The sequence below is a fragment of the Podarcis filfolensis genome (genome assembly GCF_964270895.1).
Source record: "Podarcis filfolensis genome assembly, chromosome: 8".
Lineage (NCBI taxonomy): Eukaryota > Metazoa > Chordata > Lepidosauria > Squamata > Lacertidae > Podarcis > Podarcis filfolensis.
The window spans coordinates 75,861,380-75,933,468 of NC_139611.1; positions in this window are offsets into that span (position 1 = coordinate 75,861,380).

Consider the following 72,089-nt stretch of genomic DNA (forward strand, 5'->3'; position numbering starts at 1 on the left):
GTTTTACTACAAAGGAATTTCAGAAATAGACTGGAAAGAGAAGCTGCTGAATTGCAACTCATTACCAAACTTAAAACCATGGAGAGACCTGGTCTGAACAAAGACATTGGATTCTTATCTCATTATACATGACAAAGCCATTTTTCACCTTCTCACCCCTTGCTTTTTCCTGTAAGACCTATTGCAGTCGTTAAGAGTCGTCAACAGGCTCATCACGGCTATCTGCCAATCACCCATTCCCACCACCCTTCTGAGTAATACCCCTCCCCACCTTCTCACTATATAGAAGGATCTGGCAACTTCTGTTTCAGTGTATCTGAAGAAGTGTGCATGCACACGAAAGCTCATACCAAGAACTAACTTAGGTGCTACTGGAAGGGAAAAAAATTTTTGTTTTGACTATGGCAGACCAACACGGCTACCTATCTGTAAATAAAGGTACAGATAGTAATGTAGTATGGGATGAAAGCAAATCAGTGATTAGAGGCTTTTATATAAGCCAAAATGCTTACCAAAAGAAGGCTAGAGAGCAGAAGAAAAAAGAGATTTTGGATGAGTTAATCAAAAAAGGAAAAGAGTTAGTAAATAATCCAGAAAAGGAAATGACTAAACATGCAGTTAAAATATTACAATCACAGTATTCAAGGATAATTAATCAAGAAATGGAATGAAAATAAAAATATTGAAGCAGAAAAACTTTTAGCATGCTAATAAGCCAGGGAAGCTATTAGCATGACAATTAAATAAAAGGAAAACTAATAATTTGATTAATAAAATTATATAATTCAACCATTACAAAATGTGATAAATGAGATATTCACAATAGGTGAAAGACCTGGGGAAAGACCTGGGAAGAGGCATATATTATTTTAACTCCAAAACAAGATGTAGATAGATGGGAGGATAAAAATTGTAGACCAATTTCATTACTAAATTGTGATTATAAAATATTTGCTAATATTCCAGCAAAAAGAATGAAAGGCCTAAAAGATAAAGTTTAAAGGAGCAACAAAATTTATATTTCAGTATTTCCAGGAAATGTATTCTGTCGATCACCCACCAACATCTCAGTAGTAAACGCAACACCAGCACCCTTGTCAATGTATAAAATTCTGGCTGAATGAGGTCTTAATCTGGCATATAGCAATATCCCACAAAGACTGTTGGGCTGAGCAGATGAGCAATCAGTTACATACTGTAACATTACTCTGTTGCAGAGAGAAAGATTTTCTTCATCTTTGGTAGTTTGCAACATTTCCCCTAAAATGTAATCAGATGACCAAAAGTATAATGAACTCTTCCCAGCAACCTGGTGAAATTGGGTAGCAATAGAACAGGCAGGTTGGAACAGTGTCGCAGAACAAACGTTTCATCACACCAGTGATCTTGCAGTCCCAGAAAAAGAGGCTGATGACCATGATCATTATATTCCAGACACCTGTCCCCACCCCTTCTAGTTCTGCCAGATGAGAATTCTCTCCAAACATCCATTAACCTTTGGCAAGGTGTTGCATTCGCAAAGTAAAGGAAAGAGTGAACTCTGATTAATAAGAAAACATACAGAGGCTTGAAGCAGCAAGACTCTGGGAAATAAAACAGTTAATTGATTTAAGGTAAAGTTAACAGGGGATGCGGGTGGCGCTGTGGGTAAAACCTCAGTGCCTAGGACTTGCCGATCGCATGGTCGGCAGTTCGAATCCCCGCGGCGGGGTGCGCTCCCGTCGCTCGGTCCCAGCACCTGCCAACCTAGCAGTTCGAAAGCACCCCCGGGTCCAAGTAGATAAATAGGGACTGCTTACCAGCGGGAAGGTAAACGGCGTTCCGTGTGCTGCGCTGACTCGCCAGATGCAGCTTGTCACACTGGCCACGTAACCCGGAAGTGTCTGCGGACAACGCTGGCTCCCGGCCTATAGAGTGAGATGAGCGCACAACCCTAGAGTCTGTCAAGACTGGCCCGTACGGGCAGGGGTACCTTTACCTTTACCTTTAAAGTTAACAGAACTTAAAGTGCATGAAGGACGCCCATCAACGATATCCTTAGCTTGTGTCAGAGGGGAAAAAATAGTTTAAAATCAGCTGCATAATTCCCTGATGAAAAAATGCATGGGTATCAATTGCATAGGAGAAAGATAGAAATTAGCCAAATGTGATAAACTTCACACAAACTTCACACAAAATCACAAAATGCAGTGGAAGTGTATGTTAGTTTCCTGATTAGCCGCAAAAAAAATAAATGCCAGTTATTTTCAGAATCCTTATACGTTAAAACACTCTAGAGTGTTTAATAGGAACCTGTTTTTGGATAGAAACCAAATTTCAGGGTACCTGTTGGATTAAAACTAGGTGTGAATCTTTAGGAGGGTTAAAATAAACTATCCCAATATAATCAGTAAATGCAAACAGATAGGAAAGAGAAGAACTCATTAAGGACTCGTGCTCCTGTTTTAGAAAAAAAGCAAATAACAAACAGCAATATCAAATCCAGTGTTAGGCAAATCAGAGTGCAGCCACTCTAAAAATCACTATTCTGTCAGCAGTGTCTGGGGAAAAAGTAGTCCTGTAGGTGAAAACAATGTATTAAGGAGAAGCATGCATATGAAGTGACTCCAAAACTCTGCAACTGCTGTAAAGTAAATTCATTAGGAATTTTAAGTTTAGGGAGGAAAGGAGAAAAAACAGTCTGCAATAGGTGATGAAGAATGAATCTCACTGTCTGAGGTGGAATCAGACCTGTATGCTATGTCTTAATTTCCACCATAGGGAACTGGAACTGAAAAGTAGCAAGTTCTGCTGCCATTAGATTCAAACCAGCACTGCCCTTAGCGGCATAGCGCAGATTTGTCACAGGAGACTGTGTGTTAAAAGCTACTGTGTTAGTAGAGCCAGCTATTGCTTCTAATTTAGCTTCAGTAAAAGACTGACAATCAGCTGGCACAACAGTCTTTGTTCTCCCGTTCAAACTCAGGCTGGAAGGCCATCCATTGTGGCATTGCCTGTCTTTAGCAGGATGCACTGAAGGAGACAAAGCTGCTGCTAGGAGGGCAGATTTGTGAGTCTCGGTGTCAATATTCTGGCAAGGCTTAATCATTTGAGCAATCTCTGTTTCTGGCTTCTGATACATCGCTTTAAGAGCAGTCTTGCAATCAGAATTTTCATTTTCATAAGCCAATTGTTTCATTAAGACTTCAGAGGCTTCAAGGTTTGGAATTAAAGTACTGGCTCCTCTTAGCCCATCAAGAATGCCATGCAAGCCATTTTCTGTCACACTTCGCTTCAATTGTTTAAAAACTGTGAAGGGCAATGATTCATGGGCTCTCTGTTCCTGTGCATTCTGAACAACAAGACAGACTGCTAATAATGGTAAGGTGTCAGCTGTTTTTTCTTCACTGCTTCCTTCTGCCATATTTGGAATAACCAATTTTTGCACTGTGATCTGAGCCCATTGCGGGCATTGGTCCACCGAAGGTGGCATGGAATTTACATTCGACCCAGGCAAATTTTTGGCAAAGGAAGGTGCCAATGGAATTACCTTTGGCATGGCCTCAGAGGAGAGAGGCTGGAAATCTAGAGGCTGAGATGGAGGTAACAATATTATGGTATTTTTAAAAGCAGCTAGGGGTTGCAACAATATGGGAACATTCATAGATATAGCTGGTGGTTGCAGTAAAGGGTTAGAGAGCTTTCCAACTGCATCTCTACACAAATGCCAGGTGTGCAAGACTTGTACAGATGCCTCAGGATGTCCATAGAGTGCATCTCCCAGCTCATTCCATTTCTTAATATCATAAGTACCCCCCTCTGGAAACCAGGGGCACAGTCTAGCAGTTTCTAACAACAAATTTTCTACTAGGGGTGCTAAATGCTTATCATGCCCTGCCTGAGCTAGCAAAAATAACAAATTATTCCTATGCTTTTCCTGCTCATGTGAAAGCTTGCTTCCCATGATCCCACCTGAAGGGTTATAGATGTGCGTCTTTGGGGCTCGTTCCGAGCGAATGAGATCCTAAGTCCGGGAATCGTTTTGCAGGAGATGATCCACCGCAACTGAGGGATAACAGGTTGCTAGCTCCGAGGGGAGTCCAATCCTGGGGGTTTCCTTTTGTTGAGGTTTTCTTTAGCTTTGCCTCACACGCTGAGGTTTTTTTTACAAGCCTCAAACGTTTCTTTTTAGCTTTGCCTCACACGGGGCACCACTATGTTGCGTTTGCAAAGTAAAGGAAGGATTGAACTCTGATTAATAAGAATACACACAGAGGCTTGAACCAGCAAGACTCTGGGAAGGGTGCGTATAATCGTGTCTCTCTGTGCTTGTCCATGTGCAGCCCCTGGCCCAGGTAGTTTTATTCACAAAAGAGCTTTTTACAGAGTGTTCGTAAGAACCAATCAGATTTCTTCTGAACATTTCAACAAACCCACGTGGGGACAAAGTTAAACTATAAACACTAGTTAGGCATACATACTCTGGAGTAAATGAATGAAAAACTACAAAGGAGCGAATACAGCAACCCCGGAGGTCATAAACAATCAGTACACATGATAAGAAGGATGGCCAGGAGGACAGTGACCATTATCATCTTAATGTGAAACCTGTTTCCTGGCCCTAAGATTAACATCCTAAGATTAATATCAGAAAACTACAAAGACGAAACTGCCCAGTCTTTCAGGACACAGGACGCCTGCCTGTCTAAGTGTGTACGTGATTTGTGAAGAGCAAGGAGAAATGGGCAGCAGAGGCAAAAGGGCATGAAAAGAGCATGAATGTAGAATCTTATGGGATTTAATCAGAAATTATCGTCAATATATCAAACCCAGTCAACACAATGCTTTCATCGTGGACACGATGGCTTGATGTATATTTTATAATTCCTCATGGTAATCCCATCTGATCCCTACAGCAAGGTTCCTGGGAAACGAAAGAAAGGCTCTGGTCTACTTATCTAGACTGGACCCTACGTCAAGTTCTGAGAAAGACAGTGGGATTTGAGTGAGGCCTGAAACTGATCCTGGATCTGACAGCACACATTTTTCACAGTAGACATGCGAGAAGTACTGGTTATGGCACATTAGAGCCGACTCCAGAGAACACCCTACTGTGTTAGCTTCCCTGTGGGAATACTCCAACTGGCTCTATAGGGGGCGCTTTGAAATACGATTCAGAATGTGCTGCTGGTGATTCCAGTTAAGGGTGGTCATTGGCCATATTTATTAACAGAGCTCTTTGAATGGCTGTTGGCTGCAAGTCTAGTTCTCCATTGAATCCCACAGACAGCCTGAATGAATCCCATGGAGCACCAGTTGTCTGTAGGCTGCAGTTTGGGAACTCCTTATCTAACCCAGCATGGTCTCAGTAGTAAATGCAACACCAGCACCCTTGTCAATGTATAAAATTCTGGCTGAATGAGGGCTTAATCTGGTTTATAGAAAGATCCCACAAAAACTGTTGGGCAGAGCAGATGAGCAATCAGTTACATACTGTAACATTACTCTGTTACAGAGAGAAACATTTTCTTCATCTTTGGTAGTTTGCAACATTTCTCCTAAAATGTAATCAGATGACCAAAAGCATAATGAACTCTTCCCAGCAACCTGGTGAAATTGTGTAGCAATGGAATAGGCAAGTTGGAACAGTGTTGCGGAACAAACGTTTCATGAAACAACGCCAGTGATCTTGCAGTCCCAGAAAAAGAGGTGGATGACCATCATCATTATATTCCAGACACCTGTCCCCACCCCTTCTAGTTCTGCCAGATGAGAATTATCTCCAAACATCCATTAACCTTTGGCAAGGTCCCTGGGAAACGAAAGAAAGGCTCTTGTCTACTTATCTAGACAGGACCATAAGGCAAGTTCTGAGAAAGACAGTGGGATTTGAGCGAGGCCAAAAACTGATCCTGGATCTGACAGCACACATTTTTCACAGTAGACATGCGAGAAGTACTGGCTATGGCACATTACAGCTGACTCCAGAGAACACCCTACTGTATTAGCTTCCCTGTGGGAGTACTCCAACCGGCTCTATAGGGGATGCTTTGAAATACGATTCAGAATGTGCTGCTGCTGATTCCAGCTAAGGGTGGTCATTGGTCCTATTTATTGACAGAGCTCTTTGAATGGCTGTTGGCTCCAAGTCTAGTGCTCTATTGAACCCCACCGACAGCTTGAATGAATCCCATGGAGCACCAGTGGTCTGTAGGCTGCAGTTTGGGAACTCCTGATCTACCATATTCCCAGCTTCAAAGGTTTCAGCTTTTGATTCAAGATTCACCCAAAGCCATTGAACACCTGGCTACATGGAACCACCCTAGATGAATAAAATGCACCCTCTTGACATTTCAAATAAATCTTCCCCTCATCTTTGTGAAGTTGCAACTTGTTTCTGAATTAAAAACAGAAATCAGGTAGCCCAACTTCTCATTACTTTTGTCCCAGCAATTTGCTGAAATTGAGTAAGAGTAGAGCACTTTGGGAGGTACAGTGTTCCAGGAAAAGATTTCCATCAAATTGCTTCCATTAGTTGGAGTCTTAATAGAACAAGGTGGAAACCGTCATCATGATGTTCTGGACACCTGGTCACAACCCTGTGTCTAGTTTTGGCAGCTGAGAAGTTTCTTCTAACATCAGCTGTCAGTTAGCCGTATCCCTGGGAAAGCAGAGAATGTCTGCCCTCTTTCTGATTATGCAGGATTCCGCACAAATTCCAAATAAAAACAGAGGCAGTGATCTGTGTGAAAGACGGGTCCCCATCCTTGTGTTGCAGCTGGGTCTAACACCACAACCCTGCCAGCTACACCGCGCCCCCCATTCTTTCTGTCATCATCATCAAACCTTTTATTGGCATCACATACAAACATCCAAAGCAAATCAATACAGAGTCCCCAGTGGCACAAAACATTTGCTAAAAGAAAGGAGGCAGAGCAGTCTATTGTCACATCTCTCGGTCTCCAGGGAGATCAGACATCTGCAGTGTATTTCGACGACAATAAACCAAATAGAGATATTTAGCCACTAACTTGGTGAGCTCCTGATCATTCCCCAGTAATAGAAAATGTATGACCTCCAACTCTGATTTCCATTTGGGGATGCAGAGTTGATCTAGAAATTGCTGACGGAGATCAGCATACAGTTTACAATTAAGAACCATGTGTGTAAGGGTTTCCACCAGGTGGTCTTCACATGGGCAAGTTCTTTCTCCTTCCACCCTGCCTGAGAACCTTCCCCAAAGGAGGTTTGATGGATTTCAATTAAACCTGGCCAGCGAAAATGCTCTTCTTTCTTGAGGATTAAACAGAAATTCAAGGTAATTGTGGCTAGTTTCATGTGCCCAAGAAAGTTGAAAATAAAGAGGAGAACATGTTTTCTCTGCTGCTACTGTTAGTTCCTGGCATTCAATATCCCACAACCTAGTTTTTATTATAGCCTTGGCAGATGGTACGAACATTGATCGCAAAAGTTCCACTGACAGCCCGAGTTGCTGTACCTTCTTGTTAAACTGTTGTAGCCCTGGGGAAAGAAAGGGGTCTAACAAAACTTCGCTGAGGAGAGGATCTTTATATGATGTAAGGCAGATGTTTAACCAGCATAGAAGATGCCCAGGCAACAGTCTCTACCTTGTGTTGACCTCCCTCTAGACACAAGGCTGCATAGGGTACACAACGTGGGACATTAAAAATCTTGAAGAGCAATAACTGAAAACAGGGATCTCTGCTCTCTGATCCTCACAGTTGCAACCTTGCTCAATAGCAAGCAAGAACTGGATTTAGTATCAAGGCTGTACCCAAATCAACACACACAAATTTGACGTGAAGTAGGTTTATTCAGAAAGAAGCAATTGCAGTCTAAAATGGGACAAAATGGCCCATAAACCTACAATGAGAAAAACCGTTTGAAAATGTACAAACCAGAGTAAACTAACAAAGCTAACTTATGCATCTGCCATGAATACTTAAGTTGAGATCCCTGCATTGCAGGCAGTTGGACCAAAGCACTCTCTATTGAACACTGGCTCTGCAGTCTACAGAGGGACAATATGGCCCATAAACCTACAATGAATTTTCAGGCCTCATCCCTGGCCCCAATGATAGAAAATCTAAGAAAATCTATCGTGGCAGTTTTAGTAGAGATTCCTGCATTGTAGGGAGTTGGAATAAATGATCCCTGGGGTTCATTTCAACTCTACAGTCCTGTGATTCTGTCTATGATATACATAGCATTGAACATTGAATCTACAGGTTAAATTCCATAGAAGATGAACAGTTTGGATTTGATATCCCACTTTATCACTACCCTAAGGAGTCTCAAAGCGGCCAACAATCTCCTTTTCCCTTCCTCCCCCACAACACTCTGTGAGATGAGTGAGGCTGAGAGACTTTGAAGAAGTGTGACTAGCCCAAGGTCACCCAGCAGCTGCATGTAGAGGAAAGGAGACACGAACCCGGTTCACCAGATTAGAGACTACCGCTCTTAACCACCAGAACACATTGGCTCATAACAAGGAAGTCACAGCATCCCAGGTGTTGCAAAGCAGTGCAGTGAGAAACACTGGCTCCAAACTACCAGTATAGGCTTGCTATGTAGTAATAAGCATAGTAACTGGGGTGAGTTTCCTCAACCAAAAATATTACAAAATTAGAATCTTCTGGTACTTTTGCCTATGTGCTTTCCCTGAGCCGAAAGGACTTCTCAATTTTCTGGCCTCATCCCTGGCCTTCAAGACAGAAAGCCTAGGTAGAATAGCTGGCTCAGAATGATTACAACCCAATGCCAGCTTTCAGCCAGAGGCCTAAGTGGGGGGACAATTTTCTTAACACTCTGTTCCCACTGTTGGAGGAAGGTGGGTGTGTAGGGAGCGGCCCGCCAGAGGTGCAATCCTGGGGGGGATGACACCGCTCACTGCACAGACCCAGGCCATGAGCCCCTCTCCACGCCCCCTGGGATGCGCACCAGCCATGCCCTCACACGTAAGCCGCTCCCGGTGCCAGAGCAGGTAGCTCTGCCACTGCTCTGTACATGCTCACTGCAGCACAAAGAAGCCAGCAGACAAACAACACCAATTTGGGGGGTTTCTTAAGTTCTCAAATGAGATGAAACGTGGAATGTCACAACCAACCCACATCTTCAATGCAGAAGAGGCCATTTTCAGTAACTCCCGAAAAGCCTCCAAGTTGGGATTTCATAGAGGTGTGGAAATGCCACAAGAGCACCTCCTTGCTCAAAGGCCTATGCTGGAGAATTAGTGACTTTACACTTGTGATTGACCACTCTTTTCACCTTAGCTTTCTTCAGTAAATTGTGTATTGGGAAGGCGAGGGCAGAAAAGAAGCTGCATGATTTTAGGGGGGAGTTCAGCTTGTTGCCTCATGGTGGACAATATTTTGTATTTCCCCACCTACACCATTCAGTCACTCTTTCCCTTCCTGGACTAGCTGACACAGTTCAGAAAAGGCAGCCCTGCCAAAAGCCCACAGATGCCTTCCCAGCTATGAGACTTTTTGCAAAACAGCAGAAACAGGATTTTTTTAAAAAAACAGGAAAGAAAACCCCGACCACCTTCAATAGTTAAAGGAAGTAAGCCAACTCCTCTCTGTCAAAAGGTTTTGTGATAGTTTGCTATAAAAGAGTCCTAAAATCCTCTCTCCACCATTCACAGTGCATTAACACCAAAGTCTGTCGCAGTGGAAGAGCACCCCCACTTTTTTGCACAGATAGATGTAGATAAGAAAACACGGTTATCTTCCCTCTGGGATTTTTCTGTGTAGAATCCTTCCTACCCCAATATTCTTCAGAAACTGATGCTGTCAGGGACACAAAATGAGAATAGCCACTACAGGCCTTATTTAAATTGTTCAGTTCTCTGTTTTAAAGGCTGGCTGTTTGAAGTTTATCTGAAAGATGAAGAGAATCAGGTGTATACTAAACTGCTATGAATTCAAAGTATAGGCAACAATGCTTAAGAATGAAAAATTCTTAACCATGCAACATAGCTCGACTGAATGAGTAAAGTCCGAAAGATACCAACATGCCTGGACAAGAAGGACCCACGATATACACATGGACCCTGTGAATATGATTGTGAAAATGCTTTCCCAAAGCAAGTGTGAAGAACACAGGCATAACTTGGATTCTCATTTGGCAAAACTTCATGGTGTTTCTGAAAAAAGATTGCACTGAGTTTCCAAAGTGATTTGTATTCCGAAATCACATCATGTGCTTTCTGGGAAAACTCCATTTAGGCTAGTTTCCACATCTCACTAAAACAGTTGTTTGCAAGAGCTGCCTGAGGCTCCCATCCCTAATCTATAAATTCCTCTGTGTAAGCTCATAGTTGCATACGTTGCCTTTTGGGGACCAGATTGTCTTGAAATCCTCCTTAGCTTTTGACCATCTCAACACCATGAAGACTCTCCTGTGCATGGGCCTCCTGTGCATGGGCCTCTTCTTGGCCTTGTTTTCACCAGGTGAGTAGAAACCAGACATCCTAGGTTCCATTAGTTTCCTCTGGAGTAGGGAATGGCCAGTGGGGCAAGAGCAAGGGAGGTCAATAATGTCATGTGCCTAGAGACAGAATAATGAATAAACGAATATTGCGATAAAGAGCAGGAGGATCTGAGACTATAATCTCTGAAGAAACCTATGAGATAAAGGTTTGGAAGCTCCCGGAGATTTCTAATTCCCCTCCTTTGATGGTCCTATTTAGTGGGCTGGAACTGACTGGGGGGTGTGTGTCATGAGAACTTGGTCATTTGGAAGATTAGGAATGGGAGAGAGGACCAGAGATCCATTGAACAGGTAGTGAGAATTCCTGGATCATTTAGATGAAGTTGCACTTGCCAGGATGCTCTGCTGGGGCCTAGATTGCTCCATTAAGGAGCAAATTGGGCATGCAGGCAAGGGGTTGTGGAAGCTTCCATGATTTACCATGCCATGACTTCATGCCTCTGGGATTCTTTTCCAACACAGACCTATTTCTGATCTGAGAGTCCAGCAGGAGGGTGGGGGAAAGAGCATGAGTGACAGACAGAGAGCAGAAATGTCAGGAATGGGAGGAAGGTCTCGAACTCCTTTTGTGCTAGTTTTGTGGTTTAAAAGGCAGCCCTCAAAAACAGCACAGGAACGTTTTGTATGTTTGGGGGAAAACAGTGGCCAAACTCTAATGGATATTACCAACACATTCTGCTTGAGATGAATTAAATGGTAATTGGGAACTCCAAATGTGTGTCATTTACTGTATGTGGAGCCATGGCATCTTTACATTGTAAATACAGCTTTGCGTCATGTGTGAAAAGGCCTCCTAGGGAAGTAAAAAGGGTGGGAAGGCTGCAATATGAAATGTTCTGCCCGTGAAGGAAGCCCTTTTGAATTGATTTGGGTGTACTTCTTTGTAGACATGTCTAGCATTGTGCTAAGAGGGATTTCAGATGGCCTCTGCATGCAGTGCTGCCACCAAGCAGGAGGTGTTGCTGAAAGGCTCATTGGCACCAAATACATGAGATACACTGCATCCAGAGGACCAGTGATCGGTGCCCAAGAAAGCACGTCTTGCATTGAAATATGCTCGTAATAATCAGAGCAAAAAACATTATCTCAGCTTATTTTTGGGAGGTGGAACTCTCATGACTGGCATCTACCCTGCAGCTTTGAGGCAGAGAGGGGTATGTGGTAGTGCCTGGCAGTGCTGGCTATACTGCTTGGGGACAGCAGCTGGGTAGGGGCCAGCCCTAGATGGCTCTGCTGGCTATACTGCTTGGGGACAGCAGCTGGGTAGGGGCCAGCCCTAGATGGCTCTGCTGGAGCGTATAGGCAATGGCCCATTCTGAGGATCCTAAAGACTGACTCCACTCCTCAATGAATGAGCCAGTGGTGGCCTTCTGGGGGATATTCTGGGCCCTCTGAATATTCTACTTTGGTTTCAAGGGGGAATGAAGGAAACCCCCATCTCTTTTACACAATGAAATGTCAAATTAATCATGCTGGGCAAATTATAGCTAGCTTCTCAGAAAGAAGTAAAACGGGATGACATGGGAGCACTTGGAGTTAATCCATTAAATATAATTCAGTTTTCAAATCCTTCAAATTCCTAATCTAAAAAGGATTAAGATTATTTGTAAAGCCATTTTATAAAGGCTTAGGGATTTGCCATTGTCTTCCTCTTTAAGCACAGCACCATTTAAAAGCCTCTGGCGTCATATAACCAACATACGTAAGTGTAATGAATGCATGAAGAGGTTAAAGCCATAGAGTAAGTTCTCTTGCCAAGGAGGTTTCTTGTGGCTTAAGATAGTGACACTGATCTCTTGTTATATTCTTTCCTCTCTGTAGGGGCGCCACTACAATGTATGACCTGTAAATATAATGCCTACAATAAATGCATCTCGCGAGAGCCAAGTTTTTGTCCAGGCAATACTTGTCGTGAAATTATTATGAGAGACGAAATATGTGAGTTAGGTTTCTTTCTTTCTTTTGTATACAGAGGACACTTCTCAATATAGGGTTGCCAAATGTCCAGTTTTCCCCAGTCATGTCTGGGATTCCAGGGGCATGAGTAGTGTCCGGTGGGTGGGTGGGATTTCTTAAAATTGGCAAAATGTCCAGGTTTTTGCAATCAGAACCTGGAAGTGGGTGATTTTTCCAATAAAAAGCTCAATAACATTTTGTGTTCAGAATGTTACACCTTGAAATATGCCATGCCTATCTCAAGAGATCTCTGGCAGGAACCAGGCCTAGCAAAGATTCCAGCACATATGCTAAGCTCAGCAATATATCCAGATTTTCTGGACCCTGTCATATTTCTGCATGAACCTGGGATGTTGTTGGAATCGATTGACAATGGAGAATCAATCAAATGTCATTCCATCCACACATTCAGTCAACAAATGGCACAGATTCTGTAATGAACTTCTTTTGAAACATGTACACACGATGCATTAAGAGGTAGATAAATTGTTTTTTATGCATATCATTTTCATATTCCTTTAAGTATAGAGGTGCCTCTTTGCTTTTCTTCTTTCTGAAGTGTTGTTTCTGGCCAAATGGAAGCTATATGTACTAAAATTCCAATCCTGACTATATGAATTCAGCAGCAAATGCCACTGAATTCAGTGAGCCTTACTCCCAGGTATGTGGGGGTTTGGATTTCAGCCTTAAATAGTTTCCATTCATGAATTTTAAAAGCCAAGGGAATGCATCAATCATTACAGTTCTTTTCACATGGAAAAGAGATATCTCTTTGGTCCCCTGTGAATTTTTTGTATGCTCCTTCTTGCTAGCCTCTTTGTCCAGTTTGGGAGAACCATCTGGATTTAAATGGATTTCACCACCCAATCTCCATTTTAAGAGTGACATTACATTTAAAATTATTTCCCTCCCTCTCCCTGTGGCACTTCCCCCCTTCACTTACAGCTATATTCTCTCTCTCACTGGTGCTTTAGTGAGCAATACTAAACAGCATTGCAAGTGTCTACTGAATTGTGAAATCAAAGTAGTGAGAGTGGCTGAAATCCCAACCCTTCTTACCCAGGACTATGCCTTGCTCAATTCAGAGTGACGTACGTCTCAGTAGAGATGGCTATCTTTGTAGGCACAGGTTTGTGATGCACAGGTTTGGTTGGTGATGGGTTGCTTCATCAATTTCACTTTATTAACCCAGACTTTTGTAGTTTTTGCTGCAAAAGAAAAAATGATTTTAACTCTGAAAATGCATTAACTATGAAACGAAACAGCTAAGGGTAAAAACAAGTTAGTTTATATCTGTTTAGAAGCTTTAAAACTGAATTGTAAGTCCCCCAAAGACTAACAAAAGTATTTATTTTAAATGCACGAAAACATGTATCAGATGCTTTTCAGTTTAGAAAGTTTTGAATGTGACATGCATGGCACAGATGTTTGCAACTTCTGCTGCCATGGGCTGTCGTAGTTTTGGATCTGAAGCCAATAAGCACACTTAGGAGAGAATATGTTGCATTCTATTTATAATCTTTGAGCAGAAAAGCAAACATGCAAACTCTAATTAATAACGCCAATTACAAAACATTTAAATCATGTTGTTGTTGTTTAGTCGTTTAGTCATGTCCAACTCTTCATGACCCCAAGGACCAGAGCACACCAGGCACTCCTGTCTTCTACTGTCTCCTGCAGTTTGGTCAAGTTCATGTTACAGTGGAACCTCGGGTTGCGAAAGTCATTTGTGCGGGAGACACGTTAGCAACCCACAGCATTCGCAACCTGCAGCTCCGTGTCTGCGCACGCACGGGACACGATTCAGTGCTTCTGTGCATGTGAGAGCGCTGAAACATGGAAGTAACCTATTCCAGTACTTCCGGATTCGGCGCGGTGTGCAACCCGAAAACGTGTAACCTGAAGCATCTGTAACCCAAGGTACCACTGTAGTAGCTTTGAGAACACTGTCCAACCATCTCGTCCTCTGTTGTCCCCTTCTCCTTGTGCCCTCAATCTTTCCCAACATCAGTCTTTTCCAGGGAGTCTTCTCATGAGGTAGCCAAAGTATTGGAGCCTCAGCTTCAGGATCTATCCTTCCAGTGAGCACTCAGGGCTGATTCCCTTAAGAATGGATATGTTTGATCTTCTTGCCGTCCATGGGACTCTCAAGTGTCTCCTCCAGCACCATAATTCAAAAGCATCAATTCTTCAGCGATCAGCCTTCTTTATGGTCCAGCTCTCATCATGAGGGCACTATTGTTAAGAACATATGACATTGTGGCTTTCTAGGAAGTCACAGCTGCCTCTGAAATGCCTAGTTGCCCCTCCATTTGCTTAAACTGATAATTACCAAGGTGGGACCTTGGAGATTAGGGATCTTAGTACTGCAGCTCTTCATCTTCAATGTGATGTTCCCAGAAAACCATCTCCCCTTTTCTTCCCTGCATCTGAAGACCTGGTGTCAGGTGTGTCATACAATATTCAGAAAGGACTACCAGACAGAATGCTGAAGCAGTAAGGATATTTCACATACGTTTAAAAACTGACATTTCACATACCTTTTCCAAATGTTAATATAATGCATAGTTGAAATGTCATATTAAAAAAAGAAACAAAAATGGGACAAAAATGATTGACTTGATATTTCTTTCTCATTCTTCTTCACAGTTGCAGATCACCCCAGAAGAAATCATTTCAGTGACTGTGTTAACACTGAGGATTGCACTCCAGGCCTTTTTGGTTTTTTTGCCATGCATATGGGAACTTTATCGATGAAAGTCGAGTGCTGCTCTACTGACCTATGCAATGAAAGACCTCTCGAAAGTAAGAACCCTTTTATTTTGGACACCTTTTGCATCAATAATTCTTTAACCATAGGCAAACTATACCTGGGTCCAAGATTTGTCTTCCTTTTTTTTTTAAAAAAAAAGGACACTCATACAACAATAATATACATAAACTTACAGCGGTAATAACAAAAGAAAAAAGAAGAAAGAAGAAAGAAGAAAGGTAAGGTAAGGTAAGAGAGAAGTACATAAAATCAGTGGATGATAATACTCCCTTTTGACTTCTCTCCACCAGTACTCGTCATTTTTCTTTCATTCAAGTTCTTATTTACATTGCAAAACATGTATCGCTACATTACTTCTTTTATTATGCTATTATATTATATTAACAAAACAACTTTACAAGCTTAGTCTAAACATACCAGCATGTTATCTTTAGAGCAGAGTTTACTCATGTACTCTTCGAACCATAACCATTGTGACCTTAATTTCTGATGTGTTTGATATCTTATTGCCACAGTTAATTTTGCCACTTCTATAAATTCTGTTAATTTATATAGCCCATCTTCTTTTGTGGGTATATTATTTCCTTTCCAGTTCTTTGCGAGAAGTAGCCTGGCTGCTGCAGTTGCGATTGGGAATAATTTTTTTCCTGTCTTGTGGTATCTCATCTCCTACTATACCCAGCATCTCCTACTATCCCCCCGCCCCAAGATATCTTGAGCATCTTTTTAAATTCATCATGGATGCAGCCCCAGAATTTTTTAACTTTTTCGCAGCCCCACCATAGGTGCATTTTAGTACCCTCTAGTTTCATGCATTTCCAACAGGAGAAGAAAATGAGACATTCTTTACTGTGATCGTATTCATGAATGGGTGTGTTACTATTGTCACGTTCTTTGAAGCTAAATGAAATAAGCAATAACCCAAATAAAATGTCAAGACTAGAACCTCTACACATTGGATCCTATTTAAGGCTGGGTTGAAACCCTCCTGCCACTGTCCCCACTCCCCCCCCCCCCCCCAATTGCACAGGAGACTTTGTTATAGTAACCTTTGGTGGGAGGAAAGAGAATAAGGCAAAATTCAACATGGATAAAAATTGCAGCATTTTCATTTCATTGTTAGGGGCAGGGAAGGTATGAACCCAGCAGCCTCAATCCCAACAAAGAATGTTGTTTAAGGTGATGATTACAATGATCATAGATGGTAATCACTCTGGGTGGCTTCCAACATATTAAAACCACAACAAACATCAACAACAACCCAGTATGTACCCAGTAGCATCCTTCCCAACAAATTAGCTTGTTGGTGATGATGGTCACAATAATTATTATAGTTGATTGCCACACATAATTTACCCCTAGAATGATCCTGAGAATCATTCAGAAACAGATAAACAGCAACATGCATGTTTAGAATGATCTGAATGATCTGAATGTGATGCATATAGAAGTTATACTGAGGACAAAATATGCAACACTAAAAAACACCAATGGGAAAAACTCGGTCATTTGTCCCTTTAAAAATGTCCCTGGGGGTAGCACCATTATCAGGATCATTCTAGGGGTAAATTATGTCTGGCAATCAACTATGATAACAATTATTCTGTGGTTTTATTCATTGGATTTCATTTCTAACACATTGTTCATCACAAAACAACACACAGTTTAACAGCATAAAACATGTAAATTAATTAAAACCAGTAAAATATTTTCCCCTCCCAAAGATTTAGGCAGTCTTCATGTTTTTGCCCCATGTTCATCACCTGAAAGGGCTGTGAGTCAATGATCTAGGGAATCTGGGAAATTTTAGTGTGGATGTGGGGAACCAGAGAAATTGAGAATGCAGGGGGCAGGCGGGGGGCACAGTTTTGTTTAATGTAGGATAAAAGCACCACAAATGTGTATCATAGATAGTAGAAAAGTGTCTTCTTTTCTTCCATTCAAAAGAGTCAGCCTGGAGCCTAAAAACGTGAGAAACCCTTGTTTGATCTCATAGAATGGTAAGGATTATAGCTAATCTGTTCTTGTCCTGACAGAACTGTCAATCTCATTTTACTCAAGTCAGATTACTCTCATGCAGAAGCAGGTACACAGCAAGATGCATGTACTGAAAAAGATCTGAATGTGATACATATAGAAGTAATACTGAGGACAAAATATGCAACACTAAAATATTTATATTAGATTTTCACAGCCAGCCTATTTGATTGCAGTTGTAGAACACCATGCCATGCCATGCCATGCCATGCGTGTCTGTGTGAACTGGAAACTAAGGGCCACAATGGACTAGGTATGCCAATGTATATGGAATTCTGCTGCTGACCATATACTTCATTTTGCCAGTTCAACAGAAGGAAACGATAAATGTGATGTGGGCAGCCTGCTGTGCGGTAGAAAATGAAATCAAGTCTTGCTGGTGGAAAAGCCATAGCCGTTATAAATGGTTTAGGTGTCTGAGACTTAATGCTGTTTTTAAGAATGGTGAGTAAACTGCCAATCAGCTGCCAATCATTAACTACCTTTTCTGGCCAAATGTGATAAAAGGAAATGGTGCAGGGAGCGGTACTATATGTTTTCTTTGAAAGGAAATATTCAAGATTTTCTTTAACGTAGTATTTCCTTGTTTTGAATGTACTTTGGGGAAATATATCTGTCCCTGATTTCAGTATGTGAGAAAGAGAAATGAAGGGATATAAGATGTGCCCTAGGAAGGTGAGGTTTCCTGGTTATCAGGGAGGAACACACTGTTGGCTCCATTCCCATTTTGAGTTTTCCCAGGCCCTTGAGGCATGCTATATTGTGGGCTTTATGGAAGAGCTAATTAGTGACAAAATTCACATGTGTGGGCTTCACCCAGTAGCCTTGGTCTGGTCAGAATACCAATAGACAGGGAAGAAAGGTAAAACAGAGCTTGTGGAAGACATCAGATGTGGACTGTTCTCAGGTGCAGTGGCCCTGACATCTGCCCAAGGATGCCAGGCCCTGATGCCAAACCTGACTCATATTACCTGCTTCCACTTTCATTTCAGTGCCTTTTTGGGGGTTACAATACATCCTCTGAATTTTCAGAGAAGCTATCAGGGTGTGGGGTAAAGGGGATCATGTGGACCCAATGGTACTTGAAGTTGCTCAAGTGTGCTGGGTCCTGAAGTCAACCCTGACTCATATTATCATTCCTCTCTTTTCAGAGCTTGGAATAGAGGAAGAGCTTGCTTTTAAAGGATGTGCAACACCAGATTTTTGTAATTTTGTAACGACAGCCCCAAAACGTGTAATGAAAGCACTCAACGGCTGGCTCTCTATTAAGGTCAAAAGAGCAAGATGCTGGCATCCCAAAGATTATATGCTTCACAGCTTAAAGAGTACAGAATAAATCAATACCCATCCTGAGACTTGCAAAATCTCTGACGGCTTGGAAGATCTCTGAAGATGCTGCAGAGTGAATGTGTTTCCAGGAGGCAGGCGCAAGAGGGCATGAAATTGTAGGTTGGGAGCTCTAGTTACAGAACATTTGGTACAGGTGTTACATTTCCCCTGTACATTTATTCTGAATCATGATGAGAATAAAATGGATAAGGTAGATGAATACTGTGTCTTGTGTTGGCTCTTTTCAAGTGAATAATATCTATGCAATGATGGTGCAATGAATGTTAGTTCTTGAAGGTCAAGAAGAAGAAGAAAACTGAAAATCATGATATGGCCATTGGGTTGCCATATTTTTAGAAGGAAAAATCTGGACAGTTGTTGAGCCGCTAAGATAGATAGATAGTTTATTGCGGCCATAGGCCCATATTCAATACATCATACAACAAGATAAAATTAATAAATTAAATTACGTTTAAATCAAATGCATTTCAAACCGTACATCATACAGCAAAACAGGTAAAACAGGTATGACAAGATAAAATTAATTAATTAAAATACGTTTAAATCAAATACATCTCAAACCGTAAGTTTCTAAATTCCATTAAAATAAGAACAATATAGTGCTTAAAATATCAAATTATCAATATAAATCAATATTATTTAGGCAAAATCAATAATCATAGAGTAATCCATTTTTCCTTTTATAGGCTAATACTGTTATCAGAAACCTGGCAACAGAAAGGGACCTACTTGGATCAGAATTTTGCAATAAATGTATTAGCTGTATTTCCAGGGAGTCACCTGGGATTTCCAATAATAAAGGGGACAGAAATCTGGTCCGAGAAACTGAATGTAGTGAGCAACAGAATAGTATATGTTGTAAAGATTCTATAGATCTATTATCACATACACACACCGCTGAGATCCAGCCATTGGAAAATCTATTATTCAAGACATTGGAAGGAAAGGTGTTAAATCTTGCCTTAATAAAGGCATATCTGTGGGCCACTACAGACAAAGAAGTCAAATAAGATGGTATCTGCTGTGAGGGCACTATGCCGAGATTTAATGGTGAGCAAGTGCCACTACCCAAAATGGTGCTTTGTTGTAGGTCAATCTCCTCAAGTTTTTGAGTGAGGGTTTTTTTTTTGCTGTGGCTAGGTCCAATTCCAATAATTCTGATGGAGACAATCCATAGGTCACTACTTTAGAATGGATCTCTTTTGCCCCTAGGACGGAAAATTATCTCTCCAGAGGCATTGGATCAAATACAGATTCGGGAGCCTATGCCTTAAGGACAACCAGTAACAAAGGCTGCGCCTCCAAAGAGTATTTTCTAAAGATGTAGTTTTTAATTCTAAGCGAATAGCTGCGTTACTAACACACTGAGGGAGTTTTAGCAGTCGTCTTAGAAATTGATTTTGAATTACCTCCAAGGGCATCAAGTTTACTGCGGTCCCCCATAAAGGAACAGCATATGCCAATGTTGCAATTACTTTAGCTTTGAATACTTTCAAGGCAGATGGAACATGAAGAGCCCCGTCCGAAAAGAAAAAGCGCAAAAGCGCAAAGGATAGGGCCTTGCCCTTGTTTAAAATATGTGTAATATGCGCCTTCCAACCCAGATTATATTGGAGAAAAACTCCCAGGTATTGAAATTTATAGACCTGTTCAACAGGTTTTCCATCTAATTGCCACTTATAGGATTTCCGACTTTTTGAGAAAATTAGTACTTTTGATTTAGATTGATTTATAGTGAGGGAATTTGTTTTGCAATATGAAACAAAGAGTTTTAATGCTCTCCTGAGGCCAATTCTTGAGAAGGATAAAATCACAGCATCATCAGCATAGAGTAATAATGGGCAACGATAGTTTGCGAGACGGGGGGCATGGATGGTTTCCTGAAATTCAGCCAATGGTATCCTCATGTCACTAATGAATAAATTGAAAAGAAAAGGAGCTAGAATACATCCTTGCTAGACTCCTCTGTTGATGGGCACAGAGTTTGTGAGATCGCCGGCTGGGGTTATTCTCACCCTAGCAGCCGACCCCTCATGCAGCTGGATTATTAACCATAAAAGTCTTCTATCAATTCCCCATCGGGCCAACTTTTCCCAGAGTAACCTTCTGGGGATGCTGTCAAATGCAGCCTTAAGGTCAATAAAAGCCGCACAAAGTTGGCCTCGGTTTGAAGAGGAATATTTTCGGGCTAGATGGTGCAAGACTAAAACATGGTCTGTAGTTGACTGGTTCGGTCTGAATCCTGCTTGCTCGGGGCCTATCAGTTTCTTTTCTTCAGCCCATTGGGTAAGTCTGTTCAGCAGAAAACGTGCGTATATCTTTCCAACTATTGACAGTAGACTAATATTCCTATAATTCTCTGGATCGTCTGGGGAGCCTTTATTATATATTGGAATTATAATAGCGTCCTTCCATATTTTTGGCACCCTTCCAGTTGCATTAATAGCATCGAAAGTAACAGCCAGGATTTTTGCCCACCAGTCGGAATGTAGTTTTATGGCTTCCGCCGGGACCAAATCTGGCCCAGGGGCTTTGCCGATTTTAAGTTTAGAGATTAAATTCAAGATTTCATCGGGGTCGGTAGGAGCCCAGATGGGGAGATGATCAAATACATCATCAAGAGCGTTGGTATTGGAATCTGGTGACGCAAAATATTTCCTTAAAAAGGATTCCCAGACCAGGGCAGGAATTATTAAGGGGTATCTCCTTGATCTTCTATTAACCAATTGCCAAAATTGCCGCGAGTTACATGAACTAGAGGCGACTATAAGCGCCTGCCAGCGATTTTGTTGCCACTCTTGCTTAGCCATTCTCTGGGCTTGCTTATATGCTGTTTTTGCTTGTTGGTAATTCCTAGGTAATACTAAAGCACCAGAAGATTTATATTCATTGTAAATGGCACAGAGATGTCGTCTAGCTTGTTTGCATTTTAAGTTAAACCAAGGGGCACCGGTCTTAAAATGGGCCCGATTTACTTGGATGGCTGGTACTGTAAAAAAGGACATAAGATCTTCTGTAAGCAGAGAGAATGAATTAATAATTTGTTCATGCCCATACAGATCTAAATCTAAAACAACATAGGTTTGAATTATCTCTTGTTGGAAAAATTCCATATATTTTTGGGCTTGAGTTACTGACCATTTTATTCCTCTCACTTGTTCTGCAGTATTTATTCCCATATATATGGGGTGTCTAGACTTGATAGACTGCCAGTCTAGGGAAAGCTTGGCGCTCAAGGGGAGATGGTTGCTCATTTGGACGTTTTCTATTTTAAAATAAGAAAAATTTGGGAATAAATCTCTGGAAACAATAAAATAATCAAGAACACTATTTGTAAGTGTGCTCAAATGAGTAAACTCACCCGGAATATCCAGGGGACAATTTCCGTTTAAAATTATCAAATTCAAACGTAAAATCAGCTGATAAAGAAGGGTTCCTGCTTTGTTGACCCTATTATCTTTCGATTTTCTCTGCATATGGAGGGAGAAATGCAAGTTCGGGTGATCAGGTATGACCCACCATTTGGCCTTGCCTAGCGCTTCCCAGTTTGCAGCTGTACGAGCATTTAAATCACCTCCCATGACTGATGAAATATTTGGGAACTTAGTGTAACAGAAAGTTAGGTGTTCTTCAAGTGTTTCCCATTTGGAATGGAGGTCCACTACCTGCCCCCCAGGGGGGAAATAAACATTTGTTACCAGTAATTCAAATTTCCCTCCTGAAATCAATCCTGTAATCGCGTAAGGAGAGGAAGATTTAACAAGCGTAGGTTTTGCTTGCAATTTGAGGGAAATGGCTATTACCAAACCTCCCCTAGGGCGTCCACCTTTAAGAGAGGGGCTAGCTGGAAGCAAGATGGTATCATATCCATTTATGTCAATCCCCTCCTCTTCCCAAGTTTCTTGTAGGAGAATTACTTGGAATAAATTAACAAATTTTAAGAAGTCTGGATCAAATTTCTTCCCCCTCCATCCCGCAATATTCCAGCATAAAAATGATATCGAGGAGTGGCTGGGTTGGTCGTTGGGCAGTCAGATCATGTGGGAATGGGGTTCTAAATTTGGGGGAGTTTCAGCTTCAAAAAAATCAGTAATTTTCCTTTGAGAAGGTGGCAATCGTGCTATACATCCCAACTGTTTAGATTTATTGGGGTGGTTTGGCTGTAAAGTCGTGCCACTCGTCTCGCTAAAGGCAGATGTTAGGCCTAAGATAGTCGACTTTTCAGAGCCAGATGGTAGAATTAGGGGGGTATTACTTAGCAAGAGCGAAATTAAGTCAACAGGTATCATGCCTCTAGTGAGTGATCATTAATTGTTTGGATAGTTTTGTTAATACGACCTGTCGGGTCTTCAACCAGATCACTCTTCGGGGCTAAAAATAAAATGGAGTCGTCTCTCATTTGTTGGTCTGGTTCAGCTGGTTCTGTTACCGGTTCGATGGTATCTATGGATTTATTCAACTTGCACACGTTAGAAGAGAGTGAACTAGTAAAGTTACAAGTAAGTGGACCCATATGGGGCACTTTACATGGAGAGCCTAATTCAGATTCGTTAAGCTCCCTCATTTTGTCCCAGGCAGATGTTGTAGCCATATTTGCCTCAGATATGGGGTGCATGATAGGTGGGTCTGGTGATGGGGTTTCCGCCTCCAGAATATGGAAGAGTGGATTCATCTCCGCAACAACCAGTTGGCTGGTAGGGGTGGGTGCCTTCCCAACCCACAGGTCCAGTTCTTGGTGGTATAAGCGTGGGACAGAATCTGAACCACAGTCTCTATCAAGCATATTTTGTTTAGGTAATCTCAGCTGTTCCTCCGTCACTTTTGTCAGGCAGAGGTAAAGGGTATCAATTTTATGAAGTATTTCTTTCTGAACTTCTTGCGGGAGAACGCTGTAAGAGTGGAGTAAGTTATTATCAAAGCTATCAAGGTCTATTCCCTGATTCTCCGCATACCTGGGCCCAAGGGAGTCCTTGGCAACCAGACTAGTAGGATGTTTGGAGATGTCCTCCGCAGAGTTTATATCAATTAGAACGTGTTGGTCAATCTCATGTTGAGTTTTTGGCAAATTTACAATATGGGGGATAAGTGGAATTGGAGGTGCTTCATTTTTAAAGTACCTTGAGATTCTTATACCACTCGTCTCCAGATGTTCTCTACATTTGTACACTAGTTTTGCCAGTCTCCCCTCATAGAATGAGACCACCGCTCTGGCAAGGAATCCGTTGAAGTATAGATATTCCACTTGGGCCAAATCAGTAGGGTTATTAAGGATACCCGGCATATAGATCTTTAAAAGGTTCAATAGATGGACTTTACGCTCTTCTTGTGACAGGAGTCCTGGGGGTTTAGGATAATTTGATAAAACGAGTTTGTTTCGGTACAGCACCAGTTTCCAGTTTTTATTTGTTAGATTTGTCAGATTTCTCTTCTTTGAGGGATTGGTTTCATCTACAGATAGAATGTAAGACCATGGATCTTGGATCAAAATGTCTTGCTTGGAGTTAGGTGTTGGGGTAGGTGTTAAGGGTTCCAAGCAATCCATCGAAGCGTCAGGGCAAGGGTTTATAGAACGTTCTTGCTTAGAAGATTTCCTGGTTAGAAGTTTCTCAGTGTTCCCACTGGTCTCGGTTTTTGGGATACTCTTGAGAAGATTAAAGAGCTTTTTAAAATCCATTTTTTTGTAACGCACTGCTTTAAAATTTTTAACATTTCTGCTCTTTTTTACCCTTATGGGCCTCCTTTTTAAGGCAGTAGCCCTACAAGATCTCTTGGCCTTCCTTGATGATCTGTTTTTGCGGGTGGTAGGAAAGGAGTTGTTATTACTTTCCAATTCTACAGTCACCCCGCTGGGTTCCCTACAGAGAGTTTTGCAAATGTCCATCATTATAGTGAGGATTTTTGTACAGGTGGCCAGATGAGATTTTATATTTTCAATATCCTCAGTTAAAAGCACAAGCCATTTGATAACTGATAAATCCTCATCCTCATTTGTCTCAAGTTGGAAGCAGGAGTCTCTTGATGTTTTAGGGTTTCCCGAAGACATCTCTGCAATTTGTTTTAACATTAGATTAGATTATTTATTTACGGCTATTAGCCCATAAAATATGTACAAACATAAAAACACAGAGACATAAAAACAGATATATCCGACAACAGAAGGTGAACACCACGATGCAAGGGTGGGTCATTGAGCAGAGCCAAGTGACAGCTTGGGGCCAGGAGAGCTCCAAGGGACGGATCACAGAAAAGGAAAACTGAAGACGAACTCCGACATGCACTCTCATCATAACAGTCCGATTAGTTTTGATGTTGTTGTTGTTTTTTGGTGGTTTTTGAGTGTGAGATAACCGCATTCAGAAATCTCGCCACCTGCAGAGTTACAGAAGGATCTGTATCCTGCAAAAGCAGTGCGGCGTGTGACTCAACAGGCCTGCCAACCAAGCGCAGTAAAGCAGGACCCAGGAATTTAGCCCTGGCTATGCTATGTAGGGGACAGTTGAACATTATATGTGAAAGAGATTCAACAGTTTCCCCGTCACACACGCATAGCGGAGACACCAAACCCTTGGAAAATCTGTGGTTCAGCAGGTTCGATGGAAGGGCATTGAACCTTGCACGAATAAATGCAAGTCGGTGTGGTACTGATGAAAGAGATGACATGTATGATGGAAGGCCAAGTGGTGGGGTTATTCCGTGATACCTGGGGGAGCAGACACCACCACCCCTGGCGAGGTTGTGTTGATTTTCAATGTCCGCTAATCTTTGCTCAATAAGGCTTTTGGCTGAGCGTAAGTTCATCTTTAAGGAGTCCGCTGGGGAAATTCCGATGCTCAGAAGTTTGGCATGGATTTTTCCTACCCACGGATTGACAAAGACGTCCCGCCAGAGGCACTGAAAAAGGTAATGGTCGGGAAGCCTATGCCAGCTGGACAGCCAATAGCCAAAGACTCGCTTCCAGATAACAGTCTCCAATGATGCAATCCTTAACTCCAGACGTATGGCTGCGTTGCTCACACACATGGGGAGAAACTGATTCTGCAATGTCCCCAGTGATGTTAAATTGGACCCTGGGGCCCAGAGCGGGGCAGCATAACAGAGGGTGGAAACCACTTTTGCGTGGTATACCTTCAATGCAGAAGGGATGTGAGAGGCTCCGTCGGCCGCAAAAAATTGGAGTAGAGTATAAAGTATTGTTTCCCCTTTGTTTAGTAAATACTGTATCTGTGGCTTCCAGCTTAGATTGTAATGAAAAAAGACTCCCAGGTATTTAAATTTGAAAACCTGTTCTAATTGGACTCCATCTAACTTCCAGCTGTAAGTTTTCCGAGACCTGGTAAAGACCAGGACTTTAGATTTCCCATGATTAATTGTCAGATGGTTAAGTTTGCAATAAGCCGCAAAAATCTTTAGAGCTCTGCATAAACCAACTCTAGAGTAGGAAAGGATCGCTGCATCGTCGGCAAAGGGCAGCGAAAATCAGCTAGGCGGGGGGCATGAATGTTGGCTTGAGACTCGTTCAGAAAAAGCTTCATATCGCTAATAAACAGGTTGAAGAGGAGTGGGGCCAAAATGCAGCCTTGGCGCACACCTCTATTTATTGGGACCTCGTTGGATAGGTTTCCCGCCGGTGTGAGTCTCACTCTAGCCGACGACCCATGATGTAATTGGGTTATAAGCCATAACAGCCTTCTATCTATGCCCCATCTCTCTAATTTCTTCCATAGGCAATTTCTTGGGATACTGTCGAAGGCAGCCTTTAGGTCTATAAAAGCGACACATAGGCGCCCCCGACTCAGGGCAGAATATTTTCTGGCAAGATGATACATGATTACCATATGGTCAGAGGTCGAATAATTGTTCCTAAAGCCCGCTTGCTCATGGCCAATCAAATTTGAGTCGTTTGCCCAATGGGACAGCTTAGACAGCAAAAATTTTGCATAGAAGACATCTCTGCAATTTGTTTTAACATTAGTTCTTCCACTTCTCAGACTTGGGATGGTTCAGGAGAAGCTTGGGATTTAAGTCTCTGTTTTGGGAGTACTTCGGTGACTGTACCAATTATGTTTAGATTTACTTTGGGCTTTATTGGCCCTTTGTTGTGGCATTCTTCTACACAATCCTCTCTCTGCACAGCCGGCCCTTCAGTGCAGGAGGGAGAGGTTTCAGTTTCCTGCTGATTCTCACTCGGCTTGACTTTACCCCTGTTCTTAAAGGGCCGAGTGCTTTTTGTTTGTGCTCCCTTTAGGGTAGCTCTTTTAGAGAGGGGTCTTAAATCACTCCGACAAAAGCCCGGTGCTCCACAGCCACTCCTGGTCGTCACCATTATTTATCTTGTAAAGGCCAAGTTGGTAAAAAGCTCACCTCAGTTCACTAACTCCGTCGGGTGTTGCAGCAGGGTTCTCCGCGAGACTACTTCCAAGGTAGGCAAGTAATTGAGACCAATTTGCTGAGCTCCTTTGCTGTGTCACCCTCCTAGCTCAGTAGGAAAGCATCCAAGATAACAAGGAAGTAAAACCATGAAATGATAAAATAGGGCAGTAAAACAATAAAATAAAACAATAAAATAAAACAATAAAAGGACAATAAAACTATAAAATGGTGAGAGCAGCTGCCTCACCCTGCCTCACAGATCGGTGGCCATCTTGAGTCCCTGAGCCGCTAAGTTATTGAGCTTCTTTGGAGCTGCCAGAGCTCAATCCAGCACCTGGGCTGCCTACCCCCGAACCCAAGCCATGCCCAATTAAAAAAGAATAATAATAATAATAATAAATCCCAAACCTTGATTTAAAATAATAATAAAAATACCCTGGATGGCCAGGTCCCCCCAAAAGAGGATATGTCTGGGATATCCCAGACATATGGCAACCCTAAGTTACTTCTGATGTCAGGATTCAACAATCTGTTAGATGCCATCCTCCAACTGCCTCCAGACACTCACACAGGACATTCACCACCTTCGCTGGTTCTGATTTAAAAGAGAGGTAGAGCTGGGTATCATCCACATACTGATGAACACCCAGCCCAACCCCCCTGATGATCACTGAGATCGGGTGTCCCAGCGCACCCCCCCCCCCGTGTAACCTGCCCCAGCCATTCTGTTGGCTGGGGCCCACTCCCCGGCAGCCCTGACCCTTTCCCCTTAAGAATACAAAAATACAAACTCTATGAAACAATAAAACTAACTGAAAAACAACAATAATTTACACTCATATTAAAAATTAGAGTAACCCTCAACCCCAAGTAGACATTAATCCCACCCCAACCCAGCTAAAACCAAATCATAAACCAAAATTTAAAACACTGTAAGTTAAAACTATATAAAAACATTTTTAAAAGGCAAGGCAGGGACCCCCAGGCTCTCAGCAGTCAGTCCCCCACTGGGCAGCAGCAGCTGCAGCAGCCACAGTCCTTATAGAGCCCTTCAGGCCCCACCCCAAGGCAGATGGAAAGAGGCAAGCAAGGCCCTTCAGGCTCTCTCAGTCCCTCCTATGGGTCCAACTTGCTCTATAGGGGATACTTTGAAATGCAAAGGTGTGTTCCAGGTAGAATGGCAGGGGATAGGATCCCTCATTCCATGTTGGGGATGGCTGCTCCTGGCTTCACCTGGACTACTATTGGGGTTGCATTCTTTGCAAATCCTGGGGGGTTGCCTTCTGCCCAAACCCCTGGCAGAATGCCTAAAATTTCAGGGGTGAGCCGTCAGGCTGCATTAACCCCCCTTTGCCTTGTTCCCTCAAGACCACCAACAATTTCCATGCATTGTCTCTTGGTATTGTAAGGCTTAAGATTCTCTGGGGAATCTTCAAATTCATGCCTTCATCTGAAAAGGTTATCTAGGCTCACAGCTTGTTAAGCAGGTCCCGTCCCAGCAATGGTAGAGGGCATTCAGGCACATACAGGAACTGGTGAGTGACCAAATGTCCTCCCACTTCACATTTTTGGGCTTGCAAAAAAGGGTTTAATCGTTCTCTGTCTGGTTGCTACCATTACAGGGATTCTCAGGGTGCTGGGTTTGGAAAGGGGTTCAGTGACTACAGGATGTTGGGCCCCTGTATCCACCAAGAAGTCGATGGACTGTCCCCCCCACCTTCAATCTGACCATAGGTTCTCGTGGGCCAAAGGGGAAAGAACCCGGTCTGTCCTAGTAGTCATTTTCCTGCCCCATCATGGCTGCCAGTCCCTCATATTCGTTGGCTCTGGGGTTCAATCTGGGGGTGCCTGGCTGGTAAGGTCCCTCCTTCACATATCCTCTTCCATGTCCTCTGTTTCCTCCTCCTTGTCCTTGTCCCCTCCATCCTTTGCCACGATTCTGTCTTGAACCCGTGTTAGGGCACTCATTTTTCCAGTGCACTTCCTGTTTGCAGATGGGACATTGATTTCTCCCTAAGGGGGTTCGACCTGAGGGGGACCATCCCCTCCCTTTCCCTTGAGGTGCCCCTGTGATGGCCAGAGCAAGTAACTCTGCTTTCTTCTTCATCCTCCTCTCCGCCTCCCTCTTAGCTTCTGTGTCTCAGTTCACAAAAACCTTCTGAGCAATCTCCAATAACTTGTGGCCAGCAAGTGCTCTAGGGAGTGTTTCCCGCAATGCCATGGGCGGGGGGGGGGGAAGTGGCTGCCCACTTTGCCAACACCTAGGAACTGCCCTGCTGGGGCAATGGTGCGTGTGCCAACAGAGAGGGCCACCACTGCCTTAGGATAGACAATGTTTTATTTTATTTTTAAAACCAATTTGTATCCTACACCAGGCATAGACAAACACCGACCCTCCAGATGTTTGGGACTACAATTCCCATCACCCCTGACCACTAGTCCTGTTAGCTACGGATGATAGGAATTGTAGTCCCAAACATCTGGAGGGCCGGAGTTTGCCTATGCCTGTCCTACACCATTGAATCTCACTTCCCCTTCCTGGGCTGGCTGATACAAAGGGAGCCATGCCAAAAGTCCACAGATGCCCTCCCAGCTGTTGCAACCAGCCATGAGATTTTTTTTTAAAAAAATGGCAGAAACAGGATTTTTTAAAAGAAAGAAAAGAATACCCTGACCACCTTTGATAGTTAAAGAAAGTAAGCCAACTCCTCTCAGTTGAAAGGTTTTGGGATAGTTTGCCACATATATCCTTTTTTATATCCAAAGCAGTGGAGGGTGGTAAGAGATTTGTTTATTGGTTCTTGAAATGTATTTTGACATACAGTAAAAAATATGACTGGGACATGGTCACGGACACTGTGCAGGATCAGATCCTCTCACTTATCAGCAGAATGATCTGATCCAGCATGCTGCTACTTCAGGGTGCAAGAAACTGGTGAGGAGGAGAAGCCTGCTTGGAAAGGCAACCCACATCTTCTCTGGCAAAAGCAACCCTATTCTGGGTTTTCCATTTGTACAATCTGCTGGCGTGTTGAATGGGCACTCAGGAAGCAGCAGGGATCAAATTCCCTTCATTTTATTGCAACTCGTGAATTTGATTTGCTTAATCTGGTTAATGAGGCTGCTTTGCAGATCCTCTAATTTGGTTATATTTAATAAATACAACCAGTTTATTAATAATATTGGTCTCTTGATACTCCTTTGGTTTTGATGGCAATTTAAATTACACCTGAGTTACTTTTTATCTGAGCTTCTGATGTTGAAAAAATTGTATATTCATGTTCAGATTTCTTAAATTTACATATTACAAATCTAACATATTAACTTATTAACATTCTCATTCTCATTCACCTCCACAAACACAACCTCCAAGCCCCTGGTGAAGCACTAGTTTCAACATTTATCTCTCTGTCTCCCCCCGCCCCCAGGTTTTAGTAAGAGTCAAACCAAATCCAAATATCTTTATTATACTAGCCATTGGCCATGACAAATCTGAATCAAAAATAAATACAAGCAAAAGGGGTTTCACATCATAAATAATTGTCTCTGTTTAGATCACTGTGTCTCCCTTCCAGTTCATGGTTGTATTGTCTTTTTTCTGATCTTTTTGGCCGCCAAAGCAAAAAGGGCGACTTTATGAGTCACTGAAGCATTTACATTGCTAAGAAGCCATAGGACCTTCTCTGCTGGGGAGAGACATCTTTCCTGTATGGATGGTAAGGTGAGAAATCTCCTCCTGGGTCCAATGTATAGTGGGCTAAATAGTAAATAGTGCAATATGTCTTCCACCTGCGGTTGCCCACATATACAGAGCCTGTCTTTGTATGGTACCCTATTAAGTTGTCTGTCTAAGACAGTGAACGGCATAGCTTGTAAAAGCCAATCTAAGTGAGGCCGGCTGGTGATTCGACAGGTAACTGACTCTAAAATGGATCATTTTTAGAAGGGGGAACCAAGGAGAGCATTTAGAAGATTTGATCATAGTGATTCTATCCAGTGGCACCAATCACTTAATTGGTGTTTGTCTGTGGATATAATATCCTCTCGTTTAGGGAAATAACAAGAGTTCAAATAACATTGAGTGTCAGATTCCCACCATTGGCTGTTCTCCAGTTCCACAGCACAGGCCTGGCAAGCGCTTGCAAGGCATGGAGGACAGTCTTTTCAGGTAATTAAATCTGATGCGATCAGTTCTTGCAGTTAACGATGGCCAGCCAGCTTCCTTGCATTAAGCGTGCGGCTGCTGTTCCCTTGGATGGTAAGAGCTAAGATATCACTTTGCAAGGATGTGGAACAACAGACCTTTGTGCCATCTGGAAAAGTGGAAACTTTGTAATCGGTGCTGGGAAATTTACGCTTTTTGTCACCCAAGAATGCTTCACAAATCTTATCCCAGCCTAAGCTTGAAGGGTAAATTGGATTCAGTGCACACCTCCTTCCTTATGGATTCCAAAATTCACAGCAGTGAGGTGCAGTTGGAGGCCAGTGGTGAGAGCCAGGCCTTAGGATCTCTGGTTCTTCCTCTCTCTTGATGGAATGAAAGGAAAGGGGCAGAGAAAAGAGGGTCAGAATGTGGGGGTTGTGTGTTCTAGTTCTACACCCCGTGAAGTGTATCATTAAAATTAGTTATTTTTTCATTATGATAAAAAATAAATGGTTATGGGAAATTAATGCTGGTTCTCCGATCTGTTTCTTTAAGATACAACTACAAATAGTTTTGTTTACAAAAGATAAATAAACAGACAAAAAAAGGACATTACACTGTTAAAATAATTATTACAAACAGACATTTTGTTAGATAAGAATTTGCTCCTCTGAAGAATTTGACTACAAGCACTTCTCCTTAAGATTGCCACTTAAAGGAAAAAGAGGCAACCTTTTTCAGAAGTGTAGGGGGACTAACAAAAAGTTACTAAAATAACGAATCTCCCAATTGGGAGATTTAAATCTTTGAGCAAGGCTGCTCTTAAGTCCTTATAAATTGAGCAAACCAGTAAGAGGTTGTTGGGGCATGTGCAAAGTGCCCATCCAATGTGCCAGTGGGTTGTGCAAATGAAAAGCCAGGATGTGGTTGTCAAAGGAAAAATCCAGACAGTTTGGGTAAGGTCAGTTCGTTTATTGACAGTTAGTGCAAAGTATAATGCAGTCCCTTGGCTTTCCTAGATCCTTAAGAAATTTCTCAGCTTTAGCACTTAGATACAGTTGTATAATAAAACAATGCTACCTCCATCTGTTGTTAGTTCTCAGTAGACAGCTTACAGCAAAAGTAATGAAAGGTCTTTCCATCAACAAGACCTCCCTGCAGTAGTCCAACACAGATTAGGTTCTAGCCAAACACAAGCTAGCTTGCTACAAACTTTAAAAGTATTTATATTTCATTCTGACTCACTCTCACATTTGTTGACTCACACTTGACCAGCTGCAGGTGCAGGACAAGCACACCTAAATTAACACTTTCTTGTCCTCTTTCTCTGCATGCCTAAACTCATATACTCTAACACAGGAGTGAAGTAAAACTCTTTCTTCACTGAGGACCCAGAGACAGTCTCCTTCAACTATGGCGGAGTTCATAGACTTGAGACACAGAACTTTAAATTCTTTTCTCCATTTGATATTTGTGATAGTCTGAATGGGTAGTTTAGCATGTCAAGTGGCAGGGCTGGCCTACCTATGAGGCCAGGTGAGGTGACCACATCAGGTAGCAAGATCCACAGGAGCAGCAAATCCAGCTTCCAAGGGAGGTTTTGCTGTGCTGCAGTCCTTGGAGGCCAGATCAGTCCCCAATGTCAGGCCAGATCAGTCCCCTATAATGGCCTCTTGGCAGAGCCACCGACTTGGGCCCCAGACCGCAGGTGCCCAGCAGCACACACATGCATGACAAGATACCTAGAAGTGCCATTGGCCGGTATGCTGGACTAGAAGTGCCATTGGCCAGATCCAGCAGGCTCTTCTCATATTCCTATGAGGGAACTTTCTTATGCTCCTGTGCACTGTTGGTGTAAGCAAGAGCTATTTATTTCTTACCACGCAATTATATACTAGTCTACTCAGAAGAAAGTACCATTGATGGAACACACATGTGTGCGCACGCACACACTCAAACACACACTCCAATAGAGTGTCTGCTTGCTGTCTTTCACACACAAACACACTTCTAATAATGTTTACTGCCAACTAAAATTATATTTGGAAGCCATTTCCCCCCACTTGGTTTTTAAACACAACCTAAGATGCAGGTTCTCATGGAATTGGTATTTGATTCCCTTCCAAAACAGTACAAACGAACTTTGGGAGGATGTTATATTTTTATAATAACATAACAAGAGCCTAACACAAATGGCATTCCCACTAAAGGTGGAAATAGGAGTCATTAATATGTTTTCCACATCATCATTTAGGAGGATCATTTCCTGGTATTTCAGGGAATTAATTCATTCACAAGGCAGGATCTAGTCTGGATCATCAAGCTCCAAAATGCTGATAAATCTTGATGGTTAGCACAAGACGGTCCTGACAAAAGTGCAAATTAAGCTGTAGAAATTGCATTGCACCTCAGAAGTATGGTTGCCGGCAAGTTTCTGCATAATGCATGACGTTCTAATTAAAAACATTCATTCAGTGTTGTAATCAGATGAAATCATTTTCTGGAACATACTGGACTTTTGCCAGATATTACACTTCTTCCAAATCCACCTTAGCTTCAGGACAAGAGGAGCGTCAGAACAATACCTAGGAACAAGTGCTTCCATAAGAGTATAGGAAGTGAAACAAGTGGAGATCTGAGTGTCTCAAAAATCTCAACATTTAACATCGGCTACGCTGAATGTTCAAAGTTTCAGCTTTCCAGAATGTGAAAGCTACCATTCAGTGTATCGCTGCATGTCTACATTACATTCGTACAGCAGTTTAAAAGGAGCTGATCAGCCCTGAAATCTGTCAAAGAATCCAGGGAAGGATAGCATACTAAGGATGCTTTAAAAAATATGTTATCAACTGAGATAGCTTTCTCAGATGGTAATGTTGTGACTGGGGCAGATGACACCCTCTGGACATTCATTCTTAGCCCTGGCTATTCCAATCCTTGTGGGACCCCCCCCCCAACACACATCAGTGATGCTTGCTTATTGTGGGCCTGAAGTGGCAAGGGAGGCCATTATTTGCAGGACCATGGAGAACTCTGAGAGAAACTTCCTTTAATGATGGCTGGAGTCAGTGGCGGAGGAAGACTTTCCGGCACCCGGTGCGGGGTGCCGAGGGATGGGGCAAACTGCCTGATGGCACACGCGCAGCGCCCACTCTGACAGCACACCTGCACCCTTGGCCACCCTACAGCTGGGGAGGGGAGAGGCAGTGGGCGGACAGGGTGAAGCCTGCGGGCGCCCGAGACGTGTGGCTCAGGCATACTGCAGGCCCCGCGGTGAGTGCTGCCTGCTATTTTGTAACCCCAATCAGGGATTGGGCAAGGATCAAGGAGACAGGTGGTTGGTTTCATGCGTCCAAGCAGCCTGTCCACATCCTCGGGGGTAACGGATTGAAATTGATTCCATGCAACTTGACTAGACAGGGCTCTAGCACTCTCCCGCCCTGGCCCTGCTCCCATGGTGGTGTCTAAATATGAGCGACTTTATCTGCAAAAAACTTTGCAAAATCCTTGCAGGAGATCTTGGGGTCTTTACAAGGTCGCGGTGGTAAAGGTGGTTCCGTTAAATTGTGAACCACCTGAAAGAGTCTCCCGCTATTATTTTCTGCAGATGCAATAGAGGCGGTGAAGAAAGTCTTCTTCACTGTTGCTATCACCACTTGGTAGGCTCGATGTTGAGCTCTAACCCGTGTCCGGTCTAATTCAGAATGAGTTTTCCGCTACCGACGGTCTAGCCATCTCAGCGATTGTTTCCTCGCCCTCAGCTCTGAAGAAAACCACGGGGCTGTTCGGGCTCCATGTAATCGGAGAGGGCGCTTCGGAGCCAGACACCCAAAAGCCCTAGTTAACTCCGCATTCCAGTGGGCCACCAGGGAAGCAGCTGAAAGGCCATCAACATGGGATAAAGCATCCCCTAACAATCTCTGGAAACCATTTGGATCCATTAAGTGGCAGGGGCGGACTATCCAAATTGGTCCCACCTCCCTGCAGAGGGGAAGGGTCGCGGAGAAGTCCAGTTGAACCAGGAAGTGATCTGACCATGACACTTCTTTTGTTTCACTTTTACTTAGTGTCAGATCACCCACGTCACTAGAGGTGAAACCAGGTCTAAGGCATGTCCGTGACTGACTATGAGTTGGGCCAAACTTATTCAGGGATAGCCCCATGGAGGCCATGCTTTCCACGAAGTCCCGAGCAGCCCCTTGTAAGGTCGTGTCAGCATGGATGTTAAAATCACCTAGGACAACCAAACTAGGTGTCTCCAGGAGAACATCCACCACAACCTGAAGCAGCTCAGGCAGGGAATCCTTGGTGCAGCAGGGAGCTCGATAAGCCAAAAGGAATCCTGTGCTGCCCCTATTGCCCAGCTTCCAGAACATGCACTCAGAGAACTGGGTCTTCCCAGTAGGATGCCTAATGCAAGCTAATGAATTCCTAAAAATCACTGCAACCCCCCTCCCCGCCCACATGACCTGGGAAACCTGGTGAACAAGCAGCAGCTAAGACTGCTTCATCCAACCAAGTCTTTGTTACACATGCCAGGTCAAGTCCCCCATCCATGATCAAGTCATGGATGGCAGTGGTCTTATGAATCATTGACCTAGCATTACACAGCAACACCATCAGGTCATGTGGGCTTCCCTTGTTGATTCCAGTATCCATCCGGTCAAGACCAGACCCGGAGGCAGGGATAGTCCTCAAATAACGACTAAGCCTGCTCCCTCGGTTATGAATTCAAAGAGTAGATAATAATGCCTCTATTGAGCTTAAGAATAATAATAAAAATATTTTTAGAATAATTTTATTATGGAATGCTAAATAATTGTCCATCCAACATAGCTTAAGTCCAAGAGATACCAACTTGCCTGGAGGGGAAGATCACATCATGTGTAGACCGAGCCCCGTGAATATGATTGTGAAAACGCTTTCGCAAACCCACTGTGAAGAACACTGGGGGTAACTTGGATTCTCATTTGCCAAAATTTCATGGTGTTCCTGGAAAAGATTGCATGCAATTTCAAAAGTGATTTGTGTTCCAAGACTACATGACAGGCTCTCTGGGAAAACATGCAGCCTCCATTTGTGCCAGTTTCCACGTCTCATTAAACTAGTTGTTCGCAAGTGCTGCCTGATGCCCCCATCCCTGAGTATAAATTCCTCTGTAAGCTCATAGTTGTATCCATTGCCTTTTTGGGATGAGGTCTTCTTGAAGTCCTTCTTAGCTCTTGATCATCCCAACACCATGAAGACTCTCCTGTGCACAGGCCTCCTCTTGAGCTTGTTTTCAGTAGGTGAGTAGAAACCAGAAATTCTGTGTTCCATTAATTTCCTCTAGAATAGGGAGTACTCAGTGGAGCTAGAGAAGAGAGGTCAATGTGCTGTTAGATGGGATATTGAATACATGGATATAGTGATGAAGGGCAGGAGAATCTGGGAGCCAAGACTATAATACTGGAAGAAACCTATGGGATAAAGATTTGGAAGCTCCCAGAGATTTCTAATTTTCCTCCTTTGGTTGTCCTATTAAGTGGGCTGGAACTGCCTGGGAGGTGCCATGAGAACTTGGTCCTTTGGAAGATTAGGAATGAGAGGACAAGTTGTCCATTGAATAGTAAGGAATCCTAAATTACCTAGAGAAAGCAACACATTGTCCTTTCTTTGGCAATCACTCATAGCCAAGTAAGATTGTCTTCCATTAAGATGGTCTTAACAGTGAGTCTGTAAGTGACTGTGGAGACCAATTCTGGATGCACACGTTCTTCCACAGCGGGAACATAAGAAGAGAAGAAGAAGAGAAGAAGAGTTTGGATTTGATATCCCGCCTTTCACTCCCTTTAAGGAGTCTCAAAGCGGCTAACATTCTCCTTTCCCTTCCTCCCCCACAACAAACACTCTGTGAGGTGAGTGGGACTGAGAGACTTCAAAGAAGTGTAACTGGCCCAAGGTCACCCAGCAGCTGCATGTGGAGGAGCGGAGACGCGAACCCAGTCCCCCAGATTACGAGACTACCGCTCTTAACCACTACACCACACTGGCACCACACATAGGTTTCCAGGAGGGAGTTGATCATGGTAAGGGTTTACCAAGTGTGTCTTCCTCTTAGCACATTTCTCTCTTTCATCCTGAGTGTCTTGACCAATTATCACCCATTCTCAAATATTACAATCCTGGGCAAGCTGACTGAGTCACAGAATAATTTCAAGCATGCCATTTGGATTCCTTCCAGTTGGGTTTCAGGCCCCACCATGGGACTGAAACCACCCTGGTAAGGCTGATTGATGGTTTCCCTTGGTCTGGGGACACAGTTGAAAGCTGTTTCCTGGTTCTGCTGGATCTCTCAGCAGCTTTTGACACCATCAGCAATGGTATTCTTCTGGACTGTCTAGGAGGGTTGGGAGTTGACAGTGGTTCTGCTCTTTCCTTCTGGGTTGTGTCCAGAAATTGATGTTGGGCACACACTTGTGGGGTGTTAGTGGGTGGGGAATCTCTGAGCATAATATAATGATGTGACAAATATTTCATAAGAAGTTAGAACGCGGGATGAAAAAAGAAGGAATAAACTAAATACATATTAACACCAAATCTGGTCCATCTTGGATAGCAGTGAAAGGGGAAGTAGCAACACCATCAATAAGAACAAGATGTTCGTGTGCAAACAAACAACTAATTTGGGTAGGAGTGGGCAAGCAAGCTCTACGTTTTAGTAACTTTTGTGGACCCATTTTCCAGGTTGAGAAAGGAGGAGGAATGGGGTTTATTTTCAGCTTGGATGCTCGCTTAGTGCACATTTACTGCTCATTTCAGGCTGCACTGAGGGAGAAAATATGTGCATTAATGAAGTTAATAATTTATTGTTTTGGGTCAATGAAGATTTCTGTTTAATGCAAGTCACATTCTGCAAGCCAAGCTCCAGATGAGCACCCTAATTCATACACGGGTTCAGACACGTGTTGAGATTTCCCATTTTCATATGTAATGATGATGATTTCGTGTTTCTTGTTTGCTTAATAGGACATAGAGGAGGAGGTAATAGTAAATCATAACTTTTAAATTAACAGGGATTCAATTTAATAGACATTTTAATAAAATAAATTTAAATAAATAAAATAAATGGCAGATTAATTAGAGCTGTTGAAGTCATTGTCCAGAAAACTGGTTTAATTCTACCTGGTGTGGGAGTTGAATGGCGGGGTAAACCACCTGGTGGCGCATGTGCGGCACCCATATAGATGGTGCATTCACAGCACCCATACCGACGGCACTCGAGTGGCACCCATACCCTCAGGGTATGTGCGCCCTCAGCCGCCCTACAGCTGGGGGGGGGGGCAGTGGGCGGACAGTGCAGAGCCTGCGGACACCCGAGACGTGTAGCTCGGGCATAATGCAGACCCCATGCCTGCCATTTTGTCACCCCCCTCAGGGTGACACCCGAGGCGGACCGCACCCACCACACCATGCTTCCTAAGCCCCTAGCTGGTGTTTTTTTTATTCTTTCTTTTTTACAATATTTTTTAATTAGCTGTTTGATAATTTTGTACATATAAAACAACCTTTTCAAACATTCAAATACAAGGTTCTTTTGAACCTTCAGACCTCCTTCCTTCCCTCCATGGATTCCATATTTAAATGTATGTTTGCCGCATCTTTTACCATTATCTATCTATTAATTAACCATATTTAACATAAATAATTCCACATTACAAGTGTCCTTACATCCCTGCCAAATATTTTAACCATTTACAGTGGTCTTTTAAGTAAATTACAAATTTACTCCAGCCTTTAGTAAATACTTGATCTTCCTGGTTTCGGAAGATTTGCCATCTCCATATACTCCAACAGTTTCAACTGCCATTCTTCTTTTGTTGGTACTTCTCCTTCCATCCATCCCTGGGCTAGTAGCATTCACACTGCCGTTGTTGCATACATAAAAAGTCTTTTGTCTTCTCTTGGTAACTCTTCACCTGTTATACCTAACAAAAAGGCTTCTGTTATTTTAATGATGGCTCAAGTTTCTCAGCCCTCATGCAGAAAAAGTCAAAGCCTGAAATGAATGCTGGGGAAAGGGAGTTCAGTGAGGATGCTGAAGAATGTTAGTAAGTGAAGCAGCCAAACTGTGTGTTGGAGCTTGGGGGGGGGGGAGGCATGACCAGCCCTCCTTGCCTTTCATTATATCCTTCCCACATCCCTTTCAGTTACTCTGAGCCAGAAAAATAGCATAAGTTTTCCTGCTTGCCACATGCATTAGCTCTCACATTTCCAAGGATCCTGTCCACATCCTTGAGCTATACAAACTGAAAGTTATCAATTATCACTGGACAGACAGGGGCCAAAGTTACATCCATATCTGGAAAGTCATATGTAAGATTGGGTCATCTGTTTTACCAGTGCATGCCTAGGAGGGTTTAAGAAGAGGATATTGGGGACTCAAGTTCAATTTTAACCCAAGGAACTGAAGCCAAACTACTTATAACATGTATTAGCTGTTTTATTTTTAAAGCCTTATGGTACCACTTGATGCTTGTAGCTCCGAGGCCCCCTTTAATTCTGGGGTGGTATAAGGTCAGGCAATCCATCCTGCTTCTCTTCCCTTCTGGAATGAAACTGTTAAGTAAGTCTTGCCAGAAAGCCAATGGAGAATGAGCAACAGGTATGGGCAAGGTCTGCTAAAATACCTGCCCCCTCCCTCCAATCATTCCAGCCAAATATATTTATTGGTGAGGGATGGGGTAGAAACTTGAGAAGCATCCTTGGCTATCAAGGAAGGCGTTGCATTGCTAAATAGGCCTAGATAAATTAGTTTAGCTTCTCCAGGACATCAGAAATTCTGCTGAAGCAAAGAATAATCTGCATCAGCAAAATTCTTCAGTTTAATCATCGAATTGTAGAGTTGGAAGGGGCCCCAAGGGCCATCTAGTCCAACCCCTCAATTCCCGCCATGGGATTTGACCATGAGAGTCTCATGCTCTTCTGGCCGAGCTATAGAAAACCCACATCAGCAATGAAAGCCACAGTTGGATAGACCTAAGTTTGGACTAGTCACATTTATGGTAGAGGCTATCAGGGGCTATTAATTCTGATGGATATACTATTTCCAGTTGCTGGGGGAGAACAGGGGGAGTGGGCTACTGCCCTCCTGTCATGATAGTCCTGTACCCATGGACATCTGATCAGCCACTCCAAGTAGGATGCTGCTACACTGTGGCTAAACAGATCAGCTGAGGCAAAGTATCTCTCCCTGTACCTACAATCTGACACAATTAAAACAAGGAGGGATTAAGTTCCGAAAAATGATTTAATCAGCTCTCAGTGTTGATCTTGGAGTCATTGTGTCCCATTCAATGCCTAATAGGATGTTCCTGGCATCTTTTAACAGCCCTGAGCTATGTCTACCTTGGCACTTGAGCAGTCACCTGAGCAATACCTTGAGGCTTTCATTGCACTTTGATCAGTATATTGCTGTTTATCCATGAAGGACACAGCAACTTCCCATAGACTTTGGATGTGACAGTAAAAAAGGAAAAGGTAAAGGAGCCCTGGATGGTTAAGTCCAGTCAAAGGCGACTATGGAGGTGCGGCGCTCATCTCGCTTTCAGGCCGAGGGAGCTGACGTTTGTCCACAGACAGCTTTCCGGGTCATGTGGTCAGCATGACCAAACCGCTTCTGACGTAATGGAACACTGTGACGTAAGCAAGAGCCCACGGAAATGCCGTTTAGCTTCCCGTCACAGAGATTCCTATTTATCTACTTCCACTAGTATGCTTTCAATCTGCTAGGTTGGAGGAGCTGGGATGGAGCCACATGATTTGTAGCTACTGAGAGTCTTATTCTCCATCAATTTGTCTAATTCCCTTCTAAAGCCATTCAAATTGGTGGCATCGACTATGTATTGTAGAAAATTCCACAGTTTAATCTCCTCTGCTGTGTCTCATTAAGCAAACCACAAAACCAAATAATGATGATGTTAATGATAATAATAATCCACAAAGTAATATTTTGCTCCTGTCCTCAGCATTACCTCTGATGTGCAGCTATATCCAAAACTACAATGCACTGACACCACAAAGCAATTTAACAAGACGTTGTGACTCCAATAAATATTCCTGTTCTGCCAGTGTTCTGCGGACAAATTTAGGTAAGATTTGCCTTACTTTTTTGTCTTTTGCTGTTGGATTAGATCCAGGTTAAGATAGTTGAACTTAACTGTCTTTTATCTCTTTTATGTGTTAATACTGAAAAGCATTTTGATATTTTTTTCCTTTTATGATATTGCACTGCACACACATTTAAATAAATATGCAAAAATTAAATAGCACCTCACTTTAGATTACCAAATTTAATAACACTTTCCATATTGTCCTGATTCAGGCATCAAAGAAAATTGGAACCATTACAATGAATGTGCATTAAGAGCAATAGACCTACATATTTTTCCAGATCAAGATTTTTCTTTCAAATTCTTTTTCATAGGGAGACGCCGAGTGCAACTTTTGAATGAATGCACCCCAACCAGGTATTGTGATGCAGGCGATTACAGCTTCACTGCAGGGAATGGTAAATTCTTTCAGATGAAGAGGCACTGCTGCAACACTGAACTGTGTAACAATGCAACTCTCAGCTGTAAGTTTCTGTAAGGTCTGTAAGTTTCTGCATCATTTTAGAATCCTTAGCATGTTAGGGCTGTGCACTGGACTTGGCCAAGGGCTGGATCCTTAGTCAATCAGCAGTACTCAGAGGACATGTGCCTCATTCAAATGGGGTGAGACAGCCCCAAATGGCTATACAGTGGTACCTCGGGTTACATATGCTTCAGGTTACATACACTTCAGGTTACAGACTCCGCTAACCCAGAAATAGTACCTCGGCTTCAGAACTTTGCTTCAGGATGAGAACAGAAATCGTGCGGCAGTGGTGCGGCATCAGCGGGAGGCCCCATTAGCTAAAGTGGTGTGTTGGGTTGAAATAAACGACAGACGAATGACAAGTGTCATATGGGAGGCATCTACCGAGCATGTCTCGGGGAGTCCCTTTTATTGAATATTACAGCATTGCCACATATGTGCTTGTTGCTGATTGGTTAACACAAATACAATGCAAGGGTTACATATAGACATTAATCACCAATAGATTAAAGGTTGGGAAAGGGAACACAGAACTGGACAGGCGTGAAAACCTCCTTATTAAACTATTACTAGTGATTGATAACCTCCTTATTAAACTATTACTAGTGATTGATATAGCAAGACTTAAAATAACATAACTATTACATTCCGTAGATGTGGTTAACCATGCATTAAGAACAGGTCAGGGTACGATGTTTTCATGAAGTCAATGTGAACTCAATGTGAACTGAACATTCTAGTCATGTGCAGAAGCAAAACTTCCCATCAGTGGTGCTTCAGGTTAAGAACAGTTTCAGGTTAAGAACTGACCTCTGGAACAAATTAAGTACTTAACCCGAGGAACCACTGTATGGGTTGAGCAGCTCAGGCAAGCAGGACGAAGAAGCAGGCATGAGGAGAAACTGTTAAAAAAAGGACCTCTTGGGCAGCTACATCTCTGCCTGAGAAGGGATGGGTTCCCTTTCCAAACAGGCTTCTCCTGAATCTGTCCCAATGTCAGTCATAAGCCCAGACTGGGTCTAGATAATCTTTTCATCCAATAATACTTGTAGGTGCCCCACCAAAACTGTAAAACCCTTGGGTGAATTACAGTAATATAACATACAGGTACAAAAACAGATAAAACCATTAACATGCTCACTATACTTTTGATTTTGGCAGTTCCTGATCGCAACATGCTGGCTGAAAATGGCCTGAAGTGCCCAGCCTGCTTCTCCAAAAGGACCAAAAAGTGTAAAAGTGAGAAGACCATCAACTGCCTTGAAAATGAGACCCAGTGTGTTGTTTTTAAAGGAGGTCTTCATATAGGTAACATTGCAACTCACACTGTGTCGTTTAACTCTCATAATGCTACTTACTTGTCCAGAAGGAGTATTCAAGGCGAGATGTGTATATAAAACACCCTTCTGAACAAAAGTAAAAAGTGCATTCATTGCTTCACCCCAGTTGCATTTGGATCTCTCCACCATTGGGTTGCAGTCCAGGACAAAATGTGTCCCTCTTGCTCAAAAAGCATATTTATTATGTAAAAGGCATGTAATAAGTTTCCTTAAATTCTGTGACAATGGGCAGTATCTGGCTAAATCAGTGCAAGGATTTACAGTTGTGCAACAGGATGTCCGTTTTCTTCTGCCTGTATGTGCTCTGTATCGTCCCAAAATCTGCTCCACAGAATTGGGGGAAAACCCAGAATGTATTTAGGAGAACGAAGAGAGGGAGGATATACTCAGTTCCACAAGAATACATCATTTTGCTGATGTCATGATTTACTACATTAGTAAAGATATAGCACTTTAAAATCGTTATAACACTGTGACACAAGATGATGTGATGGAATCCCGTCTTTTGTAAATGGCATTTGCTTGTATGAAGTTTGCAATGCATTTAACTAAATCACATTTTTTTGATGTGTCTAGATCCAGCCTTAGATGAATATGTCCCAATCAACATAGTTTTGAGGAATAATGCTGTATGAAGACAAGACAAATTTGCCAAATCCCTCCTTTCTGAAAAGAAGAGGGTATTTGGAATGAATGGGGGAAGGGAATATGGGTTGATTTGCCCCATAAAGGAAGAGGCAGAGTCAAGGCCATTTGAGCTGCTTCTGCCCTATATTCTTTCTTCTGATCCTTTTCCTGCCCTTTATAGCCTGGGCTGTGCAAATTTCTCTTCTAAGGGCTGAGTAAGAATTCTGAGGGGAGTTCCTGATTGGCTCCTGCAGTACCCCCTTTTCACTTACTTCATCTTAGATGGGTTTAACATGAAACTTGTAAAATAAAAGGAGGATTCACTGGATGCTTAGATCACAGTGGGGCAATGAGGAAGCCTCAGCTGGCATCCAACCATCCTGAGAGACAATGGAGTGCAACTCCAGTTTCTTATGCAGGTGCATCACACTGTATACCCATGCCAGGTTCAAACACTCAAGACTCCCACACCAGGGAGGGAGTGTTGTTTTCAAATCTTGCTGTGTGGCCACAGCATGTGGCTTTTAACATGCCCAGGAGATGGCAGGGATAGAATTCCTCCCATTTTATTGGAACTCAGCTGCACACTAGAATTTGATCTACTTAATCTAGTTAATTAGGCTTATTTTCAGATCCTCTAATTTCATTATATTTTATAAATATAACCTGTTTACTAATACTCTTTGTGTCTTGAGACTCCTTTGGGTATGATGGCAATTCTGAATTACATAGGAGTTATTTTTTTACCTTAACTTCTGATGTTGAAAATTTTGTATATTCATGTTCCGATGAAATTATATTTTTCAGATTTCTTAAATATACACATTTTAAAACTAACTTACTAAAATTCTCATTTAGTCTCACAAGCAAAATCTCCTAGTACCTGGGTAAAGGACTAATGTCAACATTTCTTTCATTTTTTTCTAGCCCCCTTTAATCGCCACATTTTCACGTTCCAAGGTTGTGGAACAACAGATTTTTGTGCCATCACGAAAAACAGAAGAATACTTGGATCTGGGGGATATGTCCTTTTTATTACCCAAAAAAGATGTTATAATGCTTCAGGAATCTCACACCAGCCTGAACATGAAGGGTAAATAGGACAGTGTAGACCTCTTCCTTGTGCATTGCAAAATCCATGGCAATGAAGGAAAATTGGAGGCCTAGTGGTGAAATCCAGGTCACAGGATCTGTGGTTCTTTCTTTTTTGCTTTTGGTGGAGGTAAAGGGAAGCAAGGAGTAGAGAAAAATGGCTCAAAATGTGAGGATTGTAGATTCTAACTACAAAGAACCCTGTAGTGTATCATTAACAAATAGTTAAGTTTTCATTATGATATTACAAAACAAAATAAATGGTTATGAGACATAAAATTTTGGTTCTTAGTTCTGTTTCAGATACAAATGCAATTATTATTTATTGGTTTAGCTGAAGCAATTACAAAATCTAAAATACATAAAACAGGATAAAAGCAGAACAATTTTTTCTCTTTATAATCGTCACTGTAAAGGCAGAACAGACCACTTTTTCAGAAGTGTATGGGCACTTGCCCCTTAATAAAAAGTTAATCATATACCTATCCATCTCTCAGTTGGGAGATTTAAATATTTGAACAAAACTTCTCTTAAGTCCTCATAGATGGGACCAACCAGCAAGCAGTTGCATAAATATTTAGGAGCCTTATCTCCATGTAGGCAAACTTTTTCTACATAGGGAATCCAGCGATAGCATCCTTTAACTATCACAGACTTCAGACACTGGAGTCACAGAGCTGTAAAACCTTGCCCATCCTGGCTTATAAAAGCTAGCTGGGAAGGACTTGGCGATGGGCTTCGCGGGGTGGTGAATGCTTCTCTCTGTGAGGGAGCCTTCCCAGACCCGCTGAAAGAGGCGGTTATCAAACTGCTTCTTAAAAAACCATCTTTAGATGCTGCTAATATGGCCAACTATCACCCAGTCTCAAATCATCCATTCTTGGGCAAGGTGATTGAGCAAGTGGTTGCTGAACAACTCCAGGAACGCATGGAAGAAGCGGACCATTTGGATCTCTTTCAGTTGGGATTCAGGCCTCATCATGGGACTGAAACTGCCTTGGTCGCACTGGTCGATGATCTTCGGCGGGCTAGGGACAAAGGTGAGAGCTGTTTCCTAGTTCTGCTGGATCTCTCAGCGGCTTTTGACACCATCAACCATAACATCCTTCTGGATTGCCTAGAGGGGCTGGGAGCTGGGGGCACTGTTTTACAGTGGTTCTGCTCCTTCCTCCTGGGCCGTGTTCAGAAATTGGTGGTGGGGGATGAGTGTTCAGACCCCTGGGCTCTCACTTGTGGGGTGCCTCGGGGTTCTGTCCACTCCCCCATGCTTTTCAACATCTACATGCAGCCGCTGGGAGAGATCATCGGGGGTTTGGGCTGGGTGTTTATCAGTATGCGGATGATACCCAGTTCTATCTCTCTTTCAAATCGGAACCACTGAACGTGGTGCAGGTCCTGTGTGATTGTCTGGAGGTGGTTGGAGGATGTATGGCGGCTATATATGTATGGCGGCTATATATGGTGGAATTGTTTAAATATCAAACAATTTTGGGAAACAATATATAACGAAATGAAAAAAATCTTCAGATATTCATTTAGGAAAACACCAGAAGGTTTTCTATTGGGAATAGTACCAGGAAGTCTAAAGGAAGAAGACAACACATTATATTTATATGCAACAGTAGCCACAATGCTATTGATTGCGAAAAATTGCAAAAGTGGTATTATACCAACAAAAATAGAGTGGCTTGCCAAATTATTGGAGTACTACAAAATATCCAAAACAATGGGAAAAATTGGAAGGATCTCAAAAGAGAAGATAGACAGGGACTAGAAGGTGTTTAAAGGATACTTGCAAAGCCATATTGAAAAATCAGAACTCCTATTAGAATAAACAAGTTCTGTTTTAAATACTGGAATACTAAATAAGATGGATAACAATATGTAATAGAAAAAGAAGCATGAAATTAGGTTAAATTGTGTGAAAGAAAGTAATAGAAGTGGAAAGAAATTGCAATTGAGTAGATTGGAAGTCTAACACAAAGGTGGGGTGAGGGGTGGTGGATGGTGATGGGAAAAGGAATTATCTGTGGGATTGAGTGTAGGTATGTTTGAACATTTTTAAGGATTCTATGAAATGTATGTTTGTATGTTTCTATATTCACAATATGTGTGTATTAAAGCTGAATTATTTTAACAATAAAAACTTTTTTTTTTAAAAAAAAAGGAGGATGGATAGCGGCTAACAGATTGAGGTTGAATCCTGACAAGACATAAGTACTGTTTTTTGGGGACAGGAGGCGGGTGGGTGTGGAGGATTCCCTGGTCCTGAATGGTGTAACTGTGCTTCTGAAGGACCAGGTGCGCAGCCTGGGAGTCATTCTGGACTCACAGCTGTCCATGGAGGCACAGGTCAATTCTGTGTCCAGGACAGCTGTTTATCAGCTCCATCTGGTACGCAGGCTGAGACCCTACCTGCCGGCGGACTGTCTCACCAGAGTCTCTGGTTATCTCTCGCTTGGACTACTGCAATGTGGTCTAACCTTTGAAGGTGACCCGGAAACTACAACTAATCCAGAATGCGGCAGCTAGACTGGTGACTGGGAACGGCCGCCGAGACCATGTAACTGTTGAATCAAGCCTTGTCAGAGGAACTTGGCCACTCTCCAGGTGCCCGGCTTGATTCCATGTTGGCCTCCCCCGTCAGCGACTCCCGGCAAGACAAGGCGAGGTCTCTATCGGCCGATCCTCCTCAACGTGAGAAGAACACAACCACTCCCCCCTGCCATCCCCAGGGAGGGGAGAGAGACAGACAGAAATGTATTTACATGCCTTTATTTCTGTCTTTCAGCAGTGCAGAGGAAACATGTCTGCACCCTCTCACATCAGCAGCCACAGCAGAGAGAAAATAACTCCACCCATGTACTTCCAGTACAGGGTCATGTGCCACTCTGAGCTAACATCCGGTGCTCAGAGCACATAATAGACTGTCCCTGGTTCCCACGGTACAGTCCCAGAACATCAACATCCTGTTTGGCTTTCCAGCCATCTGGAGCACTCAGCAGCATTGCTCCTTTTTCGTAACAACCTCCCCCAAAAGAATCAATGCATGTTGCGGCAAGCAAAGCGTGATCCAGAGAAGAAAACAAACAGTTGTTATACACATAACACTCCCCTGTTGTTTCAGTTCCACCCTTGGAACTACCCGCCACTGGTTTCCCCAGTGTACCTCTCTGGTTGTCTGGCTTCCAAGGAATGAGTGCATCTGCATTACCTTGGCTAGCAACTCTCTGTTGTGTCTTTGTCTCTGACTTAGACACAGCTCCAACCCGTCCTCGGTTGTTTACAACAGCAACACATGCAACAGCTAAGTTAGCAAACTCTTCTGAGTACCTTTTGGGTGGTTCACCCTTTGTGACTCTCTCAGACCTGCGTATGAGGTGCTGATCCTCTCTGCTCACTGGTTCTGTCTCAGGACTCCTAGGAGAACCAGTTCCAATAGTTAACAGTGGCTCATCCTTCACCTGTGAAGGTCTATCCATTGTGTGAGATTTCCTCTCAATGACTGTGACAACTGTGCTCTCTGAGCTATCACTGTCACTCTCAGTACCACTGTACTCTGTGAAATCATCATCATCATCTGAATCGTCCTCTGTGGGAAATGTGTGTACAATCACTCTCTCTTGTTTGGGAGCACTCTCTAGAAATTTTGTGAGAATCACCTGACCAGATTCAGACAAAATTACTCTGTAGAGACCCTTTTCATATCCCACAAAAATGCCTCTGGCATTCTTTACTCCACCTGGAGCTTCTGTCCTCACATGAGACCCAAAAACCTTGAAATGGGCAACAGAAGGTTTTCTCTGGAACAGTTTCTCAAAAGGAGAACTTCCCAACTCTCTTGAAACCTTTCTCACCCACGCATGACAAAACGACATGAGTGACTCCGCCCAGAACTCATGTGGCAGATGTGAACTAAGCAATTGCGCATTCATCCCCTTTTGCAATTCTTTGTTCACCCGTACACAGACACCCCTGTTCCACGCTTCCGCTGAAACAGCAACCTTGTGTCTTATCCCTTTCTTGTGCAGGAACCTCTGGAAATCCTGTAAAAGAAAAATCTGCTTCTCATCTGTCAAAAGACAATCAATGTTAGCACCATGCATATCTTTAACTTTGTCACAAAACTCCTGAAACCTTTCCAAGGCTTCCTGTGGCTTCTTTACCACATAAATCCAGACAAAGTTAGAGAAATGATCCACACACACAAGATAAAATCTTGCATTGCCTCTAGACGGTTCTAGAGGACCAATCACATCAGCATACACCCGCTGAAACGCTCTGTCGACCCTGGCCACCTTCTTGGCGCTCGTTTTGGTCACACCTGCAAGAGAAATCAAGTTAGACTCAGAATTACATTCCATGTAATCACTTTGGTCAAAGTCCAACAAATACAGTCCACCTTTCTCTCTAGCAGAAAGATATAACTCTCCATCTATGAAGATCTTGCAGATCTCAGCATCATAGGACAGTTTTAGTCCTTTCTTTGCAATCTGCGATACACTCAGCAGATTGAACTTCAATTCAGGAACCAAGTAGACGTTGTGTATAGTCAGGTTCAGACTCTTAAGATACACAGTTCCAACCCCGGTCGCTTCCAGCTTCTGACCGTTGGCTTGTTCCACAGCGAAGCTTTGCTTCTTAAACGTTGAAAAGAGTCCTCTGTGCGGGGACATATGAAAATTACAGCCCGTATCGATTACAAAAGCATGTCCAACATCTGGCGTGGCTCCTTTCGCCATCAGGGCCTTTGCAGGTTTCACCGAAGACTTGGTATGACCTTTGCCTGCTGCCTCAGGCTTTGCTGAGCGGCCCTTCGCTCCTGTTGGCTGGCGTGGCTTCTTGCAGCTCCGCTGAAGATGCCCAGCCTGTCCACAATTGTAGCATCGGACAACGTTCAAAGCTACAGCATCCTCTCCAGTAGCAACAACAGTGGGGGAATTAGAACTCCGTTCTTCCCTCCCCCTGTCCTTCACCTCCAGTGCAGCAAGCCTGTCGTGTTCATTCAAAACAACGGCAGACACCCTCTCCGCGGTCAATTCATTCGCCGGAAGGGAACCCAGCTGACTGGCAACCGTTTTGTAAGTCCGATTTAAGCTGTTTATCATCATGAAGCAAAACACTTCCTCCTGCAGACGGAAATTGCGTTCCACCATCTGTTGGCGCAGATATTTCATTTCCGTCAGGTGCGCTTGAACATCTCCATCAGGCGCAAGCCTCAGATTGGTCAGCTTCTCAAAATACAGCAACGCTGAAGATCCAGCATCTCTCTGATGTGTTCTACGCAGCGTCTCCCAAATCTCACGCGCATATTCCAAATCCTGAATATGCACAAGTTGATCATCCGAGACACACAGAATTATAGCCGTCCTGGCCTTCACATTCTGTGATTCCCAACCTCGGGTTGGTGCTTGAGGGATGGGGTTCTCAATCACCCCAAAAATCCTCTGATTCTGCAGCAGGGCCTTCATCTTTACAGACCAAGATGAATAATTGTCATTAGTCAGGGGAGGCGGGTAAGGCAAGGTCCCCCCCTTCTTGGCATCCATTTTGAAGCCAAGTCTCAGCTCTCACACTCGAGCTAGTAAAATCCCAAAAGCTCCTTTTTGAGCTGTCTTTCTGCCTCTCTCAGGCAGGCAATCTCCAAGCTGTCTCACAGTCAAAACAACTTTGCTTTCCCGGCTCTGACTGAGCCAGCCCCAGGTGTCAGTAACTTTCCGAGGCGACTGACCGTCGTTGCTTAGCAACTGTGCATACTTCTTCTTCGTTATCTAACCACAAAAATCTCTGGTATGCAAGCCTAGGCTCTCAGAGCTGTTTTTCCAAACGCAGCTCTCGTGAACCAGAGAATAAATCAATCTGCATTCACACTTTTAGCCCGATATTCAGCATACCTTTTTGGGGCTCCGTTGCTTGGAAAACACCCCCTCTTGGTGTCCAGCCGTCTGTTCAGCTTCTGGCTGCAATGCAGACATTATCTTCTTTCCTTGGTGCAGAGGATGGCACACGATCCATCAACCTCTCACCTCTCATGCTGATTCCCATGGATCAGATAACCAGCAGCGTCTGCTACCATATGTTGAATCAAGCCTTGTCAGAGGAACTTGGCCACTCTCCAGGTGCCCGGCTTGATTCCATGTTGGCCTCCCCCGTCAGCGACTCCCGGCAAGACAAGGCGAGGTCTCTATCGGCCGATCCTCCTCAACGTGAGAAGAACACAACCACTCCCCCCTGCCATCCCCAGGGAGGGGAGAGAGACAGACAGAAATGTATTTACATGCCTTTATTTCTGTCTTTCAGCAGTGCAGAGGAAACATGTCTGCACCCTCTCACATCAGCAGCCACAGCAGAGAGAAAATAACTCCACCCATGTACTTCCAGTACAGGGTCATGTGCCACTCTGAGCTAACATCCGGTGCTCAGAGCACATAATAGACTGTCCCTGGTTCCCACGGTACAGTCCCATAACATCAACATCCTGTTTGGCTTTCCAGCCATCTGGAGCACTCAGCAGCATTGCTCCTTTTTCGTAACAGTAACACCGGTCTTCAAAGACCTACACTGGCTTCCAGTACGTTTGCGAGCACAATTCAAAGTGTTGGTGCTGACATTTAAAGCCCTAAACGGCCCCAGCCCCGTATACCTGAAGGAGTGTCTTCACCTCCATCATTCTGCCTGGACACTGAGGTCCAGTGCTGAGGGCCTTCTGGCGGTTCCCTCGCTATGAGAAGCCAAGTTACAGGGAACCAGGCAGAGGGCCTTCTCGGTAGTGGCACCCGCCCTGTGGAATGCCCTCCCAGCAGATTTCAAAGAGAAAAATAACTACCAAACTTTTAGAAGACATCTGAAGGCAGCCCTATTTAAGGAAGCTTTTAATGTTTAATAGGTTATTGTATTTTAGTGTTTTGTTGGAAGCCGCCCAGAGTGGCTGGGGAAACCCAGCCAGATGGGGGTGGGGTATAAATAATAAATTATTATTATTATTATTTTCCCCATTTGGTGTTAGTGATGCTGGTTACATAGTGAGGGTGCTGAATGTGTAGTTTGGCATATCAAGGTGCAGGATGGTGCCACCCATGAGGCAAGATGTGGCAACCATCTTAGGTAGCTGGATTCATAGGGGCTGTCAGGAACATGCCCCCCTCAGAAATTGAGCTGAGCTAGCAAAGGGCTAACTCTGCAGATGCAAGTTGTCTGTTTGAGTTTAGAGAGGACAGCCCACCCACCCCTTCTTCCTAGGGAATAATCTGAGGAAGAGGAAGAGAGGAAGAGTTGGAAGCCAGGCAACCATTAGATAAGCCAGAGTCTGAGGCGAAGTCTGACACGCAGCGTAAATTAATAATGCAGAATTTTTAATTGAAAGAATAAGAGCTTTACTGAATTAAATTAAACTTCTACATAAACAACATGGTTCCAAACAGTTTGACTGAGATTACATACTGACTCTGCTTACAGCTGAGGCAGACTGACTCTGACTGAAAACTTACAGAGAGCACAGAGAGAAACTGGCTGCTGAGTTACATGTCAGAGTGATTCAACAGTTAGCAGTTAGGCCTGAATAACTTTAGTAGGCCCAAATGATTGTGCAGTCCCAGCACTTCCTAGCCTGCTTTGCTGCTTCTGCTCTCATGTGTCTTTGTCACATGACAGTGTCTTCTGTGGAAGAAAGGTAAAAAGGGTAAAGGACCGCTCAACAGTTAAGCCCAGTCAAAGGCAACTATGGAGGTGTGGCGCTCATCTCGCTTTCAGGCCAAGGGAGTCAGCGTTTGTCCACAGATAGCTTTCCGGGTCATGTGGCCAGCATGACTAAACCGCTTGTGGTGCAATGGGACACCATGACGGAAACCAGAGCACAACAAAATGCCATTTACCTTCCCGCCATAGCAGTATCTATTTATCTATTAGCACTGGCGTGCTTTTGAACTGCTAGGTTGGCAGGAGCTAGGACAGAGCAACGGGAGCTCACCCCGTGATTGGCAAGCCCAAGAGGCTCAGTGGTTTAGACCACAGCGCCACCCGCACCCTTCTGGTGAAGAGACAGGCCAGCCATTCAGTCCCTGAATGAAGAGACTGGAGAAGCTTTAAGAGCAAGGGAAGGGAAGGAGAAGAAAGGCGGGATTTTGGCATTCATGGATACAGTCATACCTCAGGTTGAAGTTGCTTCAGGTTGAGCAGTTTCGGGTTGCGCTCTGCGGTGACCTGGAAGTAATGAAACCCGTTACTTCTGGGTTTCTCCACTCGCTCATGCGCATATGGTCAAAATGACGTCATGCGCATGCGCGGAAGTGGCGAATTGCGAGCATGCACAGATGCGGGTTGCATTCTCTTAAGGATGCGAACGAGGCTCCAGAACAGATACCCTTCATATCCGGAGGTACCAATGTACGAAGTTTGCGGGATTTTGGCGTTCATGGATACAATGTTCCAAGATCCCCAGAAGCTAACTCAGTAGATGCAAGCTGTCTGAGTTTAGAGAGGACAGCCCACCCCCTTTTCCCCAGGGAATAATCTGTTTGTTCTCAAGAGGAATAGAGGAAGTGTTGGAAGCCAGGCAACCATCAGATAAGCCAGAGTCTGAGGCTGTATCTTCTGGGGAAGAAAGGTAAAAAAGGTAAATGATCCCTGGACGGTTAAGTCCAGTCAAAGGCAACTATGGGGTTGTGGTGCTCATCTCGCTTTCAGGCCAAGGGAGCCAGCGTTACTCCACAGACAGCTTTCCTTGTCATGTGGCCAGCATGACTTAACCACTTCTGGTGCAACGGGACACCGTGAAGGAAACCAGAGCACATGGAAATGCCGTTTACCTTCCCACCACAGTGGTACCTATTTATCTACTTGCACGGGTGTGTTTTTGAACTGCTAGGTTAGCAGGAACTGGGACAGAGCAATGGGAGCTCACCCCGTGATCGGGAAGCCAAGAGGCTCAGTGGTTTAGACCACAGCACCACCCGCATCCCTCTGGGGAAGAGACAGGCCAGCAATTCAGTCCCTGAATGGGGAGACTGGAGAAGCTTTAAGAGCAACAGAAGGGAAGGAGAAGAAAGACGGGATTTTGGCATTCATGGATACAATGATTGCGGGATTTTGGTGTTCATGGATGCAATGTTCCAAGACCCCCAGAGGCTGGCTGTCACTTCCCGGCAATTGCTTAGTTTGAGGTAGGGGAGTAGAACAGTGATGCAATTTTGGACTGAGTTCAATATGTGGTGGCAACAGCTGAAGTGGGGAGAATAAGCCCCTTGTGGTGTTGTATTGAGCCGGGCTTAATGGGGACTCACTAGATGAGATGGCATGACATTATTTTGACTGTCTGCGCATGCGCGCGCGGCAAAACCCAGAAGTAACGCGCTCTGTTACTTCCGGGTCACCGCGGAGCACAACCCGAAAATACTTAACTTGAAGCACATTTATCCTGAGGTATGACTGTACAGTTAAGACAGCCAACAACAAAAGAGAGAGAGAAACTGCGGCGCTCATTTTGTTTTGTCTCGAGCTTGATGATCTTTGTTTCTTTTGACTTCCAAAAGGAACTTTGCCATGGCCAGGGTAATATCTTTAGACCTGTCATCCAAAAGATTATTTAATATGGGAGGGTTTTGATTTTCCCGGCAGATTTGCCAGTAGGGGTTTGATCTGTTGGTCCCTTGCTTGCTCATATTGCCCACAATGCTTCATGCAATCGACGTCCTGAGAACATAAAGTGTATTATGATAAGGGATGCCTCTCATTCTACCGTTTAGCACTTCCAAAGGAAGTACATTTAGTCTGGCTTTGGTAAAGCGTGTTCTCACTAAAGGAGAGCACGTGTTGCGGATGGGGCCTAGCAAGACACCCCATAGTTGCCAGGCAGTATAAGATAGAGGGGCCTGGCAAGGATTGGCTGTTTGAGTTGCTGGGATAAAATGGATGTTGCCAATTTGGGGGTGGGAACAGGTTATTTAAACAAGGTTCACAGCAAGCTGCTTTCTCTTTCAATGTGGGAACCGGATCACCCGCCCGCCCTCCCTTTTGGGCTTGTGCTTTGACCTTGCTATGCCTATCATGGGGTCGTCCGCCTTGGTGCGGGGGCCTGGTAGGAATTTTTCCATTTGGCTGATTAGTGTGTGCCATTTGGTTTTTGCCTACTGCGTAGCAAATCGTCACAACTTGTAAGGTTGGCGGTTAGGCATTGGTTTAAATTGGTTGGTGGAGGGGTATGGATTGGCTGTGCCTGCCCCTCCAATGCTGCTGCTGCATGGGAATTCTGTTAAAGGAATTCAGGGGCTTACCATCCTCTCGTCCAAACCCCTGGAATCGGGTGCGGGCCGCGTAAGCTCCTGGGAGCATGCGGGGAGAAGCTGAGGGTCTGTGTCGCAGCTCCAGTTATCCCTGATCTTGTTCCTCCACACTGGCTCTCGCTGGAATCCGGGAGTCAGTGCTGTCCCCCAAGGCGGGGGGGACAGCTAGTCATAACCAATGCCTAAGCAAGGCGGTTAGGCATTGGTTTAAATTGGTTGGTGGAGGGGTATGGATTGGCTGTGCCTGCCCCTCCAATGCTGCTGCTGCATGGGAATTCTGTTAAAGGAATTCAGGGGCTTACCATCCTCTCGTCCAAACCCCTGGAATCGGGTGCGGGCCGCGTAAGCTCCTGGGAGCATGCGGGGAGAAGCTGAGGGTCTGTGTCGCAGCTCCAGTTATCCCTGATCTTGTTCCTCCACACTGGCTCTCGCTGGAATCCGGGAGTCAGTGCTGTCCCCCAAGGCGGGGGGGACAGCTAGTCATAACCAATGCCTAAGCAAGGCGGTTAGGCATTGGTTTAAATTGGTTGGTGGAGGGGTATGGATTGGCTGTGCCTGCCCCTCCAATGCTGCTGCTGCATGGGAATTCTGTTAAAGGAATTCAGGGGCTTACCATCCTCTCGTCCAAACCCCTGGAATCGGGTGCGGGCCGCGTAAGCTCCTGGGAGCATGCGGGGAGAAGCTGAGGGTCTGTGTCGCAGCTCCAGTTATCCCTGATCTTGTTCCTCCACACTGGCTCTCGCTGGAATCCGGGAGTCAGTGCTGTCCCCCAAGGCGGGGGGGACAGCTAGTCATAACCAATGCCTAAGCAACCACTCACAATTTGTATGTTTAATAAAGTTGTGGCCAAAACTATGCCAAAAACCTTAAACAAAAATTTATGAGTGATGTGTGAGTTATTGGGGTAGGGGTGTTTTGGGGGACCTCAGCACGCAAATAAATGCTGATAGGTTGGTACAGACAGGTTCCTAAGATATGAGGATATCTGAAAGTCGTACCCATATTGGATTCCTGCTGCTACTGGGCCACAGATAAAATGGGATCGAGATGGCAGGTCATTATGTGGAATGTTTCCTGTGGAGATCTTTATTCCTCACCCCTCACATTGTTCTTGATGTCAGTCTTCACTTAACCCCTTTTCCCCTGGAATGGGGAAGTAGTATTTTGTGGTTTGCCTCAGGTGCCAACATGTGTTAGGCCAACCTTACCAAGGAGCACATTTGACAAGACAGGAAGAAGTGTGATGAGCACAGAAATAATGCTTTAAAATATGAGATTTCATATGGCAAGGTGCCACCTCAATAGCTAGCACACTCATACTCATCAATACAATGGTACCTCTGGTTACGTACTTAATTTGTACCAGAGGTCTGTTCTTAACCTGAAACTGTTCTTAACCTGAAGCACCACTTTAGCTAATGGGGCCTCCCGCTGCTGCGCGATTTCTGTTCTCATCCTGAAGCAAATTTCTGAACCCGAGGTACTATTTCTGGGTTAGCAGAGTCTGTAACCTGAAGTGTATGTAACCTGAAGCATATATAACCCAAGGTACCACTGAAATGTGTAGCATTTCCTTATCCCTAGCTAGAAGCTCCCCATTGTTATAAGTCAGCATCTCATTGAAACCTCCATCCCATTTTAAAATACCTAAGGGAAAGGATATGCACTCTGACCACTGAGCAAACACCAGCTTCCATAGGAGCCAACTCTTAGGGCGCAAGGGGTCTTCACCACCTCCAATAAAATGTCTGAGGGAGCTGGGCTCTCCCAAAGTTGATGGGCATTGCCATTCAGATGGTATGCGTGCACCACATCATGTGACTGATTGGGTGGGGCGGGGCTAACCAGCCCCTCACCCCTATATGATTCAAGTTGGCACAGCTGACAACTTCCAAAAGGAGAAGCTTTGGGCAGCTCTAAGATAGTGCATATATTTTTATTCCATGGTTTTACAAATTCTGCTTTTGAGGAGATCCCCATTTTTGTGCACCATAAGAGATTTGTGGGGTGACTTTGACGTTATAAGTTTTGAGGGCTGGGGGAATCTGCAATATACCCTTTACTCCAACAGAACCTTGATAGAGAGTTGACTGAATTAATAACCAATGTATTGTATTTACAAAGTTACAGGGCCCTGGGGGCAATCATGGTGGAGCTTCAGTATCAGGATTCAGGTTCAGTTTTCCAGTCCATGGTTTATGATTCCTGGACTCAGCCAGCTCATGTCACCTGAAACTGAAGGACAGATCAGGGGCATGACAACTGATCTGTCTCTCCTATTTGTCGTCACCCCCCCCATTCCACTGACTGAGCAGCCTGGTGTGACGGTAAAGTTTGCTTTGCTGGGCAGGTTGGGTCCCCAGGTGTTTTCTTTTTCTTTTTCGGTGACAGCAAACAATTAACAAATGGCAGCCTCTGATTGGCCGGAGTTCCAGGAGAGGAGGTTGAAAAGGAGAGGATTTGGAGAGAAAGGTTTTTAGGTTGGGATAGAGGTTGGGAGAATAGGTTGGGGCAAGGGGCAATGTCCTTGAATGTTACGAACTGAAACTCATCCAACACAACAGGGCTAGACCGTGCTCTGCGCATCCCTTGAGATTCATCTGCAGTAACAGAGGGGTCAAGTTTCCAGTGGATGCAAGCAATTTTAGCCACAATATTTTTTTGCAAACAAGTCACAGCATTGACAAGTCACAAGCACCCTCCCTGGCTCCCAATGGCATGCTCTCCCCATTTTCACCTTGAAGAATTCCTCACCCAGCTTCTCACCCTGGGAGATGGCCACTTCTCCACCTCTCAACCTGGTTACTGGCACCAGGTTGAGATTTTCCTCACCACCACTGGCAGCACATTAAGCCTTTTATTTTATTTTATTGTAAAAGCTCAGACCAATGCTTTCATATCGTCATGTGGTTGAGATATCTTAAATTCTGAGATTTAGAGATATCTAAATACTATTAGTATCAGAAAATACAAAAGACACACCGATACAAAGGAAATGAATAGAAAGAGGTATATTTAAATAGAAATAATAGCAAAAATGATGGCAATGTTGATGATGTTAGGGTCTATAAAAAGAGAGAACAGCATAAAAGTAGGAAAGAGAGGAGAAAAGAAAGGGGGAAATAAGAAAAAAAGGAAAGGAAAGGAAGGAGAGGGGAAAGAGAAATATGGGGAAGAGAGGAATGTGTGTTTGTTTAAAATGCAGATGAAAGCTGTTCAGAAGGCAGATCACTGAAGACAGGTCACAAGAGGAGATGTTATCTAAAAACTTTTCATTCCTGTAGCTTATGAAAAGGACCCATGATTCTATGAGCTTGTTCTCCTATTTGCTTCTGATTTCTGTTCAACAAAAGGCCAAACTCCCAGAATATTAGGATGTCACCACTCTTCCTAGCCATTCTTTCCTTCAGGTCCAGGAGACACCTGTGGGTACAAAGGACATCTGGGTGACCCAGAAAGCAGAAGCTGTTGCCCGATGTCTCCAGCAAAATATATCACCCAGAATGCACAAAGAGAGCTGATGTTCTGGTTTGAATCAACACTGTATCCAAATAAGCACAAAAAGTACAGAATACATATTTATTAATAAATAAATTACTGTGTAGCAACAACCCTGTTACCACATAGGAGTAAAAGATCGTAGAAGTGTAGCACCCTGCTTGTGGTTAACGCTTAGCTGGAATGAAATATTCAACGCAGCAATAGAGAAATTAAAATAATAATTTATTTGTCAGACAAATAAATGAGAGACACAGTGGTATATGGTTACCAAAGCTCTGCCCACTCCGGCCCTGATGGCCAGCACTTATATTTCCTCAGCCCAGCCCCCTTGCTCCTCCTTTGGCTGCCTCTGTCCAATCAGCCTGGTTGAAATTCCTATTGGCTGTTTGCTAGAACCAATCATAAAAGATACACCCATTTTCTATTACCTTTTATGGGAGACAAAGAGCTATATTTCCTTCTATCTATAAATGGCAAACAAGTAGCCATATATCTTACATTTGCCTCAACAAGGCACCTTAATTACCAGATCACCTCTTGCCCTTCTTGCCCTATTGCCCTCCAAAAAAGATGGTTAATGGTTTTAAATTTTTATCTTAAACAGAGATCAGAGATCTTGGGTTCACATTCTCACACACCATCAATGAAATAAGAATCTAACATAAGAATCTAACATTTCTTACTTTCTAAATCCTTTGCATAATTACATTTAAGTCAATATATTTCATACATAACATATATAGATTTTTAGAAGCAAAGGCCTTTTCAAAGTAAAACTTCTTCAGTTTACACCCCCCTTTCCTGGCCAGCTGCTTTTCCCATTAGCTCTTGCCCTTTAACCTGTGGCTCAAGTCTCTAATGGGAGACACATGGTATTATATTTTGTTAAACAATGAATCCTACTATTTACCAACTCTTAATTGTGTTTTTGCAGCTTGATTGTATTCTGTAATAGGTATGGTCAGTATGACCTTTTGCTCCTAGCCTGTAATTTTCTTTTACAACTTTGAGAATTTTGGCTCCTGCTATAAATCAAGGGGCCCTTGTCCAGGAGGATAAACATCTGCCAAAGCCAGCTGGTCTTCTGCCTGGCATAAAAACATCTTTAAGCTCATTTTTAAAATACAGGCCTTGATCAGATGCCTCAGAAGAAGGTCACTTAAGAATTCAGGAACATTTGGGAAAATACATACAGGGGTGCCCCGCAAGACGAACGCCTCGCAAGATGAAAAGCCCGCTAGACGAAAGGGTTTTCCGTTTTTCGATGCGCTTCGCAAGATGAATTTCCCTATGGGCTTCCTTCGCAAGACGAAAGCACATAGGGAAATCTCCAGGACAGCGGGGAAGCACAGCACGTCTTCCCCACTGTCCTCGGACCTCCTCCGAAGGTTGGCGGTTGGGTGTAGAGACCTCCTCCCACCGCCAGCCTTCGGAAGGCTCCTCCGAAGGCTGGCGGTGGGGCGGAGAGACCTCCTCCTGCCGCCAGCCTTCGGAAGGCTCCTCCGAAGGCTGGCGGTGGGGCGGAGAGACTTTCTTCCTGCGCCAGCCTTCGGATGGCTGTCCTGAAGACTTGCGGTGGGAGGAGGGTTTTCCTTCCCACCGCCAACATTCAGAATGCTGTTCTGAATGTTGGCGGTGGGGAGGAAAAACCCTCCTCCCACCGCAAGCCCCGGGAACAGAGGAGAAGCGCTGCGCGCCTTCCCCTCTGTTCCTGGACCTGTCCTGAAGGCTTGCGGTGGGAGGAGGGCTTTCCTCCCCACCGCCAACATTCAGAATGCTGTTCTGAATGTTGGCGGTGGGGAGGAAAAACCCTCCTCCCACTGCAAGCCCCGGGAACAGAGGAGAAGCGCTGCGTGCCTTCCCCTCTGTTCCCGTACCTGTCCTGAAGGCTTGCGGTGGGGAGAAAAGCCCTTCTCCGCACCGCCAGCCTGGCAAGCGGTCTCCATAGGAACACATTAATTGATTTTCAATGCATTCCTATGGGAAACCGTGCTTCGCAAGACGAAAAACTCGCAAGAAGAAAAAACTTGCGGAACGAATTAATTTCGTCTTGCGAGGCACCACTGTACAGAGAAAACAACAAATCTAACTTAGTCTAAGCTAGTGTACCACTTTCTGATCCTCAAAGAGATGTGGCAACCATCAGTGAGTACACATCCCTTTCCGGGGCACATCTTCCACTGTGATGTGCAACAACTGGTATTAATAGGCTTAATGGCTCTCATACTGAAGGAAAGGTAGCCATCACTGACGCGCAGCGTAAATTAATAATGCAGAGTTTTAAAGAATAAAAACTTTACTGAATTAAAATAATCTTCTTAATAAACAACATGGTTCCAAACAGTTTGTCTGAGATTACATACTGACTCTGTTTACAACTGAAGCAGACAGACTCTCACATCTTACAGAGAACACAAAAGAGAAACTGGCTACTCAGTCACATGTTAGAATGACTCAACAGTTAGCAGTTAGGCCTGAATAACTTTAGTAGGCCCAAATGACTGTGCAGTCCCAGCACTTCGCAGCCTGCTTTGCTGCTTCTGCTCTCATGTGTCTTTGTCACATGACAACCACGGCTGCATCAAAAAGAACTTACTGATAAGCTACAAAACCTCCAGTGCAAACTTGAATGGCCCCATGGATGCGAGCATGTTCCAAGTTCACCTGATTTCTGGGAAGAGCATGTCTGTGCTAATTTTTTATTACTTTGTGCCTCATTAGGATTAGGTTGTTTCCAGCTCAGTTTTATCATAAAGCCCGAGAGACAAATACATTCATTTAATGTACCTGTTTACTGACAATGTAGGTGTGGCTAGACTGGAAGAGGCATCTGGCTGACTCCCACAGAGTTCCTTAAAAGGATTGCATCCAATATGAAATAAGAGCTTTGTGTTACAATATGGAAATATAGGATTTCTGGGAAAGCATGCACACTCTATTTCCATAATTTCCTGCTCCTCAATGGAACAGTCCTTCCTAGTTGGAATTCCTGGGCACGTTTCCTTGGCCCATAATAACTCCAAGTCAGCTCCTTCTTCTTCCATAGGTCACCTGCTGCTGAATTCTTCCTTGGCTTTTGATCACTCCGGCATTATGAGGGCTTTTCTGAGTATATATTTCTTCTTTGCACATTTGTATTAGACTACTGCCCATGCTAAACAATGCAGAGGTGTGGGAACAGTGCAATGGTTGGGCAAGCCCCTTCTTTCTGGTCTGAAAGAAGCAGCAAAAAGAGGCATTTGTACGGCTTCTGGCAGAAGGGGTGAGGATTCTGACAGGGTCCTAAGTACAACCCCCTTCTTCCCAAAGCCAATAAGCACTGCTAGGTAGTCCTAACATAAATCATGACACAAAGAGAAGGACACCCCAAGATAGACAGCTTAGTGCAGAATGTCCTCTGTTCCTTCTGTGCTGTGTGTGGCTAAAAAATACCTTGGGTGGCGGGAAATGAAGGTATTGCTCTCTCCCTCACCAATTAAACATAAGGGGAACATGCTGGATCAGGGCAATCACCCCTCAAGTCCAGCATCTCAACAGATCCCTGTGGGAAGCCTGAAAGCTGTACTTGACTGTGACAATATTCTGTCCATCCGCAATTCCCAGGCACCAAGTATTCAGAGACAAACTTCCTTTGATGGTAGAGGTAGAACATAGCCTTTGTGGGTACTTTGCCCTGCCTGAATTTGTCTAATCCTCTTTTTAAGTCATCTAAATTGGTGGCCATCAATGTCTGCTGTTAGGGTTGCAAAAGAGCAAAAAGAGGGTTGCAGAAAAGCAACAAAGAGCACTGCCAGGGTTCTTCTTATCTTTTGAAAATGGAAGATGGGATTTCTAGCAGGTATAAATAACTAGCTGGGTTAAATCCAATACAATGTGGCCTGGGACAGTCATCACCAAACAGAAGAGCTTAGTCAAAGTATCTCCCCCTGTCCCAACAATCTGACACAATTAGACCAAGGAGGGGCAAAGTTTTGTAAAACGATTTAATTAGCTCTCTGTAATGATCTTGGAGTCACTGTATTCTATTAAGTGTCTACCAATGTGTCCCTGGAACCTTTCAACAGTCTTGAGCTATGTCTAGCTCTACCACCGCAGTAGTCACCTGAGCAGTACCCTGAGGCTTTCATTGCACTTTGATTAGCAGCCTGGAAGATCAGAAAAAGTAAATTGCTCTTTCCAATTCATTAAGACCCCACATCAAGTAAGAGCAAAGACAGAGACACTAGTTCATAATATACCTTTATCCACCAAGAACCAAGCAACTTCCCATAGATCTTGGATGTGATAGTATTAGCAGTTTATGCACATGTCTGTAGCAAATGAGGGCTATGGCCACGCACTGAAGAATATGGTTGGCAGTCTCAGCCATTGTGGGAGGAAATTTAAAAGCCTCATCACAAACCATTCAAGCACTAAATTAGTTGTTCTGCTTTAATGATGGGCATTAAACCACTTGACTGGTTGAGAGAATGGCAATGGCAGTGATGAGGTGGTTTTTTTACTCAACAAAATCATAGAATCATAGAATCATAGAATCATAGAGTTGGAAGAGACCACAAGGGCCATCGAGTCCAACCCCCTGCCAAGCAGGAAACACCATCAGAGCACTCCTGACATATGGTTGTCAAGCTTCTGCTTAAAGACCTCCAAAGAAGGAGACTCCACCACACTCCTTGGCAGCAAATTCCACTGTCAAACAGCTCTTACTGTCAGGAAGTTCTTCCTAATGTTTAGGTGGAATGTCCTTTCTTGTAGTTTGGAACCATTGCTCCGTGTCCGCTTCTCTGGAGCAGCAGAAAACAACCTTTCTCCCTCCTCTATGTGACATCCTTTTATATATTTCAACATGGCTATCATATCACCCCTTAACCTCCTCTTCTCCAGGCTAAACATGCCCAGCTCCCTTAGCCGTTCCTCATAAGGCTTCATTTCCAGGCCTTTGACCATTTTGGTTGCCCTCCTCTGGACACGTTCCAGTTTGTCAGTGTCCTTCTTGAACTATGGTGCCCAGAACTGGACACAGTACTCCAGGTGAGGTCTGACCAGAGCAGAATACAGTGGCACTATTACTTCCCTTGATCTAGATGCTATACTCCTATTGATGCAGCCCAGAATGCTTATCAAAAAAAGTTTGAAGAGGGTAAAAAGAAAGAAATATTGGAAGAAGTGATTTAAAAACCTGGAAAAGATTCAGAGGTGTTAGTGAACCAAGAAACTGAATGAAAGATTAAAATGTTAAGGTAGATTTTTTTTTAAAAAAAATGCAAACAAATGAGGAAAACTGCTTGCTTGGCAGTTAAAAAAGAAACATGAATTGAATGTAATAAATAAATTGAAATTAGAAGGAAAAATAATAGATAACCCAAACGACATTAGACAACAATTTGTAAATTATTATACAGAGCTATATTGAGCCGGTAAAGAAAATAAAGCTAGAACTGGAGAATATTTAAAGCACAGTAATTTACCAAAGATTCCAAAACAGAAAATCAATTATTTAAATGCACCAATAATAATACAGGAAGGGCAACAAGAAATTAACCAATCAAAATTAGGTAAGTTGCCAGGGCCAGATTTATCAGCAAAATATTATTAAAAAACTACAAGATTTTCTGGGACAACCGTTGAAGGATGAAGGATGTAAAAGAGTTAATTCATCAAGATCAAGCTAGCTTTCTTCCTGGCTGACAGATGAAGGATAATATAAGGAAAATTAATAATAATAATAATAATAATAATAATAATAATAATAATAATATCTTTATTGTCATTGCCCCCTCTCAGGGACAACGAAATTACTTGACTGCTCCATAAAAACACTAATTAAAACAATACAGTAATTGATACAATAGAGTATCTGGAAGTCAGGAATGAAAAGCAAGCAGCTTTGATGTTTGTGGATGCAGAGAAGGACTTTGATAACGTGTCATGGACCTTTATGGGGGGGGGGGGGAAATATGGAGATGATGAATTTTGGAAAATCATTCCTAAGGGGAATTGACGCAAGTTATGCAGACCAACAGGGCATGATGACAGTCAATAATGTAGTATCAGAAAATGTAAAATTACAAAAGGGACAAGACAGAGTTTGGCCCCTGTCACCATTACTGTTCATTTTAGTATTAGAGACCCTGGTGAGAAATATAAGATCTGATGAAGAAATAAAAGGTATAACAGTTGAGTGCAAAACAAAAAACTGAGAGCATTTGCAGATGACCTTGTAATGACCGTAGAAGACCCATTGGCAAATGTACCAAGGGTCCTAGATAAAATATCTGAATTTGGTGAGGTAGCGGGATTTAAGATAAATAAAAATGAAATGGAAGTACTGGTTAAAAATATGACAGAACAACATAAAAATGAGTTACAAATAGCAACACAATTGACAATTGAAAGAAAGAAGGTGAACTGTTTGGGGGTTTGGTTGACAGCTAAGAATATAAATTTCTTTAAGGATAACTATGTATGGAACTATGGAAAGAAATAAAGGAAAATATGGATGTTTGGGGAAGGATGAATTTATCACAATTGGGAAGAATTTCAGCAATGAAAATGAATGTATTGCCAAGAATGTTATTTTTCTTTCAAACCATACCCATAGTAAGTGGAGCAGAACACTTTAAAACGATGGCAAAAATATCTTTCTAGATTTATCTAGCAGGGGAAGAAACCAAGCATTAAATATAAATTATTAACAGATGCCAAAGAAAGAGGTGGATTTTCAATGCCAGATTTGAAGTTATATTATGAAGTGTCCTGTCTCTGCTGGCTGTGGGAGTGGATACTTTTTTAAAATACATATATTTTAGACCTTGAGGGTCATGATAGTAGATTTAGATGGCATGCATTTATTTGGTATGAGAAGACTAAAGTGCACAAAGGGTTTTTAAATCATTTGGTATGGAAATCAATTTTCGCAGTATGGGAAAAATATAAAAACCTGTTAGAGCAGAAGACACCATGGTGGCTTTCCTCACTGGAAGCAATATCCTTGAAAAAAACTAATGCAAAAAGTGAATGGGCAACCTATAAAGAGTTGCTAATGGAAGTAGAACAATTAAAGTTGAAAAGATTTGAGGATACAAGACATTTAGTAACAGATAGGTTGCAATACCATCAATTGAATGATGTCTTTAACATTGATAAGAAAAATGGGTTTAGTAAGGAAATTTCAAGGTTTGAAAAAGAAAACAATGTGAAGTTACTTTCCAAAATGTATAAGTTGTTTCTAGAATGGCATACTATAGATGAGGAAGTTAAATCGGTAATGATAGAATGAAGAAAATATATTGGGCACAATATTCAATTTTCATCTTGGGAAAAGTTATGGAGGGAGGACTTAAAATTTACAGCATGCTGTGCATTGAAGGAGAACTATATGAAAATGATGTAACACCTACAAAATTAGCAAAGATGTATAGAACTACTTCAGATATATATTGGAAGGGTATAGAGAAGGAAGGCACGTTCTACCACATGTGGTGGATGTGCAAGATAACAAAAACATTCTGGGAAATGATATATAATGAGCAGAATAAATGTTTAAAACAACGTTTGGGGGGAGGCAGAAGCTTTTTTACTAGGAATTTCAGATGTAGAGATACCAAAGGAGCAGAAACGATTATTCATGTATGCGAGGACAACAGCGTGGATACTACTGGCCCAAAGATGGAAAAAAGACGAAGTCTTGACCAGGCACGAATGGTTGATATAGATGATGGACAACGCCAAAATGGCAAAAATGACCAGGGAAATCAGAAACCAGGACATAGTAACTTTAATAAGGAATGGGAAAAAATATACAATTTACTTAAGAGAACACTGTAAAGAACTAAAAACTTTGACAGGATTTGAGTAACGCTTGCAATGTACTAAAAGCTAAGGTAAAAATGGATTATTTTAAGAAAAATAGAGAAAATATATGATGCAGTAGAAAATGTTTGATAATGGAAACCATGGAGGGGTGGGGGGAATCCTAAATGTTGATGATTGTGACTAATGCTTGAATTCAAACGAATTGTGTAAAATTGAATAAAAAGGATTTTCTTTTCTTTTTTAAAAAAGAGAGAATAGCCATGTTTTTGTAGCTCCCTAATAGAGAAAGCTCCACGGCCATTGCTGGCTCTAATAGAGAGCTTCCTTGTAGTTATGTAAGTGGCTGATTCATACCTGGCACACTCAGCCATTGGCACATTCAACTCCTGAGATCTCACTTCATTCTTTTCACCCTCTGGAAACCACGTCAAAGACAGTAGGATCAGTTTTACTGCTTAAAGTCTCCATTGCATCCACAGCCCATTCCACACTTTCCAGCCTTCCTGGAATGGATCTAGTATCCAGGCTTTTCCTGAAAGAGAATCTCTACCCCACCCCCAATTCAGCCCAAACACTGAGATCTAGCTCTGAGGGCCTTATGGAGGTTTTCTCACTGTGAGAAGTGAGGTTAGTGGGAACCAGGCAGAAGGCCTTCTTGGGAGTTGTACCTACACTGTGGAATGGCCTCCTATTAGATGTCAAGGAGATAAGTAACTATAGAACTTTTGGAAGACATCTGAAGGCAGTCCTGTATAGGGCGATTGTAATGTTTGATGTATTATTATGTTTCTGTATATGCTTGAAGGCACCCAGAGTGGCTGAGGTAACCCAATCAGATGGGGTGGGGAGTAGAAATAATAAAATTATTATTATTACTATTAAGAGCGATCCTTAGATGGAGGCCATTTTGAGGGGCTATTTTGTAGGTGGCTTCAGGGCTTTTGCCCTTGCCTATTTGGCTCTAAATTGCTTTCTTGAGTGCCTTCATCATTGACATTTTAAATTGTAAATTATCTATTTCGAAAAATAAATCTTAGAAGTGTCAATCAACAACTAATGAGATCATAGACAATTCCTTCACTGAGATTTGAATTTCAGTATGTTCCTGTTTATCTTTGTTGTGTACAAACAACACCCATTCCCGAACCTCACTGAACCATTTGTTCCCAAGTGTTGCCTGCGACATGAGACCATGGCCTATAAATAACTCCACGTAAGCCTCTACCTGCACCAATTCCCTTGTTGATCCATCTCTGCTCTGAGTCTCCTAATCTTTCCAGAATGATGAAGGCACTCCTAAGCGCAAGCCTCCTCTTGGTCCTGCTTTCTCCAGGTAAGATGGGGGACATTTAATTACCTTTGGAGGACACTGAAAAGAACTTGCAGCTTGGGAGAGAAGGGGAGTTAGAAGTGCAGATCAACACCCCAGAGAGCAAGGAGTGCAGGGTTACCAAGAGAAAGCAGCAGAGAGTTAAGTCATGAATATTTCTTGTGATGTCATTATGATGGGCCCGATGACCCTTTTCCCCCTGGCACTGTTGGGCCCGTCCTCTCACTTAAGTATAGTGTACCCAACTCACAGAACACCAATCCCACGGATTTCCACAGCCTACCTCAGATTATTTTGTAGGGGATTTGCGTGAAGTAAAACTTAATAATTAGGAGTCTCAGGCAGGATTTGTTCAAATTAACAATAACAATTTTATTTAACAAGGAAGTTTATGACACGAGTAGATAAAACTTAGGATACTTCAGTTTACAATGTTATTTCACTTCAAGGTTTTCTCAGTTGTTCACACTTAATACTTTGGTTCTTAACAAGGTGGTACTTTCTGTCAGTTACACACCCCTAGACAACCCTACTCCTGAGGTACTCCAAGGTTTCACTGGTTTGGGAGTCTTCTCTTACTAGAAGAATATCTCCCCTCCTGACTGGAATGAGACCTAAGTAGACTGTCTCTTTACAGCTTCTACTTCTCCTGTAAACCAGTGTTGTCGGCAATGGCTTCAAGGGTTTTAATTAATGAGTGTTTTACTCATTTCCTTTCCTTTTATTTTATTCTGTTAAAATGCTTTTAAAATTGAACCCCTTTTAATTTACTATCACCTCCTCCTCTTAGTCTCATTAAGCAAACTGCAAAATCAACTAATAATAATGATAATAATAATAATAATCCATGGAGTAAACTTTTGCTTCTGTCTTCAGTATTAACTCTGAAATGCAGATATAATTTTAACAAGACTGGAATGACCTACAATAGCTATGGTAAAACAACTTGTGACTCCAAGGAAGATTCCTGTGTTGCCAGTGTTCTGCGTACAAATATAAGTAAGATTTTCCTGCCTTTTTGTCTTTTGCTGTTGGATTAGATTAGGGTTCTATAGCATATAGAAGTCTATGGTACGGCAACTCACCCATGAAAAAAGTGAGTTTAGGAAGCTGTAGCACTTCAGCTATAGATGAATTAGAACTCCCATCAGCCTCAGCTAGCCTGGCCATCAGTCAGGGATGATGGGAGATGTAGTCCAACAACATCTGGAGGATCATAGCTTCCCAATCCTGAAGTAAGCAATAGCTTGCATATGAAAATGGGGAATGTAACATCACCTGATCACAACCAATGGCTGAATCTGGGCGCTTATCTCCAAGCTTAGGGAACTTGATTTGCATCAACATGAAATGAATAATGAACTCCAATTTAGTTTTGGTTATCAAACTAGAAATAAGCCTAGAATATAACCTGGATGTCCCCTTTCCATAAATGACATTGAAATTGAGAGTCCTTTCAGAGATCTATAAAAAACTATTCAAAAGCTGAGCAATTGGGATGGGAAATGGAGGTGCTTCACACTTTCATGGCTCCACCTCCCCCCTTAAGTAATTTTGAAATAACTCACAGTGATCAAATTATTAGTCTTGCCAAGTGTCTTGTGTTCAACAACAGGAGTTCAGGGATGCATTTCCCCCATCCTGAAAAATGTTATGATCGACCAGCAGAGAGAGTGCAGTGTATGTCAGATGTATAGGAGAAGGCATGAATCCTCGTGCTAGAAATTTGATGTGAAATGAAGTTCTGCATACATTCCAAATTTAAAGCATTATATAAATTACTTGCAAACATAAAAACAGAGGTTGGTCCTATGGATTAAAGAGGCAAGAGACTACTGCTTGTGGCAGAGAGGTGAACTCATAAATGCCTGCAGAAAACTATTGTGTTCCACCAGGGCTATGCAGATCATTAAGAATAGATCTTTCCACACTGGTTAATTGATATCTATTTATTTACTTTTAATGTGGTTTTTCTTGTACCTTTTATGTATTATTACTGAAAAATATTTTGATATTTTTTCCTTTTTGTTATAGCAGTGCACACACATTTAAACAAAGAAACAAACAGCACCTCACTTTAGATTGCCAAATTTAATACTTTCCATATTGTTACTTTGAAAAGGTCCTGATTCAGACATCAAAGGAAATTGGAACCATTACAATGAATGTACCTTAGGAGCAATAGTCATGAATATTTTCCACAGATCTAGATATTTCTTTCAATTTCTTTTTCATAGTGGTACTCCAAGTGCAACTTTTGAATAAATGCACATCATCCGACGATTGTTTCTCAGGCAATTTCAGCTTCACTGCAGGGGATGGTAAATTCTTTGAGATGAAGAAGCACTGCTGCAACACGGGACTGTGTAACAATGCAACTCTCAGCCGTAAGTTTCTGTATAATTTTAAAATCCACAACATGTTAGGGCTTTGCATTGGATTTGGCCAAAGGCTGGATACGTAGTCAATCAGCAGTACTCAGAGGACCTGGGCCTCATTCAAAAGGGGTGAGCAGCCCCAGATGGCTATATGGGTCGAGCCATTCAGCACTCTCAAGGGGTGGAGAGGCAGGCAGGATGAAGAAGCAGGCATGAGGAGAAACTGTGAAGAAGAGGGACCTACTGGGCAGCTACATCTCTGCCTGAGAAGGGATGGGTTCCCTTTCCAACCAGGCCTCTCTCCTGAATCTGTCCCAATGCCAACCCTAAACCCAGACTGGGTCTAGATAATCTTATTTTCAAAATAATACTTGCTGGTGCCCCACCAAAACTGTAAAGCCCTTGGGTTAATTACAATAATATAACATACAGATACAAAAACAGATAAAACCATTAATATGCTCACTATACTTTTGATTTTGGCAGTTCCTGATCGCAACGTGCTGGCTGAAAATGGCCTGAAATGCCCAGCTTGCTTCTCCAAAGGAACCACACAGTGTAAAAGTGAGAAGACCATCAACTGCCTTGAGAATGAGACCCAGTGTGTTGTTTTTAAAGGAGCTCTTCATATAGGTAACATTGTTACTCAGACAGGGGGAAAGGGCCTAGTCATTGGCTGGGTCATGCAAACTCCCTCCCGTTCTCCTATTCTCCCTCCCCCCTTTCCCTTTCCCTTGCATATTACTAAAAATGTGAGAGGGACCACATCTCTCACTGGCCCCACTCTGCAACCTTCCTTAGTGTTTTGCCTACCTGGACTGTGTCCCTTAACTCTCATAATGCCTCGCTTGTCCAGAAGGAGGATTCAGAGTGAGATGTGTATATAAAACACCCTTCTGAACAAAAGTAAAAAGTGCATTCATTGCTTCACCTCAGTTGCTTCTGGATCTCTCCACCATTGGGTTGCAGTCCAGGACAAAATGTGTCCCTCTTGCTCAAAAAGCACATTATGTAAAAGGCATGTAATAAGTTTCCTTAAATTCTGTGACAATGAGCAGTATCTGGCTAACTCAGCCATTAGTGCAAGGATTTACAGTTGTGCAACAGGATTTCCGCTCTCTTCTGCCTGTATGTGTTCTTTATCCTCCCAAATGTATTTAGGAGGACAAAGAGAGGGAGGATATACTCAGTTCCACAAGCATACATCATTTTGCTGATGTCATGATTTAGCTACATTAGTAAAGATATAGCACTTTATATTTTTTATAACACTGTGACACCAGATGGCGTGATGGAATCCCGTCTTTCGTCAATCGCATTTGCTCGTATGAAGTTTGCAATGCATTTAACTGAATGGCTTTTTTGATGTGTCTAGATCCAGCCTTAGATGGATATCTCCCTATCAACATAGTTTTGAGGAATAATGCTGTTTGGAGACAAGACAAATTTGCCAAATCCCTCCTTTCTGAAAAGGAGAGGGTATTTGGAATGAACGGGGGAAGGGAATATGGGTTGATTTGCCCCATAAAGGAAGAGGCAGAATCAAGGCCATTTGAGCTTCTTCTGCCCTACATTCTTTCTTCTTATCCTTTTCCTGCCCTTTATAGCCTGGGCTTTGCAAATTTCTCTTCTAAGGGCTTTGTAAGAATTCTGAGAGGAGTTCCTAATTGGCTCTTACAGTCCCCCCTTTTCACCTACTTCATGTTAGCTGTGTTTAACATGAAACTCGTAAAATAAAAGGAGGATTCTCTGGATGCTTAGATCACAGTGGGGCAATGAGGAAGGCTCAGTTGGCATCCAGCCATCCTGAGACACAATGGAGTGCACCTCTACCTTTTTGTGTGTGTGGTTGTTGACTCATGCCAGGTTAAAACACTCAAGGCTCCCACATCAGGGAGGGAGTATTGTTTTCAAATCTTGCTGTGTGGCCACAGCATGTGGCTTTTAACATGCCCAGGAGATGGCAGGGATAGAATTCCTCCCATTTT